General features: G+C 54.7%; 2 protein-coding genes across 2 annotated transcripts; one reads left to right on the top strand and one right to left on the bottom strand.

Annotated features, from left to right (window-relative positions):
• The first annotated feature begins 14800 nt into the window (after positions 1-14800).
• On the top strand, positions 14801-37320 carry LOC141735001 (scavenger receptor cysteine-rich domain-containing protein SCART1-like). Its single transcript, XM_074567417.1, has 7 exons — positions 14801-14844; positions 27914-28248; positions 29578-29883; positions 30117-30289; positions 30587-30857; positions 31215-31529; positions 37229-37320. The coding sequence occupies exons 1-7, from the start codon at positions 14801-14803 to the stop codon at positions 37318-37320; spliced, it is 1536 nt and encodes a 511-aa protein (XP_074423518.1).
• A 2529-nt stretch (positions 37321-39849) lies between these two features.
• On the bottom strand, positions 39850-40884 carry LOC141735000 (olfactory receptor 14A16-like). Its single transcript, XM_074567416.1, has one exon. It carries the CDS (start codon positions 40858-40860, stop codon positions 39850-39852), a length of 1011 nt encoding a protein of 336 aa, XP_074423517.1. The 5' UTR covers positions 40861-40884.
• Positions 40885-69993: the final 29109 nt, after the last annotated feature.

Here is a 69993-nt window from a genome sequence, read left to right as displayed (position 1 = left end):
GCTATCTCCTCTAACGAGTCCACGGGGAGACTTTGTCAGCAGTGGCCCTCAGTGGGGCCCATTAATGCTTCAAGGTACTTTGAGTTTTGCTTCTGACTTCTGGAACAGTTTTTTCAATCTTCTCTCAGTATCTGAGGTTCATGGACTCAGAGCTAAATACGCCATGGGGCTCATTAAAGTACAGAAAGCCCTAACAAGCTGTTTCTCTTCTTTTAATTTCCTTCAAGTCTTCAAGACTTCTACAGCTAATTGGAGCTCTTTCATACTGTAGTTAAGAAGGAAGATTTCAAAGAAAACCTAATAATTTTTTTTAATTGTTTTAAAGGGTTTGTTTTACTTTACTTTTCAGTCTAGGGAAGAGGTGATAGAAGTCTTGTGCAACTGATATTGGTCCAGAGGGTCTCCTCAGGAGGTCTGGATGGCTAGGAAATGCAGTCCCTTCAGGTCTGACACTGTATGGACATCCTTGCTTCTCACCCCCCAACAACCCCACCATGTCTGTCATTGCCCAGTTGGGATTTACATCAGTGTCCTTCCATCAGACTTCTCCACTGGTCTCTGCAGCTGGATGTTACAGCTCCATTGCACCAGCTCCCACCTGAGCTCCTTAGAGACCTGGCTGCGCCCAGGCACAGAAGGGTTTCTCCTCTTTGCAAGCAAAGAAAAGTAAAGCCTGATCATGTTTGGTAAACAATAAAACACCCTCTGCGGCCATATGCTAAGTACATGCTGCCTCTAATGAGGTTGCATTTCTGCAAGGGGTAATCTTATGAAAAATGCTTTAGATGGATAGGTACAGAAAGGTAGATATAAACATAGTTAAAGAGTTGGCTACAGGAGACAATTAGACTACTGAAAGACAGGGAAACTTTTAACCATGTGAAGCTCAAAGCAGCAGCTGGATGGGTGACAGGAACCTGAATGAAGAAAGAGTAAGGGAAGGAGAAAATGGGAGTATAATAGAAAAGGCCCTTGTCTAGACAGTCTGCACCTGGAAAGATGACTTTAGACATGGTCATTGTATCAGGACAGGTGAAAACATATGAAAGATTAGAGAAATGAAATACATCATATAACAGGCAAAATAGTGGTAGTGAAGTTACAGAACAAGATTGACATTTCTTTGGAATATCCCTTTTGAAAAGTCATTGGGTTAGCAGAGGTCTCTTGTGAGAGAGGACAAGCAAGTGTTGCACTCAGCTCTGAATGAGGCCAAAAATGCAACTCAGGGAACAACTCACTGGCTGTACAAGCTCACATTGGTGAGCAGTGTGCCACCAGTTAGAGTCCTCTTGGGTGATATTTCTGGGCACCAAAAAGAGAAATTTGTCTTCAAATGCAGTCAGCATGGACTTACGGAGGGTACGTACTGGGACATGCTGGGGCATTGTGGGGCAGCACAGGGATGCTGGCTCCTGGGCCCTGTTCAGTTTAGTACCTGTGTCCGTGACCCAGAGAAGGCAACTCTCAGCATGTTTAACAAGAACAAACGCTGCAATCTACACCTGGGATGAAATAATGGTGGCCACAAGTATAGGCTGGAAGAGGAGTGGCTAGAAAACAGCCCTGCAGAAAGGATCTGGGGATGCTGGTTGGCAGCTGGGTTAATATGAGTCAGGAGTGTGCCCTGGCAGCCAAGAGGGCAACCTGCATTCTGGGATGCATAGAATCATAGCATTGCCCAAGTTGGAAGAGACCTTTCAGATCATCGAGTCCAACCACCAACCTAACTCTGACAAAAACCATCACTAAAGCATATCTCTAAGCACTGCATCTACCCGTCTTTTGAATACCTCCAGGGATGGTTGCACTTCCCTGGGCAGCCTCGTCCAATGCTTAATAACCCTTTCAGAGTACAATGTTTTTCCTAATATCCAGTCTAAACCTCCCCTGGTGCAACTTGAGGCCACTTCCCCTTCTCTTATTGCCTGTTACTTGGGAGAAGAGACCCACCCCCACCTCTCTACATCTCGTTTCAGGTGGCTGTAGAGAGCGATAAGGTCTCCCTCAGCCTCCTTTTCTCCAGACTAAACAATCCCAGTTCCCTCAGCCACTCCCCATAAGAATTGTTTGTCACTGAGTTTCCTCTGCCCTCTCTGGCATCCCTACCCACTACCAATCACTGCCTCACCACTAACTGAAACGTTAAGAAGCTCTCAGGAGTTGACCATGTTTCTCCATTTACCACTCATGCATCCTAAAGATACCAGTGGAGGAAGCATATCTCGGGGAGAGGAGGACCTCCTAGAGGCACCTCTCTGCTCTTTGAGGTCTAAGTGCTTGTCAAAGGCCCCAGGAGGAGTTCATCTGGTGCCCACATTTATATTGCAGATGGTTGGTCTGCAATGGACAGGGAATGAGACAGAGAAGCGACTAGGAATGATATGGAAGGGGAGATTCAGTGCATTGCGGATGGCTGGGGTGGAGATAATCCCAATGGATAAAGCCTTAATCAATGTGATGCCTGAGTAGAGACCTGCTGGTCAAACTAAAAGGCAAGAAGGAAATGCACAGGCAGTGGAAGCAGGGAGAGGTATCCTGGGAAGAGCATGGGGATGTTGCCCAGGTGTGTAGGGATGGGGTCAGGAAGGCCAAGGCGCAGCTGGAGATGAACTTGCCAAGGGAAGCAAAGGATAATAAGAAGGGCTTCTATAGATATGTCAGCCAGAAAAGGAAGGTCAAAGAAAGCGTACCCCTCCTGATGAGCAAGACTGGCAAACTGGTAAGAATGGACGAGGAGAAGGCTGAGGTACTCAACAACAGTTTTGCCTCAGTCTTCCCTGGCAACCTCTCTTCCCACACCTCTCGAGTGGGTGGACCTCAAGGTAGGGACTTGAGGGGCCAAGTCCCCCCCACTGTGGCAAAAGATGAGGTCTGTGACCACCTGAGGAACCTGAGCATGCAGAAGTCTATGGGGGCTGACAAGATGCATCCCAGAGTCCTGAGGGAACTGGCTGGTGGAGTTGCCAAGCCACTCTCCATGATATTTGAAAAGCCATGGCAGTCACGTGAAGTCCCCGGTGACTGGAAAAAGGCAAACATTGCACCAGAGTCCACCAGAGCTTCACACTCCTGTGGGGTTGATGTGCCAGGCGTTGACCCCAGACAGACTTGCTCCCGCCTCCATCCCTGGGGAAGATCCATCTCCAACCAGCCGAGGGGAGAGCTGGGGTCGTGGCTCAGGCTCCAGCACCATCCGAGTGTGCACAATGAGCACTGAACCAAGTGTTCCCACCAAAGAAGAAGCGGTACATGCACTTTCCCTCCCCTTTCCCTCTGTAAAACGGTGGGACACCTCACTGCGGGTCAGAGCCTGAGGAGAGCAACCCTGATAAAAATTTATTTGGAAAATAAATGTGGTAAAACTCCCCCTGCCTCCCAGAAGGGACTGTAGGAAAAAGAGAGAAAGGTACAGACGTGCTCTTGGCCCCACGGGAGGTTCTCTCTGGGTGCTGCCCTCAGCGGTGGTCCACTCGTTTGGGGATTGGCAAGACCTTTCCTTGACGGGACACTTCTTCTTCGCGCTCAACGGGAGTCACCTCCAGATCTGTGCCCTGCGCCCCTTTTTGTTGAGCTTGTTAAAAGCTGGTTTCTGTTGGCACTTTGGGGTGCTCGGAAGCGTCGGTGGGGTTTTGTCTGGGACATGAACTGTCGAAGCCACAGGCCTTGCACTCCCCCTGAGGAGGTGGCGGGGGGACAGCACGGGTAGGATCAGCCACCCTTCAGAGTGACCCTGAGGAGGCTCTTGTCCAGCCCTTGGTCAAACCGGCCAACTGCTGACGTTTACCTTTTTCAATGCGCGGCTCACAATCACAACCACCCGAGCGCGTCGTCGTCGCCACTACTGAGCCAGCAGAGGGAACCTCCCCGAACACCACCATGAATGTCAAGGGGCATCCAGTGCCGCCCGCTGGTCTGCGTTTCTCTCATCGGCCACTCCTAATCCCATATTCCTCAATGGTGTCAGCGCCTACGATTCGTCGATTCTTTTCAAAACAGGCCCGGAACGCAAAAAACACCACAGCGTGTTTAAATGCGGTGCATGATTCCGCGCCGGGTGACTTGTCTGTCCAACAGATAACGCAGAAAGCAGAAGCCGTCAAAATGAACATCTGCCAGGTGGCTGCCTGCTCTTTGGGCATTTCCAAAGCAAATATTCCAGTCAGGCGCCTTAAATCTTTTCACGACCGAGCCACAAGAGATCCCTTATTTAGAGTTAGTGCCTCTTGAAGACACGACCTTATCCCTAACCCTCGGAAATGCCATCTAATGTCAACGAGGGCCCTGAGCCGTTGACGGTTCTCGTGTCTGACTTCTCAGCGCACCCTCGTCTCCCTCTTCTCGGGCAGATGACCCCAGACAGGGTTTCTTCCAAGCTGGGACAGGAGCCTGTCCCGTCACGGGGACACGACCAGCGACACCTCAGTTTCGCTGAAACTCGGGCAAACCTCCCAGCCGACTTCCAAAGCCCCGTCCAGATTTTTCCCACCGGCCTTTGACTCCCACCCCACGTCTCCTACAAACACAAACCACCCCCCCAACCCCAGGGGCCACAGACTCCAATCGAGCGCTGTTTTACTTTCAGCTGTGGGCCGTGGGCCACTGGGTGGGTTAGGGGGCGAACAGCCCTTGGGCAGTGCAGCGCGGTGTCTGGAATTCCTGTGGCAGGGAACAGAGGACGAGCTTACAGAGGAACGCACCGGCCTTACAGAGCACCCGCGGGTTTGCCGGGATAACGCCGACGTCCTGGGAACTCAGCGCAGGCGGCGAGTCCAAGGTGTTCGGTGCCGCTGTTGCTTGGCGCGGCCAGTGGATTTGCTGGTCGTTACGGGCGGTTCCTTCTGCCACCCAGAGAGACCCGTCGATCCGTGCTGCGCCTCCCGATGGAGACCTTGCCGGTCCCATGTCCTCCCAGCGGTGGCTCATGCCATCGAAGGGCTGGTCTCCTTGTTATGCAGAAGCCAATCAGTCGCTCTCTGTGCCGCTCTTTGTCTCCCCTGAGAGCTGTGTGTGTCTGCAGGGGGGAAAACCCGGGGTACCTGAGCTCCTCGAGCCAAAAATGCCCATGTCCGCCCTGAAGCCGTCCCTGTTGGGAGAGGTCCCGGCCGTTCCCTCTGCCCTTTGGGGCACTTGCGCCCTTGAAGAGAGCAGCCGGGGCCGATTGCGGGAGCGTCACGATGGCAGAGAGCAGCTCCATTGGCGCCGGCTTGCTGGAAAAGGTCTGGCTCGGCTTCTGCGGCTTCCCCCGGCGGCTCTCCCCGCTGGGAGCGGAGCCCCGCACCACTTACGACCAGCCCCACGCTGTCCCTACCCCACAGCGCCCCGAGGGGGCTGCCCAGGGCCCCCGGGGTGGCGGTGGTCGGGCTGGGGGTGAAGGAAACCAGGCTGGAGAGCCAGGGCCAGCGCGGGGCAGGTGGGGGAGAGGGAAGAGGACGCAGCGCCCCTGGGGAGGCAGCTCCATCACCCCAGCTGCTCGGACCCCCGGGCTCCCCCAAGGAGAGCAGCCCCCCGGGCTGTCCAGCTGCTCCCCCAGCGCCGCCCCGTCGCCGGCGTAGGGATTAGCTTCACTCGTAAGAGAGCAGCAGCGAAATAGTGATGAACAGCAAACACCATTTACCAAAGTCAGCAGTGAAGGCGACAGTGTTTTACAGGATTCGATGGCAAGGGGCACCCGGTTATTTACCGCACAGGGGACAGGGCCAGGCGAGCCGCAAGGGAGACCCTCCCGTTGGGTCCCGGGGCTCGGTAAGGACCCCCCAGCTTTCCGAACTCCTTCTCCGAGAGGAGTCAAGGTGCAGCTGGATCCAATCTGAGCCCCAGGCTTGGCCAAGGGTTCACGTCTAAGGGATTATAGCCACGCCATCAACCCTTACGTCACTTAGCCAAGACTTCAGGGTTTAGCACGCCACCGAGAGCCTCTTGCGGTGAGGAATCTGCCGGCCCCGAGGAGCAGAACCTCAAGCGAGAGTCCCCGCTCCAGGGGAGATCCTGGGGCACAGGCGCCGCCGCGCAGGAGAGCCCCGAGGGCTCCTGGGCTGTGCGCTCTTCACGGGGTAGGAGAAGTGACCCACGGCCATATTCGCAAGGGGACAAAACCCCTCAGTCCCCGCCCCAGACAGCGCTCGGGTGCGGGCAGCCCCCCCCCAAGGCCGGGGTGCGCCTCAGGACACCTCCCACCGATGGCTGTGGCTGGGGCAGGAGCCGGGGGGAAGGAAGGGGGAAAGGGAGATCCCCCGCCTCTGGGCGCCGGCCTGTCCCCGGGGAAGGAGGGACCGCGGCGCTGGGGCGCCCCAGGACCCGCTGCTCCCCGCTCCCCCCAGCACCGCCCTCCTGAGGGGGCTCTGCCCGCTGGCGGGGCTGAAGGGCGCCCCGGCTGCCGTCGCCCCCGCCGTTCTGCCCCCGAGCGGGCTCTGGGGAAGCCCCGGGGGGGCTGGAGGGCCCTGTGTGCCGCGGGGCACAGGCAGGTGTCAGAGGTGCCGCGGGACAGATGTCCCTCCTCTCGCCGGGGGGGCTCCGTGCCCGCCATCAGCGCCGAGGGGCTGCCCGGGGATGAGCCGAGGCTTCATCGCGTCCCTCTGAACGGCCGCGTCCAGGGCCAGCAGAGGCCGAGGACACCGGAGGGGACGAGGGCCTTTGGCGAGCGGTGGCCGAGCCCCAGTGGGAACCGGAGCCAGCGCCGCACCGGGGCCGGGGCACTGGGACCCGCTCTCGGGGCCGGCTCTGCCCGGGGGATCCCGGGGATGAGGGGGGATGGGGTGTCCCCAGGCGGCGGCGGGGCGAGGGCCAGGGCAGGGGCCAGTCCCCTCTGCCAGGGGGGCCCGTGGCTGGGAACGGCACTGGTTTGGGTCCCGCGGAGCCTGGGGAACAGTCGGGGCTGGAGCCGGGCACGGCCGCCCCCCAGCACATCCCCCACGCCGAGCCTTCCCCTCTCCACGCCCAGCACCCACCAGTGTCCCCCAGTGCCTGAAGGCCCCAGTCTCCTGCCGGCCCCGTGGCCCCTGCCCCCAGCTGTCCTCCCCCCTCCCACGTTCCCTCCTCCCGGGGTCCCCGGTGCAGAAGAAGAGGGGCCGGTTCCAGCCCCCCCTTTACCCGAGGGGCTGGGGACGAGGCAGAGGTATTTCTGCCCTGAGAGCCCTGGTTGGAGGGTGCTGTCACCCCTGGGGGGCCCTGGAGGGAAAGGCTGGTCTGGGGGTGAGGGGTACGGGGAGATGGGGGTCTGGGGGTGAGGGACGTGGGGAGATGGGGGTCTGGGGGTGAGAGATGTGAGGAGATGTGGGTCTGGGGGTGAGGGACACGGGGAGCTGGGGGGTTCTGGCTTTAGGGGCTGTTGGAGGCCGGTCTCATGATGGAGCAGTGGGTCACGGCTGTCGGGCATCCGGCTGTCGGGAGGCTCCGGCCGCCCCTTCCAGCCGCCCCCTGGTGCTGGGGCCTTTCCCTGCCCAGCTGCCCCATGCCCACGCTGGACCGGTGCCGGGACGGAGGTGACTCTGTGCCGGGGCTGGGCTGGTGGCCAGGGCCGGTGTCTCTGCCAAGGCCAGCTTTGCCGCGGGGGCTCTAGGGGCGGGGAGGGAGGAGCAGGAGTCCTGGGGGGGATAAATCTGCCCCTTCACCTTCCCCAGCTGCAGCCGGGACTCTCCGCACGGCAGAGGAAGATGAAGGTGGCGGTGCTCAGCCTGGCCCTGCTCTTCGCCGTCCTGCTCTGCACCCTGGAGGATGCCCAGGTGGGTCCCCAGGGCCGCGGGCTGGGGCCGGGCTGGGGGACGCCAGCTCCGCCGCAGTGGGGGACACGAAAGCCCTTGGCTTGGCCTCTCGTCTCGGCGCCCCCACATCCGTCCCATCCCCCCCCGGCACCCCCGAGTCCCGTCCTTTTGGGCCCCGCTGCCATCTCCCCACGGCGACACGCTCCGTGTCCCACCTCTCCGTCGCTGCCGAGGTCTTTCTTCCCCTCATCCCCCTCAGCCCTTCGCCTTCCCCCCTTTCCCCGGCAGCGGTGTCCCTGCAGCCCCTGCCCGACCCCGCCGTCCCCCCACGCCGTCCCCTCGTTGTGCTCCTCCGCTCTCCTCCCCCCTCTGCCCCCACCAGCCACCACCTCGGAGCCCCCACGGCCCCTCCGCTTGGGTTCCTTCCCTCTCCTGTCCGTCCCACACCCCCCCAGCCCTCCAGAGCCCCTGGCCCCGGCCCTCGGGGGTCCCGCTGACCGCCCCCACACCCCATCGCTGCATCCCCACCACCCCCCGCCCCCATCCTCTCTGGGGCTCCTGAACTCCCCGTGGTCCCTTCATCTCCGTCCTCACCCCTGGTCCTCGTGTGAGGTGAAACCTGGGGGGGGGATGGTGCTGGGGGGCAGCAGAAGGCCTTTTCCTGGGAAGCCTTGGGGCCAAGGGGAGCCTGTGTTGTCCCCCCCGGCCCCACCATGGTCCCCTCCAGCCCCCGCTGCGCTCTTTCTCCCCAGGCCTTCGAAGCAAGCGGAGGTTACTGCATCGGGGTAAGCGGCGGGTGGGCTGGGAGGGCGCCCAGTCTGCGGAACTGGGGGGGCCGCTCGGTCCCCCCGTTGCTCGCCGGGGCTGGGGACATCCCAGTGACCCGGGCGACCCCACGGTCTCTCCACAGGGGGCAATCGACTTCGGGCGAGTGAAGAGGGCTGCGGTAGGTACAGCCAGCTCTGCTGCCCCCAGACCCTCCCTCCCACGGCCACCGCGCTCCAGAGCATCCCAGTGCGCCCCAGTACCTGCACTGGGACCCCACTCGACTCTCCAGTGTCTGCACTGGGACCCCACTCCCTCCCAGTATCTGCACTGGGACCCCACTCGCCCCCCCAGTACCTGCACTGGGACCCCACACCCTCCCACCAGTATCTGCGCTGGGACCTCACTCACCCCCCCAGTATCTGCGCTGGGAACCCACTCACCCCCCCAGTACCTGCGCTGGGAACCCACCCCTCCCACCAGTATCTCCACTGGGACCCCACTCCCCCCCCAGTACCTGCACTGGGGCCCCACTCCCCCCCAGTGCCTGCACTGGGAGCCCACTCCCCCTCAGTGCCCGCACTGGGAGCCCACTTGCCCCCAGCCCCCCCAGGGCTTTCCCAGCGCCTCCCTGACCCCCCCGTCTCCCCAGGCCCCCCGGGCTGAGAAGCTGCTGGAGCTGGCGCGCCAGAGACGCATGGCTGAGGCGGCCGAGGCCTAGGTGAGTGACGTCCCGGCCGCTCCAGCCCCACGGAGGGTCCTGGGCCCCAGGGGGTCCCCGAGCCCTCGGGGCCGGGACTGCCGGGGCCGCGGGACAACGAGGGGATGGCGGCGACGCGTGTCCCGGGCCAGCGGGACGCAGCTGCTGCCCTGCCAGTCCCCACACCCGGGGGGGGTTGCACGGACTGCCCGGGGCCCTGCTGTGGCTGAGCGGGGGGCTCTGGTGCCCCCTAGGATGCCCGCGGGGGCCGGGCGGGGCTTGGGGAGGTTTCGGGGTGTCCCCGGGTAAGGCCACGCCGGGCAAGGGGCTGGGGGTGCCCCGGGGGGCTCAGGAGAGCCAGGTCCTGCCCTGGGTGCGTGGGGGGCTCCGGGTCCCTTCTCCGTCCCCAGGGCTCTGCGGGGAGACGGGGGGGACGCGGCCGCTCTCCTGGCCTGGCGCACGCCGGGGGGGTCTCACGCCGGGCTCTGTCTTCCAGGACTGGAACCGGCGGTGACGCCCTCGTCCCGTCCCCCCCCAGCGGCACGAGGAGATGATCATCCCTGGATGGCCCCCCCCGACCCCCGGGAGCCCCGGACCGTTGCCCTCTCGCCATCAATAAACTCCTTCAGCAAAGCTTCGCTCCGCGTCTGCCTGCGCGTGGCCCCCCCTCCGTGGCCCCTCTCCCCGTGGTGTGGGGCAGGAGAGGAGCGTGGAGGGACGGCCCGGACCTCTGGGCTCCTGCCCCACGGACTCAGCCCTCTGGGGGGTTCCCAGGCCATTTCGGAGCCCCACGCCTGGCCACCTGCCTTCCCGAACCGCCCCCCCCCAGCCCACCCCCTTCTCTGGGGCATCGCGGGTTGGGGAGGAGCCTCGGGAACCCGGAGAATCCCCCAGGGATTTGTGACCCAGCTCCGTCCCCGCCGGGGGGCTCCTCCGATGTCCGGGAGTGGGGTTTGGCGCTGGCTGCGGTCGGAACCGCCCCAAAAAGGCTGCTCCAAGGAGCCCCCGGGGGGGCTGGAAGTGGCCAACTGGGACAGAGCGTCTTGGGAGAGGAGGGGGCCGGGGAGAGATGGGGGGCACAGGACGGAAACGCTGGCGCGGGCTCGTCACGGGTCCCCCTTGGGAGAGAGCTCCATGGGAGCCGGGCTGGAACTCACCCCTCGGCTCCGCGCGGTGCTAGAGGCTGAGCTCACAACCTCTCCTGGGAATTCCCCACCATTTTTGGGGGAAATGCCCTCCTTTTGGGGGGGGGAGGGGGCCAGGAAGGGCCGGCGTTCGCTGGGTCTCTCCCGCTAGTCCCCGAGGCAGCTCTTCTCCCTGGGCTGTGGTGGCCCCGCGCCTGTCCCCGGCGCTGCCCATCCGCCACCTCTGGCTCGGGGATGGCACCTTGGAGCCAGCGTTCCCCAGGGAAAAGCCTCAGTATCGACACGCCACGAGAGGAAGGACAAATGGCATCTGGGTTCCGGAGAGAGCCCCAACCATTGGAGGAGTCCCCAGAGACCCACGTCCCTCAAAATCCCATGTCCCCCAATACCCCATATCCATAACAAATCGATGTCCCTAAAGCCCATGTCCCCAAAAACCAACGTCCCCAAACTCCACATCCCCCTCCTTCCCATGGACCCTTTCCCACGCCCTCACCCACACCCTTCCCTCTCCTCCGTCTCCTTCGGAGACCATCATCCAGCCCCCGCCAACGCCGAGGAGGGGAGACACACTCCTGCCTGGCTGGGGGCCACTGCAGAAACAGCTTCTTCCACCCCAGAGAACCACAGAATTGCCCAGGTCGGAAGGGACCTTTCACATCATCGAGGCCAACCATGGACCAAAACTGCCAAATCCATCACTATTCCATGTCCCCAAACCCCCACGTCCCCAAAACCCCACATCCATCAAAATCTATGTCCCAAAACCCCACGTCCCCAAAACCCCATATCCATCAAAATCTGCCCCTAAAACCCACGTCCCTAAAAACCCACGTCCCCCAAACCCTATGTCCCCAAAACCCCACATCCCCAAAACCCAGGTCCCCAAAACCCCACGTCCCCCTCCTTCCCATGGGCCCTTTCCCATGCCCTCACCCCCCCAATTCCCTCTCCTCCATCTCCTTCAGCGACCATCATCCAGCCCCCACCACAGCAGGGTCACCCGGGCCAGGTGGGCCAGGACCGCTCCAGGCAGGGTTGGGATATCTCTGGAGAAGGACACTCTCTAGGCACCGTGTCCCCAAGCTCCATCTCCCTCCAAGCGAAATTTTCCTTGTTTGCCGTGTCCCGGTTTGTCCCCGTTGCCCCTTGTCCTGTCACTGGGCCCCGTCCTCCTGCCCCCCGCCCCGTAGCTATTGAGGAACGGTCACAAATATCCTCCTTTGAGGATCTTCAACATCTTTTCCAACCCAAATGATTCCAGGATTCCAAGATTTCCCGTCTTCAGGGGGGTTGGCTGTGGGGGGATCATTCCCGGGGGGCACCGGAGGGTCCCCAGGGGGGGGGGGACGCGAGGGGGGGGACTCCCAGCGTTGCAGGGCTGGGAGCTGCCAACTGGGAAACTGGGAGAAACCAGAGACCAAGCGAGTGGGGTCCCAGTGCGGAGAGTGGAGGGCACAAGGGGGGACCTATGGGGCAGAGCAGATGTCCATGGGGTGGGGGATGTATGTGGCACAAGCAGTGTCCCTCGTGCCCGCAGCCCCCTCCCACACACGGCTCTTGCACACCTCCAACGGTGCACGCCCCCGTTACACGCACAGGCAGCCATTCACGGCTCATTACATACTAACCACAAACCAGAAATCACACTGTACCACACTAACTCTACCTTATCCTCCCCCGCGGGGGCGGGCATCCGCCACCACCCCCTACCCAACGGCGACCCGCCCTACCCCCCCCCCCCCCCCCCCCCCCCCTCCCTCCGCCCCCCTCGCACTCCCCTGACGCCCCCCGCCGTCTCCCCCCACCTCCTTCCCTCATCCCCCTCCCGATCCCCAAAAAACCCCTCCTTCCTCTCTCCCGCGCGCTCCCAGCCTGCCCCGCGGCTCTCATTTGCATGAGGAGCGGGGCCACCGCCCCGTCTTTCTGCGCCAAAGCCGTGGCGCGCCGGCGCTTTCCCGCGCTAAACCCTTTAATTTCTCAACACGGCGGTGGAAGTTGGGGGTGGGGGGGGTTCGGGGGCACGCCGGGGGGTCAGCGCATATTGGGGACCCTCGGGGGGGTTCGGGGGGGGGGAGGGGGGGGGATACGGACACCGACAATCCCCACCCCGGGGCTCAGAGGGCTCTTCTCCTGCACCCCGGAATGGAGACCAGCAGCAGCGCCTCGGTGACAGCGGGAGGGACACTGCGGGGCGGGGGGGGGAATGGGGGGTGTCAGTCAGGTGTAAGCGGGGGGGGACACCCCAACAAAGACCCCCTCCCCCCGCGACCCACCTGCAGAGGCCGAAGAGGAGCCAGAAGGAGCCGCCGTCCCAGTCCTCCAGCAGGGCCAGGGCCAGGCCCAGGGCAGCCGCCACGTGGGCCCCCAGCGCTGCCCCACGTCAGGGAAAATCACCCCAAAAATGGGGGCGGGGCGGCCCCTCCCCCCCGGGCACCCCCCCCACAGGGCGGAATTGGGCAAAACCCGCCTCCCCCCGGGCCTGGCAGGGCCCCCCCGTGACCTTTGGAGGGGGGAAGGAACCTCCCTGATGGCAGCCCCCCGGTTTTGGGGTGTCTCGCCCCCCATTTCAGGGATCCCCCCCTCATTTCGGACCCCCGCACACACCTTTTGGGGTTCCCCCCCCGTTTTTGGCCCCCCCTCCCATGTTGGGCCCTGTCCCCCCTTATGTTTCGTCCCCCCCCATATTTTAGGCCCCCCCCGTGTTTCAGGGTCACCCCCCATGTTTTGTGTGTGTGTGTCCCCCATTTCGGGGTCCCCCCCCATTTCAGGGCCTCCCCCGCTTTATTGGGTCCCCCCCCCATTTCAGGGCATCTCCCCCCTGCCCCATTTAAGGCCCCTCCCCCCCCTCCAGTTTTAGGCCCCTCCCCCCCAGTTTTAGGGCCCCCCCATTTTTAGGGTCTCCCCCCCCGGGTTTTGGGGCCCCCCCAAGATACAGAAGAGGCTCTGCCCGGGCCGGAACATGGAGACCCCTGAGAAGAACCCGACGAACTCGACCCCCAGCAGCCCCAGGGCCCCCCCAAAAGCCCCCTTCAGCCTGCAGGGATACAGGGGGGGTCGGGGGGGGCACAGGGACATCCCCCCCCCCGCGGGGAACACGGTGGGCACCGAGATACCCGGGGGGGGGAGGCAGGGGGAGACCCTTTTGGGGGGGACAGGCAGAGGGTGGGACAAACACGGGGACCCCCACTGGGGACACGGGGGGCACTGAGATACCCGTGGGGGCGGGGCAGTGGGAGACCCTTTTGGGGGGGGACACGGAGAGGGGGGGACAAATACGGGGACCCCCACTGGGGACACGGGGGACACTGAGATACCCGTGGGGGGGGGGCAGGGATACACCCTAGTGGGTGGGGACAGGAGGTGGGGGGGACACACGGAGATCCCCCCCAGTGGGGACACGGGTGGGTCGGGGAGGGGGCCGCCCCACGGGGGACAGGAGGGGACGTGGGGGGGGCACCAAGATGGTGTGGGGGGGTCGGTCTGAGGCATGTGGAGGTGTGTGAACATGTGTGTGGCCACGCACAGTGGGGTGTGGAGGCGTCTGGAGGTGTGTGGGCACATGTGGATGCGTGTGGGCACGTGTGGAGAACGGAGTGGAAGCCTGTGGGGGTGTGTGGACACATGTGTGGACACGTGTGGAGGTGTGTGGACACGAGTGGACACGTGTGGAGGTGTGTGGACACATGTGGGCATGTGTGGAAGCCCATGTGGGTGTGTGGACACGTGTGGAGACAGGAGTGGTGGCATGTGGACACACATGTGGACACATGTGGAGGCGTGTGGACACATGTGCAGACACGCGTGGAAGCCTGTGGGGGTGTGCGGACATGCAAGTGGACACGTGTGGAGGCGTGTGGTTGGGAGTGGAGGCATGTGGAGGTGTGTGGACACGTGTGCAGAGACGCATGGAAGCCTGTGGGGGTGTGTGGACACGTGTAGACAGGTGCGGAGGTGAATGGACATGCGTGTGGACACGAGCGGAGGGGGAGGTGCTGATCTGCTCTCTCTGGTGACCAGCAGCAGGACACGAAGAAATGGAACGAAGCTGCATTGGGGGAAATTCCGCCTGGATGTGAGACAAAGGTTCTTCACTGAGAGGGTGGTCAGTCGCTGGCTCCCCAGGGGAGTGGTCCCGGCACCCAGCCTGCCAGAGGTCAAGGAGCATCTGGACATCGGTCTTTGTCATATGGTTCAGTTTTAGGTGCTTCCGTGAAGAGCTGGGAGTTGGACTTGAGCCTTGTGGGTCCCTTCCAACTCGGCATCTTCTGTGATTCTCTGGGGGGGCAGCAACTGGAGAGATCTCCTCCGGTGGGTTCGAGGCCGAGTCCGTGAACGTCAGACGCTGCGAGGAAGTTGAAGGAACCTCTCAAGGAGTCAAAGTTGGGTTCAAACTCCAAATTTTCTTGTGTTGTTGATGGGTCCCACTGAGGGACACCACTGAGGAATTGCCCCCCGGGTCTGGTTACAGCAGAAAACTGAAGGCAGCGATGGCAGGTCGGGAAAAGCAAGTTGAAGGTGACCCTGATGCTGGGTAAACGTGGATGTGTTTCATTAGTGCAAAGGGCCAAGCCCTGACTCCATCGCCCAAAGGGCCAAGGCCTGACCCCCAGTCCCCAGGAAGGGAGATCCTGTCCCTCACTCCTTCCTCAGGGCTCTTCCTGGGACAGTGGGATGTGGAGATGTGCAGTGCCAAGGGCAGGACTATGGTACGACACCTCCCAGGCTCCTGAGTGTGGACAAGGAGGCAACAAGACCGCAGTGCTGGAAGGACTGGTTGTCTCATAGGCATCAGTGGCAGAGACAACAGCCATAGCCCAAGACATGAAGAGGCTGGCTCTGTTAGGGGCCTTTCAGCTTTGCCACATCCCTGTGTCTTCTACACCACAGGCTGTCCTACAGTGTCCCATCACCTCTGCCTCTTTCCCTGCAGGCTGTAGTCTTCCACCTGGCTGCCCCATCTTGCCGCCACCTTCCTTTGCTGAGATCTCTCCATCCTCCCTGACTCTTCCTTGAAACACAAAGCATTGGGCTGATCCAGAGTCCTTCTGGGTGGCGCGTTGCACCACAGCACTGCCCTTGGAGTGATGTTTCTTTCTCCTCGTGGCCAGCCTGCACCTCCCCACTTGCCCATCGTGGCAATATTTCTTTCTGTTTTCCACTGTTTCATGCTGTTTTCCACTACGAAGAAAAGCTCCACCAGCTCTGAAAGCACCCTTCCAGCACGCTCAGGCTCCTCCTATACCGTCCTCAGTCTTCACACCACTGAGCCCAGGGCTCTCAGCCTCTAGATACTGGTCAAGTGCTTGAGGCCTCCAAACCCTGTCTTGGGAGATCTCTGGGCTCTCTCCACGGTGTTTGCAGGTGAAATCACAGTGGTCATAGGCCAAGAAAGATGGAGTGAGACTTTTTACCAGGGCCTGTAATAGCAGAACAAGGGGCAATGGCTTGCAGTTGCGGATGCCCCATGCCTGGACGTGTCCAAGGTCAGGAGCTTGGAGCAACCTGAACTAGTGACTAGGGACGATTACTTCCATGGTCCAATTCACCACACTGTTCCTGATAGAGGCCAGGATGCTGTTGGCCACCTGGGCACACTGCTGGGTCATATTCAGATGCCTGTCAACCAAAAAACCCCCAGGTCCTTTCCTGCCAGGCAGCTCTCCAGTCACTCCTCCCCAAGCCTGTAGCGATGCATGGGGTTGTTGTGACCCAAGTGCAGGACCTGGCACTTGGCCTTGTTGAACCTCATGCCCTTGGCCTCGCACCATCGATCCAGCCTGTCCAGGTCCCTCTGCAACGCCCTCCTACCCTCGAGCAGGTCGACACACACCCCCAACTTGGTGTCATCTGTGAACTTACTTGGGGTGCACTCGATCCCATAGTCCAGATCATTGATAAAGATTTTAAAGAGAATCGGCCCCAGTACTGAGCCCTGGGGAACACCACTCGTGACCGGCCACCAACTGGATTGAACTCCATTCACCATCACTCATTGGGCCCGGCTGTCCCAGCAGTTTTTCACCCAGCGAAGCGTACGCCCATCCAAGCCATGGGCAGCCAGTTTCTCCAGGAGAACACTGTGGGAAACTGTGTCAAAAAGCTTTTACTAAACTCCACGTAAACAACATCCACAGCCTTTCCCTCATCCACTCAGCGGGTCACCTTATTTTAGAAGGAGATCAGGGTTGTCAAGCACGACCTGCCTTTCGTGAACCCATGCTGACTGCGCCTGATCACCTGGTTGTTCTTCATGTGCCACATAATGGCACTCAGGATGACCTGTTCCATAATCAGGATGATGTCTTCCAAGTTGCTCTTCCATGCGGATGATGTGGGAAGGGAGGTGCAATGACACGTGCAGAATGACAGCAGGACACCTCCCAGGCTGCCAGGTGGGGAAGAGGAGGCCATCAGGCTCTTGTACTCCTTATAGGCATCAGTGGCAGAGATAACAGTCACAGACACGGAGATTAAGACCTTGGATCTCTTGGGGGCTTTTCACATTTCAACAGCCCCACACTGTTGAAACCACCGCAGGCTGTCCTATTGTGTTCCACACCTGGGCATGTTCCCTGCAGGCTGCAGACATCTCCCCTGCTTCTCCACCTTGCTCTCGCCTGAGCAACTCACTAAGCTTTCTGAAGTCTCGCCATCCTTCGGGGATATGTCTTTAATAAACACAAAGCCACGGGCTGATCCACATTCTTTCTGGTTGGCCGCCTTTTCCACAGCACTGCCCTTGGAGTGACGTTTCTTTCTCCCATTTCCTGTTTAAACCTCCCAAGCTACAAGTTCTGGCATTCTTTCTTTCTCATGCGGTCTCCCACGAAGAAGAAAAGCCCCATCATCTCTGAAACCGTCCTTCGAGCAACCCCTGTCCTGCTCAGAGCCTCTCCACCATGGGGCCAAAGGGGCAAAGAAGCCCACATTCCTCAGCCTCCCCACGCAGCGCATGTGCACTATATGTTGAAACACACCTGGGCAGACCTCCTCTGGGCACTCTCCAGTTCCTCCCCACTCCTCCAAAATGGGGAGCTGCACACAGGGGGACACTTTTCTTTGGGGGGCCACTCCAGTTCCCAGCACCTTCTCCTCAGGATCACTGCTCAGCACGTTAGGTCCCAGCGGGCTCTGATGCACCTGGTTATTCCTTCCTCCCCCTCAGTGCAGGACTGGATGCTTCTCCTTGTAAACTTCTAGAGGTTGCTCTTGGCCATATCCCAGAGTTTCTCAAGGTTCCCCTGAAGTGAAGCTCCATTGCCCTGGAATGAAGATCCATTTGCTCAGCTGTTCATGTTTCTATGCTGATGGCTCACCCTGGTGGTGCTGTCTCTCACAAGATAACATGAGGAGTTGCAGGCCACAATACACAATTAAAGGAGGTACTAGTTCAATAGAATTGCCGCCTCAAGTAGGAAGTACCGTGACAACCATCACCAAAATACCAGTGAGGGTACTGGTATGGTGCGCTGCCTGTATGGCAGACTGCGTCAGTGGGAAATATAGACCTGTATAGACACACAGAGAAAATGGATCCCTCCAGGAGCTGGTTGTAGATGCTCTATCTAGAAGCCGGCCCCAGGATCTCCTCATCCCTCAGTTCCCCCCCAACATAAACAAGCACACGCACACACAAATGTGTGTCTCCAGTATGGAAACACAAAACCCCTGAGGCTGGCAGGCAGCCAGCTTCCACCTCCTCTGTGCTTCCTCTTCAGGCTTGGGTTTTGTCAGGAGCTTCTTTCTCATCCACGCCTTCCTCTCTGAATGTCAAGGCGGGCCATTGTGGAGCGTGAAGAGGAGATCCTCAAACAGCCCTCTGCACCCTGCTTCTCTGCCGCGATTGAGAGACGGGACGCTGCTTGATGCAAGCAAAATGTCCGTTTATTAGACGCGTCGGAAAGCCTTTTATACAGCTACTTAATAGTTACACAAATTACACAAATTCTATCATTTCTAATTGGCTTAGCTCTAAATATTTCATTAAAATAATCCCTCCTACTTGCGGTTTCGCTACATGCTAGAAGCTACGGTTTTGCTATGTGCTAGAAGCTACAGTTATAACTTGTTGCCTACTCCCTACTTCTTCAAGGTTATTTATCTCGGACCTGCAAGGCCAGCTGTTCCCTGACTCCTCAGAGTTATTTGTCCCAGATCTGCAAGGTTGGCATGCCCTCGAGTTTCTTGCATACTTGTACTTTTCCGCTAGCTGCCCCGACATCTCCCCCTTTTTTGTTTCTTTAAAGGCAGAACTGAGGCACGGGTTTAAAGGTCATCATACTCAGTGAGCTGGACAGAACTAACACTAGCATAAATCTTTGGAATATCGCCGTTTTGAATAAACCATGTATGTCGAACAACTTTAGTCACCATAGACCTGACACAGGAAAGAACGCAGCTTAGAATCAAAAGGCCTACCAATATAATAACTAATATGAGTACAGCAGATTGTACCAGGCTCCTAAGCCAGCCCTTTAGCCCAAACCAATCACCCAAAGCACCCAATCCGAAGAAGTCCGTATCAGATTGCACCTTTTGTGAATGTGCGAGGAGTTGCGTAATTTGCTTATGTATCGAAGAAGAGCGGTCCTCTAAGTCCATGCAGCACATTCCGTCAAAGTCCTCATAGCCATGTCCGTGGGCCAGTAGCAAGTCTCTGCTCTATTGTCCATAAAAGCACTGCATCAATCCTCCGAATGTTCTTCGGTATGCTGTTCAGGGGAATGATCTAGCTGTGGATTGGTGTTGTGGCCGTCCGACTGTGGTAGGGGTTCACGGAACGGTCGCACGCTCTTCGCTGGGATCCACCTGGGGCCTCGTTCTGTGGAAACACAAGCATAGCCTCTGCCCCATGTGACAAGGGGGTACGGCCCCAAGACCTTACCTGTCTCAGGGTCGCGGATCAGGACTGGAGCTTTTACGCTGGCTTCGAAAGAAGTGTTTGTGTTAAAGTGGCGAACGATCGGAGGGTTGTTATCTATTAAAGAACAATTTAAAAAGTTAAAAACATACAAGGCTTTCTGTAGACGTTCTTCAGGGGTGGCTGTCCCTACTCCCCCTTTCTGTTGCTGTAACAAGCGCTTTAAAGACTGATGAGAGCGTTCAATCAGGGACTGGCCCGTAGGGGAATGCGGGATCCCAGTGATGTGAGTGATCCCCCAAGAGATAAAAAAGGTTTTAAGTGCAGCCGAGACATAAGCAGGGCCATTGTCTGTTTTGATTTGTGCAGGGATGCCTAAGGTAGCAAAAGCACGCAGCAGATGCCTGCGAACATCTTTCGCCGCCTCCCCCACATGGCAGGAGGCAAATAGAGCGCCTGAAAAGGTGTCAATAGAGGAATGGACGTATTTTAATCTCCCAAATTCTGGATAGTGTGTGACATCTGTCTGCCATAATTGCAGGCTTTGTAAGCCTCTGGGATTAACCCCACCTGGCGCCGTAGGAAAGGAATGTTTTTGACAATCAGGGCAGACAGCCATAATGTTCGCCGCTTGCTGAGAAGTGAGGCCAAACTGACGTTTGAGGCCCCCTGCATTCTGATGGAAAAAGGAATGACTAAGCTTAGCTTGTGCAATACGGTCAGGTAAAACTTGTACCGGCAGAGTGAGCATATCGGCTCGTCGATTGCCCTCTGCAATAAACCCAGGTAAAGAGGTGTGCGATCTAACATGTAAAACAAAATAGGGATGTGTTCGAGAGGTTAAAAGGAAAACAAGTTCCTGCAACAAAGCAAACAAATCAGCATGCGAAGTATGACGCAGCACCGAGGCCTCTGCCCGTTCGACGACGCCTGCAACATAAGCAGAATCAGTAATAAGATTCAGTGGTGTAGACCACTTACGAAAAGCTCGAACAACAGCGGCAAGCTCTACGATTTGAGGGGACCCGGAGACTGTCTCAACGTCCGACTCCCATTGTTGAGAGCGGTCATCCCACCAGACAATCACCGACTTGTGTGTTTTTCCAGACCCATCGGTGAACACAGTAAGGCCTTGGAGGGGCTGGTGACATCTCTTTGGTATGGATATTAAGTTAAAATGAGCATGTAGAAGCTTGTGGGACGGAGGATGTGAGGTTGGTTGACCCGTATAATCTGTTAAGGCAAACACGAAAGCATCAGACTGTTGGAATAACCATTGTAGGTACATATTAGTTACAGGTAAACAGACAGAAGCAAAGTCCATCCCTGACAGGGCAAGCAAGCGCTGCGGTGCTTTAATTATCAAGGAAGCAAACATTTCATGTTGCGTCCAAATTGTTTTAGTGGGCTGGTTGGGTAAAAAGACCCACTCGATTAATAAGGGATCAGGATTGTTAGGGTCCCATTGAAAAATCAAAGCATATGGCTGACGTGCAGGGTTCAAAATAATTAAATTGAAGGGCAATTCAGGCGCACAGCGGTGTGCTTGCCGTGAGGCAATGGCTTCCGCTACTTTTTGTAATGAGGCAGCGGCTTCAGGACCAAGTCGACGAGGGGAGCGTAAATCGGAATCTCCCTTGAGGAGTTCAAACAAAGGGCTTAAGTCTGAATTGGAGATTCCTAGCAAGGGTTGGACCCAAGTAATGGTCCCTAATAATTTTTGAACATCGTGCAAATTTTTAATGTCCGCCTGTATATGCACAGGTTGGGGAACTATCGTCTGGGTCCTGATGCGCCAACCCAAGTAGGTCCAAGGGGGCATTTTCTGGACTTTTTCGGGCGCAATACAGAGGCCTGCCGAATTGACAGCGGCCGTGACAAGGGCTACGGCCTTTTCCATGAGCTCAAGGTGAGGCGCAGCCGTCAAGATATCATCCATATAATGATATAACAGAACTTGAGGCAACGCAACCCTGACAGGGCTAAGTACCTTAGCGACATACCATTGACAAATTGTCGGGCTATTTTTCATTCCCTGTGGCAGTACAACCCACTGATATCGTTGCACAGGGGCTTGCATATTGACACTTGGGACTGAAAAAGCAAAGTTGGCAGCGTCATCAGGGTGTAGTGGAATGTTAAAAAAGCAATCCTTAAGGTCAATAACGGTGAGATGCCAATTGCGGGGGATCGTAGTTGGAGAAGGGAGACCTGGCTGCAGAGCTCCCATATCTACCATAGCATCATTGATTTTTCTGAGATCATGGAGCAGGCGCCACTTGCCAGATTGCTTCTTAATAACAAAGACAGGTGAATTCCAAGGACTAGTAGTAGGTACTATATGTCCTTTTGCTAATTGTTCCGTAACCAGTTCTTGGAGAGCGCGAAGCTTTTCGAGTGGTAGGGGCCATTGATCTACCCAAATGGGCGTCTGAGTTTTCCAAGTCAGTTTCAGGGTGTCGCGCACCTCAATGGCCCCTCCTAAAAATGCGACTGAATGGAAGTTCCCCATTGTGACAGCACATCACGTCCCCATAAGACCATAGGAACAGGCAGCACAAAAGGCTTGACGGAAGCCACTCGTCCTTCTGGGCCTTTGATTTGGATCAATTCCGAGGATTGGTGGCTTCTACCAACTCCTCCGATTCCGGCTAGTGCCTGAGGCACAGCTGCCAAAGGCCACCGTGGAGGCCACTTCGCCTGTGAAATTACGGTAACATCGGCCCCTGTGTCAATAATCCCATTTAGGATTACTTGCTGAGTGCCGTGAATAAGAGTACATTGACAAAGTGGTCGCTTCTGGGAAATGGACTGTACCCAGAGAATCTGTGGATCCCCAGTAGATCCAAAACCTCCTTGTCTTTGCTGCGGAGGTGGGTGAGGCGAAAGAGAGCTCGCGTTCTGTGGGATCAGTAGTAATTGTGCAATGCGGCTTCCTTTGGGTACTGTGCAAGGGGGAAATGGGGTCCAGGCCATGATTTTAATTTCCCCAACGGTATCCGCATCAATTACTCCAGGCAATACAAAAAGTCCAGCTAAGGTAACTGATGATCTCCCCAATAGTAGCCCTTGTGTTTTCGGGGCTAAAGGACCTGAAACATTAGTTGCTAATAAATGAACAGAGGAATCAAGCAACGTTACTGCGTGTGAGGTTGCCAGGTCCAATCCAGCGCTACCGGCTGTTGCTGGGCGAAGACTTGTGGCGGGGTCACACCCATCTGCATGGCTCAATTCACTGGGGACGATACTTGTGTCTGTGCGCGTCGCTGCCCCGCGCTCCGCAAGCGGTTTCCCTTGAAATAATTTTCCCTTGAAAATTATAATTTTATAATTTTCCCTTGAAAATTATACTTAGAACGACATTGATTAGCATAATGACGCCCTTTCCTGCATCGGGGACAGATCCCAGGGGCTTGAGCTTTAGCCCCCCCATTAGAAGCGAGACAATTTTGTTTGATATGGCCTGGTTTACCACAACCGTAGCAATTTCCTCCCCCAGACATGCCTCTCATAGCTGCGAAAGCAGCTGCCATCGCTTCAAATTTATGGTCCACAGTACCGATACGATTACAAGCCTCTACCATTTCAACCAAAGTCGGAGCTGGGTTAGGGAGAGATTTAAGTAATTTTTTACAGTCGGCGTTAGCATTTTCAACTGCTAATTTTAATAGCAAAATTTCTCGAGCTTCGGTATTATCTATTTGGCGTTCTAAAGCTTGCTTAAGTCTATCAATGAATTGCATGTACGGCTCCCGAGGTTCCTGCGTAATAGAGGTGAATGCCTTTTGAGGTTTACTGGAATCGGGTATTTTAAGTAAAGCCTTTTTTGCTTCTTCGCGGATCGCTTCCAGGGCCTCTCGTGGACAATCTTGAGCCTGTGCCGCTGGATCAGAGTGCTGACCCGTACCCATAAGGTGCTCCATGGTCAGTGTGGCAAGAGCAGCATTATTATGACCCACGTATCTGGTGAGGAGAGTTTGAAGGCCCCCCCTCCAATGCGACTCCCAGAGGGAATACTGGGAAGGGGTTAATAACAATTGCGCTAGCGATTTTAAATCACGGGGAGTCATAACGTACGTATCAAAGACAGAAGACAGCAGGCTCGCAAAATATGGGGAAGAGAGCCCGTGTTCTGTGACGGTACGGCGCAGCTCTTTAATCACCGGGAAGGACAAAGCCTCCCACTGCACTCCCCGGCCTTGATAAATAACAGGGGCGACTATCGTTCGCGCTATTTCCAAGTCACCTCCTTTTAAAGCTTGACGTCTAATATTCGCCCACGTATCATGAGGGTCAGGGGGGTACAAGTCAGGCTCTTTATCGGGATCAACGGGCCCCGGGTCAAGCGGATCTTCCTCAGGAGGGTAGCCTGCAGCACAGACCTTTAAGGGTCCGGGCGACTTAGCGCGTCGCGGAGGTAGCGGAGGGGGAAGCAAAGGCTGAGCTGATGAAGGTTCCCCCTTAGTATCTGGAGAGTCTTTATGGCCCCTTTCCTGTGCCTTAATAGCCTCAAAGATATTTCTCCACCATGGAAGCAAACGCTGAGCCTCGGCATTCCCTGACGTCGCTGAGTCCCACAACTTTACCCCCACATCGTCCCAAAGTTCCCGGGTAAAAATACTGGAGGCCGTAACAGTGGGGATCTTCATTTGTACCCACTTAAGCATAATCTTTAAGTCCTGCCCGGAAATATCTTTTTTATGTTTCCGGAGGAGCGTTTTCATAAACTCATATACGTCTCTCTCTGCGGGGGACATCTGATTCCCCATGTTTCCCACAGCTCACCTCTTAAATCCAGAGGGATTCCTGGCCAGTTCCTGCTTCCTTTCAGCAGCTCCTTCAAAGTTCTGTGGGACTCGCAGCAAGCCGCTCAGCTAGGCGGTTCACCACCCCATCACGTCGGGGTCACCAATTTGCCACGATTGAGAGACGGGACGCTGCTTGATGCAAGCAAGATGTCGGTTTATTAGACGCGTCGGAAAGCTTTTTATACAGCTACTTAACAGTTACATAAATTACACAAATTCTATCATTTCTAATTGGCTTAGCTCTAAATGTTTCATTACAATAATCCCTCCTACTTGCGGTTTCGCTACATGCTAGAAGCTACAGTTTTGGAATGTGCTAAAAGCTACAGTGATAACTTGTTGCCTACTCCCTACTTCTTCAAGGTTATTTATCCCAGACCTGCAAGGCCAGTTGTTCCCTGGCTCCTCAGAGTTATTTGTCTCAGGTCTGCAAGGTCGGCATGCCCTCGAATTTCTTGCATACTTGTACTTTTCTGCTAGCCGCCCCCGACAGGGAGAGGGCGGCGGGGTGGGGGGAGAGGGGCGGGAAGGGCCAGAGGGCCGGGGAGAGCAGGGGGGAGCTGGTCAGGGAGCTGCGGGAGGAGAAGTGCTGGTGAGGAGCGGGAAGAGATGGAGGGCAAGAGATGCTGGTTAAGCTGGCAGAGCAGCGCGGAGAGCCGCCTGACAGCAAAGGTGCCCGGTGGCCGCAGAGGAGCCCAGGGGAGCTGATTCTTTTGGAGGCCACCAGGGCAGCCTTCCTCCGCCCCTGGTTTTGGTGAGCGATGGAGCAGTGCAGAGCCGTCCCTCAGGCATGCAGGCCTCAGGAGGGCTTCCCAGTGCCCCAGTGAGAGATCCTGCTCCCAGGAAGCGCCTCCCATGGAGCAAAGGCCATATCCAGCCACCCGGCGCTGGGTACGGCTGCCCCAAGGGGTGTCTCAAGGAGGACGGGGCCGTCCGTCTGATGGCTCTGACACACAAATGGTGAGCTGAAGCCCCGTGGCCGTGGCTGGCTGGGTCAAAGTCTCCGAGTTTAGTGACATTTGGTGAACTCCTGCACTAAGTATCGCATGACTTGAAACATCCCTGAAAAAATGGGGGAGGTTTGTCTGCGTGTTCTGCACGCTTCTGGATGCTAGACTGTGGCTAGGAGGGAATGTGCTTAGTTATCTCTCAAAGGGAGACAAAAGAAGTGCCTAAGTAAGGGTCAGCGTAACTCTTCAGAGCTTTGGCTGTTTAAATGTTGACCTGAACTTCTACAGAAACGGTAAAACGCTTGCACTTTTCTTCTCTTCTAGTTCCTGCGTGGGTACAGGGAAGAAGGCAGCAGACGTACACATTAGCTAAACCCCCTTCTTATTGCCAGCCGTGAAGGCGCCTCTCGGCTGGGAGCCCGAGAAGGACCCCGTGTTACAATTCTTGCTCCCTTATGTGCCACCCTAAGGCGATTCACGTATGCATTGTTACAGTCTAGGAAACTGAGGAGAAATAACTGGACTCCAGACGATCCAATGTGAATCAACAGAAGCCGTTTATTAAGCACAGATCATCATCTTTTATACCCTGCGTTGTAGCCGTACACGCAACTCGCTTATTTCTGATTAGCTAGTTACACTGTCCACGCGTGGTGCATGCAGTTCATTCACACATCAGATTGGTTACAAGAATTCGCATAGTAAATTGTTTAGTCATTAGCACAACATGTTTCCTGCCTTCTCAGTTCCCGTGTTTCCCATGTACTAATTCCATCTTCTACCACCTGTTTTGCCCTTAATCTAATCTCTCACAGTAGGGAGGCTGGCTCACATGACCGTTTTCTCTCAGATACATTCCTACAATCCCGTCCCTCCCCAGTGCGGTTCCGCGTCTTCTCCCTGGACCCCAACCTGCGCCCGAACCCCAAACCCATCCTGGTCACCATCACGGTGCGGGGCCCTGTGGGGCTGGGGCAGGTCTATGGGGTGACCCTAGGGGTGAATGTCACTCTTGTGATTTCACCGCTGCTTGTGTAGCTTTTGGGCAAGGAGCAGGCATATGGCTTGTGTGGCCGCTTCTGATGCCATTAAAATAATATTTGGTCCCCACCCCAATATGGCTTTTTGGAATAACCGTCATCAGCAGAAGCCTGTACGCAACACGCACACACGTGTGTGACAGCGGGACTCCTGAGCACGCAGCAGCAGCAGCAGGAGGGTGTGAGGTCATGGTCACTGTAACCCCTGAGCACACGGTGGTGGCAGCAGGAGGGACGTGAGGTCACTGTCGGTACCACTCATGAGCACACGGCAGCAGAAGTAGGAGAGTGTGAGGTCACCGTCAGTATAACCCACGAACACACAGCTTTGGCAGTAGGAAGGATGTGAGGTCACGTCACCGATGTCACCCCGTGCCCGTGGGGCTCGGTGCAGAGCGGCCATGTGCATGACAGGGGCATGACGGGGGCTGGGAGCTGCCTGTCCCCGTGTCTGCGAGGCCGAAGGAGCAGCCCCTGCGGCCCTGGCTGGAGCAGTCGGGGTGGGGGTGGCTCGGGGGCACCCCAGGGATGTGCCTGGGCACGGTGCCAGGAGGAAACCACAGACTTCCTGCCCGGGCGCTGCGGGGGCAGCGGGGGGAGCGCGTCGAGGCCACGTGGGCTGTGGTTTGTGCACCTGCAGGCTCCAGCTCCCGCTCCGCCCGTGGGGAATAACGGCCCCTGGGTGACACACTGAGAGTCAGGGACACGTCTGAGCCTCTGGGCTTCCCGTCTGCTGCCAGGGCAGGGACATGATCCAGCTGCGGCTCCTGCGAGGGACTCACTGTGGGGCCCTGCAGGGAGGGACGGACAAGCCAACACTCCTGGGATGGAGCCCTTGCCCTGGATGAAGACCTCTCCCAGCTGCTGCTCCCAGCACAGTGAGGTCCGTAGCAGGGGCAGGGGCTGTTTCCTCCCCATCCTGACACAGACCCTGGTGCAGTCCCCGCTCCATGGTCACCGCAGCTTGGGGGCAGCTGGACCCTTGCCTCATGGCTTCTTGGATGAGCCCAGTGCAGGAGATGCTCAGTGCTTCCAGGCCCACAGCAGGGTGCAAGGGGTGACTAACCAAGTTGCCCTGCACACCCAGCTTGTCCCATGATGATCCGCCACCACAGCGACCATGACACCGGCAGCGGGACATATATGTCCCTCATATATGGTCATGAACGGCGCTGGAGAAGTTCATTGGCGGGCTGGGCTGTGTCGGAGGGGAGATAGCTCCCGATAACGTCTAAAAAGGTTCTGCTGCTTCGATTGGCTCCTTCCGCAGCTGGGTCGGCATCTGCAGAGATATATCACCCTCCCATCATCGTTGTCCCCATGAGTCCCCAGGGGCTGTGACAGGGAGTGGGGAAGAGCAGGGCTGTGCCAGCAGGGCAGGAGGCTCAGGATGGGAATGGAGGGACTCCTGTCCCCTCGGGTGCTGTGGCTGCTCCTCTGGGTGCAGCTCTGCAGAGGTAAGTGCCGGGTCCCTTTTCCCACAGCCCAGGGCCATCGGGTACCAGTGGGGTCATCAAGAGCCCTTTGGGAAGAGGGTTTCTTTCCAAGTGCCACTGAGATGAGGGTCAGAAGGAGCTCAAGTCCATGGACCCTGTGCCTTTGCCTGTGTCCGTCTGGGTGGGAGAGGGTGTCTCCATGATGCTGTTAAGGGGTGCTGGGCTGGGGAGGAGCAGGTGCCCTGCGCACAGCCTAGCGATACAGGTTTTGGGTGGGCATGGGCAGGGGCCCTTTGAGGTGGGAGGAGGTGCTGAGGGCTGTGGACAGAAAATGGCCGGGCGGGTCTGGAGTTAGCACCCCCAGCCTGCACAGCCCATGGGGAGTGGGGGGACGCCCACACATCCCCAGGGAGAGCCTGGAGGGGAGAGGGCTCCCATCCTGGTGCCTGTGACAGGCAGGGAGGACCCCAGAGCTGCACTCTGGGACTCGGCGCTCTCCTGACCAGTCCCATCTTGGTGGTTGAAGGGGCTGCGGAGGTGAGACTGGAGGATGGCAGCGGACGCTGTGCTGGGAGAGTGGAGGTAAAACACCAGGGCCAGTGGGGGACCGTGTGTGATGACTCCTGGGACACGAATGATGCTGCAGTGGTTTGTAAGCAGCTGCGCTGTGGGTCCTCTGTCAAAGCTCCTGCTGAAGCACACTTTGGGCCAGGATCTGGCCCCATTTGGATGGATGATGTTGAGTGTCACAGCACAGAGTCGGCCCTGTCTGACTGTAGACACAATGGATGGGGTCAAAGCAACTGTGGTCATGGTGAGGATGCGGGGGTGACATGCTCAGGTAAGGAGCCAATCTCTTCCCCACCTTTGGGACTGGGACAGGAGAAGGGACCTGGCTGTGCCCTCAGGGAGCAATGAACGGCTGCCAGGGCAGGGTCCTGTGTTGCTGGTCACACTGCCAAGCTGGGACTCTCATTGCTGGTGTCCCTGGTCCCTGAGGAAAGACCAGTGGGGTTCCACCCACCGCCGGGCCCCAAGATGGTTCATCCCACCCTCAGTTGGTGCCTGGGGCTGGGAGATGAATCCCCCTCAATGCCCTGCATTTTTTGTTGATTCTCATCTTTCTTCTCCAATTCAGCCAGCACCTGTCTGGCATTGCTGAGGGCCAGGTTCCCCTGTGCCAGAGGCACCGAGAGCTGCTCACGCGGCCACCCACAGCCCCAGAGAAGGGTGCAGAGTGGCCAGTGGCTTTTGGGTTGTGCCTTCTGGCAGACACAAGTCCCTCAACCAAAGCAAAGGGGCCGTTCAAAGGGAGAAAGCCCTATCCTTGGGCAGAGGAGCAGGATGTGCCTGGTATATCTGTGCCATCAGCACCCATTGGGAGCTGCTGGGAGGGTCGTGGGGCTCTTTGCCTGTGGCCACCTTGCAGGGCAGGTGGGACATGGGTATGTAACTGCCAGAGGGCTGTGGGAACTCACAGGGTTCTTTGGTTACTCCAGGATTTGTCCAGCTGGTTGGAGGGGACAACCCCTGCTCAGGACGAGTGGAGATCCATGACGGGAGCCAGTGGAAAACTGTCTGTGACTCCGACTTTGGTCCCAAAGCTGCCGACGTGGTCTGCAGAGAGTTGCAGTGTGGCACAGCCCTGTCTGGTCCCGGGGCAGCTCACTTTGGAGAAGGGGCTGGTCCCACGTGGGACAGAGAGCTGCAGTGTGTGGGGAATGAATCCCTTCTCAGCTCCTGCCCCACGGGGTCCCCCAGGGACCGGCCCTGCCCCCACGCGAATGCTGCCGGTGTCACCTGCACACGTAAGGACTCAGGGCAGGGTGTTACCACCGGGGGTGTGCCGATGGTGGGGGAGTAGGGACGGGACTGTGCTGTGCTGGGTGTGAGGACAGAAGGGGTGATCACAGAACCATAGGATGGTTTGGGTTGGAAGGGACCTTTCAACGTCATCTAGTCCAACTTGCCTGCAACCAGCAAGGACCTCTTCAACTAGATCAGGTTGCTCAGAGCCCCGTTAGACCTGACCTTGAATGTTTGTCTGCAGCCCTAAAAGGGTGCAGAAGGAGGAGAAAGGCAGGGTGTCCGTTTGCCCTCTACTCCACCACCCAAGGCAGCAAAAGCACAAGTCTGCCCTGTCTCATCCTTCTCTGTCCCGAGTTCACAGGGTTCAGGCTGGTGAACGGCAGCACGGCGTGTGAGGGGAGGGTGGAGGTCCATGTGCAGGGGACCTGGGGCACCCTCTGTGCCTCCCGCTGGGACCTCCTGGATGCCCACGTTCTCTGCCGTCACCTCAACTGCGGGTTTGCTGAGTCCATTCCTAAAGGAGGGCATTTTGGGAGAGGAACCGGCCCTGTCTGGAGAGACTCCTTCCACTGTGACGGGACTGAAGCCCACCTGGGAGAGTGCCCAGTGACTGCCCTGGGGGCCTCGCCGTGCTCCCATGAGAACAGCGCTGCTGTCATATGCTCAGGTGAGTGCAGGAAAACACTCGGTTACTCTGTTTTCCTCTTAAATGCTCCCAAAGCAGGGGACCCTGTGGCAGTGCAAGGCTCTGGCTCAGAAGGTCCCCACAGAGGGCTGGCAGCAGGCAGGTGAGCTCCAAGGCCCTCCTGCAAGGGTGCCAGAGCCTGGAGACATGCTGCAGGCTGCCGGGCTCCCCGATGCCGCCAAGGGCTGGGGCATGGCTGCTCTCCCCAGGCCCAGCTCGCTTCGCATCCCTGCGGCTGGTGGGTGGAGGAAGCCCGTGCGACGGGCGAGTGGAGATCTTCCAGCACGGGACGTGGGGCAGAGTCCTGGATGAGCAGTGGGACGTGCAGGAGGCCAGCGTGGTGTGCCGGCAGCTGCAGTGCGGAGAGGCAGAGGCAGCCTACAACCCCCCGAAGGCTCAGAGAGGGACGGGTCCCGTGGGGCTGCGCGGGGTGCGGTGTGCAGGGCACGAGGCCAACCTGACCCTCTGCAACACCTCCCTGCCTGAGAGAGCGCTGGAAGCAGGGATTGCCGAGGACGTGGGGGTCGTTTGCCGGGGTGAGTGGCGCTGCACAGCCCCCCCAGGCTCTGGGCTGGGTGGGCAGCCGGCCCTTGACGGCAGCCGGGGTTTCCTCCTGCTACAGGGAGCCGTCAGGTGTGGCTGGTGAACGGGCCTGGGCGCTGCGCTGGCATCTACTACTACCTGATCTACTACCCTGATCTACTACCAGGGCAGCTGGGGGAGCGTCTGCGATGATGGCTGGGACCTGTCTGATGCTGCCGTCGTTTTCCGCCAGCTGGGCTGCGGAGGGGCGCTGGAGGCGGTTGGCTCCGCTCGCTTCGGGGAAGGCTCCGCTCAGATCTGGCTGGAGAGCGTGAACTGCTCCGGGGCCGAAGCTGCTCTCTGGGACTGCCCGGCAGGGTCCTGGGGGCAGCACGGCTGCGGGCACAAAGAGGACGCAGGAGTCGTCTGCTCAGGTGTGTGCCGGGAGCTGTGGTGGGAGCCCAGCGCCCAGGCAGGCCGGGACGAGGGGAGAGCCGGACACGGCCGAGGCTGTTCCTGGCCAGCTCTGAGCCCCTGACAAAGGCCATCGTGGGGACACCCATGCACAGGTGCCCTCAGTCCCACCGGGGGTCCCTGGGGCGCTCCGCTGTCCCTGACGGGCAGCAGGGAGGGCAGGGGTGTCTGTCCATCAGGGACATTTCTCTGTCCGTGGGTGCAAGGGGGACTTGCTGGACGTGCCTTTGCCTGTCTGAGGGCCTGGCGGGTGCAGGGGTGTCCCTGCTCCCCCAGCCCCAGACCAGCCTGTTCCCCCTCGCTGCCTTTCCTCCCAGAGTTCATGGCCCTGAGGCTGGAGAACGGCACCAACTGCTCCGGGCGCCTGCAGGTTTTCTACAATGGGACGTGGGGGAGCGTTTGCTCCAACTCCGTGACTCCTGAAACTGTGTCGCTGGCATGCAAGGAGCTGGGCTGCGGGGACAGAGGGTCCCTGGAAACACAACGGCCCCACGGCAGGCTGTCTGGCACGGCCTGGCTGGATCGTGTGGAGTGTGGGGAGAGAAACAGCTCCTTCTGGCAGTGTCCCTCCGCTCCCTGGCACCCGCAGTCATGCGACGACCTGCGAGATGAGACCCACATCACCTGCAAGGGTAATCCTGAGCTAGCCGGGCACCAGCATCCCCTGCGATCCTGCTCCTGGCTGGGCATGGTCAAATTCCTGGGCCTGCAGGGGCCTTTCATTTCCAAGCCAGATGCTTCTGCTGCTGGTACCAAAAATGGGACTTCCTCTCCTGGAGCCCCACACATTCACCAGCGGTTGCCAGCCGGGCTCCCAGCTTCGCCTGGTTGAGGCAGAGGTTTCTCGAGGCAAGGTCCCAGAAGGGAACAGCCAGGGCTCTGAGGAGTGTCCCTTCCATGGACACCCTCCTGCTGCTCTGTGACCCAGGGTCCCTTTGGGGCCGAGCAGTCAGGGTCCCCCACATTGCCGAGTGTGTGTCCCCTGAAGGACCGGGGTTCAACTGCTGCCATGGGTGGGTGGCACGAGCTGAGCTGAGCCCCACTCTCTGCTGCACGCCCCCCCTGCAGCAGCCCCTTCACCACAGTGTTTCCCTCTGCAGGGAGTCAGCCAGAAACGCCCCCGGTCCCAATGGCTGCGTGCTCCAGCACCCCGAGCTGCACAGGCAGCTGCTCCTCTGCATGCCCCTCTCGCCTGGCAGGGCTCTGCCTGCTGTCCCGCGGCCCTGGGAGCTCTCTGCCTTCTCCAGACAGGGAGAAGATTCGTGCCGTGGGAGGGGAGAAGGGGTGCTCTGGCCGAGTGGAGGTGTGGCACCGCGGCTCCTGGGGGACGGTGTGTGACGACTCTTGGGACATGTGGGATGCCGAGGTGGCATGCAGGCAGCTGGGCTGTGGCCCTGCGGTGTCTGCCCTGGCCGAGGCTGCATTTGGGGAGGGGAGCGGCCCCATCTGGCTGGAGCAGGTGGAGTGCCGGGGGACAGAGCCATCTCTGCAGGACTGCTGGGCCCGGCCTGGGGACAGCGGTGCCTGCCGCCATAAGGAGGACGCGGCCGTGAACTCCTCAGGTGAGCGGCAGGGCTGGGACACCTCACAGGGAGCCCTTTTCCCCATTGGCTGCCATCACGGCTCCAGAGCTCCTGAGCGCAAGGCCATCCCTGCAGAGCAGGAGAGCCTTTTGCCGAGTGGGCAGCAGCTTCGGTGGGGCTGGATGTCCTCCAGCTTCTGCCCGCAGGGCCCTGCAGCCCCCAGGGGCACCTCCCGGGCTGCCGGCTCTGTCCCTGCTCTGGGCCCTGCGCTCCTTCCTGGCCGTGCTCACCAGTCATGCAGGAGGGGCGATTTGGGTGGGATGTGGCAGGGATGTCTACACATGCACACGTGCGCACACCGTGCACCCAGGACAGCAGCACCAACCCCTCCAGCAGGTAACCCGTCCTCCCCACCAGCGCCGGGTCTTCTTGGGGCCAGGCTGTGACCCACAGCCGGAGGGAAGGGGCTCCTTGCTGGGCTGTGAAACTCCCAGGAGGAGGCACCGGGGTAGCGGTGGGGCGGGAGGCTGGGGAGGGCTGTCATTCACCCACTCAGGTGGGAGCTTCCCCATCCCTCATCCCCTGAAACCCGGTATGTAATGGGGGTCAGGACTGGGGTGTGCCGGCCCCTCACCTCTCCCAGGCCTGGTGCTGCCCTTTCTGTGTTCCTGCCATGCAGATCCCACCCGGGGCCGTCTGACCAGCAGTGGGAGAGTCTCATTGCCCATCATCATGTGCATCATCCTGAAAGCCGTTCTCTGCCTGCTCCTGGCCCTCCTGGCCGGGCAAGTGCGAAGCGCCAGGGCTGGGCGCAGAGGCGGGTCCCTTCCCAGGGGAAGATGCCTGCTGGCAAGGCCAGGGGTGCCGTGGGGTGTCAGTGAGCGGGAGAGGCAGAGCTGGGGGGACAAGAGTGCGTGCTCTCTGCGGGATCCCATCCCCTCTCTGACCATCCCTGGGCCAGCCCTGCCTCTGTCCACGGGCTCTGAGAGAGCTCAGGAGCCCTTCCCCGAGGCCATGTACGAGGAGATCGGTTCCAGCCCAGCATGGCAGAAGCAGGCAAGGTTCAGCGGCTCAGGTTGGTGTGCGTCCCTCATTGAGGACACATCTACAGTGCTCTTTCCCCTGGCTGCCACCCAGGGTTGACCCCTGCAGCCCCCTAACCCATGGTTCGTGCGGTTGTGGGGCTGTTGGATCTGTGTGGGGAGCACCCATGTCCTGGGCCCAGGAGAGAAGCTTTCTCCCCACCTGCTCTGCGCGTCCCATTTGGGGACAGCCCCTCTCTGCCTGCCCCTGCACCCTGGGGGACACCTGAGGGGTGAGGGAAGGGGCTGTCCCAGGGCAGCTCTGGCAGGCCCTTGGAGATGGGCTTTGTCCCAGGGCAGCAGGGTGAGCCCTGAGCCCTCGTCCCCGTGCAGCCGTGGCTCTGTGGGTCCCACGTCCCCAGCAGCACTGAGCACAAGCTGGGTCAGCAGAGCGCACTCCCCTCACACCTGCTGGGCCTCTCTCCAGGCTCCTATTCAGAGGGGTCCCTGAGCAAGCTGCAGCCCTACCCCGGGGACAGCAAGGAGGAGGATGGTCTGGGGTCAGCACCAGGTAATGGGGGCAGGAAGGGGTGGATCTCTCCTCTCTGCAGACATGTGATGGACAGCAGTGTCACTGAGCGTCACCCTCGGAGCTGGGAGGACGGGCGGGATCTCCTGTGGGGCTGCAAACACCGACGTCGGAGCCCCACGTCCCTGCGCATCCTCCCATCCTCTGCTCTGCAGAACGCATCTTCTCACTGTCACCAGCTCTCCTCTCCTTTCAGACGTCCCTGTCCTGCCTGGAGGTGACCCAGCTGATGGCTATGATGGTGCCAGGGAGGTTTCTGACCCTGGGGAGGATCCTTCCCCTGGGCAGGAAGACTGGGAAATGCCCAGGGTGGCAGAGGAAGGATCCAGACCCATGGATACCCCTGGAGGTGAGAGGGAAAGAAAGAGCTGCTGGTTCCTGGGGTGGCATCCCTGGCATTGGATAATTCGCTGTCACAACGAGAGCCCAATGTGCTGGGGTGGGGGAACCTGCCCCAGGAGTTTTTCCTTGGGGGGACCGTGGGTGGGAGAGGGAGCTGAACGTCTCAAGACTGGTGAGGAGAAGGGAGGAAGGTGACGTACAGCCCAGGAGAGGCACCCCATGGGGTGAACATGCAATGGCCTGCCTTGCTTCTTGCAGGGCCAAACCTGCTCTCCCAGAGAGGTGCTGGTGCCCCCGGAGCTAAGGGGGATGGCTGATCCCTGTCCCCAGAGAGCACGGGCTATGACGATGCTGAAGAGGTGTCTGTGGCACATCCCCCTGAGGACACAGAGGCTGTGACACCGGAGCTCAGTGCACAACAGTCCCTGAGCCCCGGGCCAGGAGAGCCCGTCCCTGCAGTGCAGCTGGGGGCAGCCAGGAGGGAGGAGAGGTCTGTGCAGCTGGGAGAGCCGTGAGCACCAGGGAACCCTCTCCCTTTTCCCACGGGCAGCAGAAACTGCCAGGGGTTTCCTCGATTTTGATTCCCCTGTTTTTACACAGGGGCCCCCATATCGGTTCTTATTAAAAGCCTTTGAGCCAGAGCTGTACTTGCCTGCCCAGGTGCTTTAGTGTCTCCCCGAGGGTGGCTGGAGGAAACCAGAGCCCAAAGACAAGGCGGTGGGGAGGGGGCACGTCTTGGGTGGGTGTGTGGTGCAGGGCAGTGAGCTGAGCTCAGGTCCAGCACAGCTGCCCGCCTCTCTCCTGAGAGGGGGCTCCAAAGAGGCAGCGCACACAGCCCTCCTCACCCCACAGCCAGACCCTGGCTGGGCAGGGCAGGCCCACAGTGCCTGCAGAGGGCCAGAGGCTCCAGCTCCAGCCTTTCCATCATTTATCAACTATCTTGGTCAACAGGGGAGGTACCAGATGACTGGCGGGTGGCCAATGTGATGCCCATCTACAAGAAGGGTCAGAAGGAGGATGTGGGGAACTACAGGCCTGTCAGCCTGACCTCGGTACCAGGAAAGATCATGGAGAGGATCACCTTGAGTGAGCTCTCACGGCAAGCGCAGGGCAGCCAAGGGATCAGGGCCAGCCAGCAGGGGTTTAGGAAGGGGAGGTCCCGCTTAACCAACCTGATCTCTTTCTATGACCACGTCACCCGCCTTCTGGATGCGGGGAAGGCTGTGGACGTTGTCTATCTGGACTTTGGCAAGGCCTTTGACACCGTCCCCCACAGCCTTCTCCTGGAGAAGCTGATGAATCATGGCATAGACAAGTGTACTCTTCGCTGGGTAAAAACCTGGCTGGATGGCCGTGCCCAGAGAGTTGTGATTAATGGGGTGAAATCCTTTTGGCGGCCGGTCACCAGTGGTGTCCCTCGGGGCTCAGTTTTGGGGCCAGTTTTGTTTAATATCTTTATCAATGATGTGGATGAGGGGATTGAGTGCACCCTCAGTAAGTTTGCAGATGACACCAAACTGGGTGGGAGTGTTGATCTGCTGGAGGGTAGGAAGGCTCTCCAGAGGGCCCTGGACAGGCTGGATCAATGGGCCAAGGCCAACTGTGTGAGGTTCAACAAGGCCAAGTGCCAGGTCCTGCATTTCAGTCGCAACAACCCCAAGCAACGCTACAGGCTTGGGGAAGAGTGGCTGGAAAGCTGCCCGGCAGAAAAGGACCTGGGGGTGCTGCTGGATGGCCTGCTTCACATGAGCCAGCAGTGTGCCCAGGTGGCCAAGAAGGCCAACAGCATTCTGGCTTGTATCAGGAACAGCGTGGCCAGCAGGAGCAGGGAAGTGATGGTGCCTCTGTACTTGGCACTGGTGAGGCCTCACCTCGAGTGTTGTGTTCAGTTCTGGGCCCCTCTGTACAAGAGGGACATTGAGGTGCTGGAGTGTGTCCAGAGGAGAGCGACCAGGCTGGTGAGGGGTCTGGAGACCAGGGCATATGAGGAGAGGCTGAGGGAGCTGGGCATGTTTAGCTTGGAGAAGAGGAGGCTGAGGGGAGACCTCATTGCCCTCTACAACTCCCTGAAAGGAGGGTGTAGAGAGGTGGCTGTTGGCCTCTTGTCCCAAGGGAATAATGACAGGACCAGAGGAAATGGTCTGAAGCTGCGGCAGGGGAGGTTTAGGTTAGATATTAGGAAGAATGACTTTACTGACAGAGTGGTCAGGCACTGGAACAGCCTGCCCAGGGAGGGGGTTGAGTCACCATCCCTAGAGGTGTTTAAGGAACGTCTAGACTTGGCATTTCAGAGCATTCTCTGAATGGCACAGATTGCAGGTTGTTGGGGTTTTTGGGGATTTTTTTTTTTGTGTGTGTGTGTGTATGGTTGGACTCGATGATCTCAAAGGTCCTTTCCAACCATGAAGATTCTATGATTCTATGATTCTATGATTCCCTGAGGCTGGGCATTCAGGGAAGAACCCCCTTGGAGATGCTGGGGATGGAAGCCAGGATCTCCCACATGCAAAGTGGGTGCTCTGCCACTGAGCTACACCCTCTGGAGCCTTCCCAGCAGGAGACACTCTCCTCCCATGAGGGGTCTGTGACAAGCACAGCCCCTTTGTCCCCTGGGTGCCCAGGGACCCTCTGCAGGAAACAGCACTTGAGCCCTCCTGAGATGGGGGAAGTCCGCACTGCCTCTCCCCTGGGGCCTGATCCCAGCACAGGGCTGCACTGCAGAGCACTGCCCCTCCAGCGTCTCTGAAGGGCGATGGGGCAGAAGGAGGCTCTGGCTGCAGGTGCTGCTCCCACGCTCTGGCCCCCTCCAGGGCCAACGGAGAGGAGAAAACTCCTGAGCCTCCTCTGCCCCCCAGGGCAAGGGCAACCCCCCTGTGTGCCACATCTGGGCGCAGCGGAACAGGAGGAGAAGTACAACAAGGTGAGGGACATGCCCTCCCTGGGGTGAGGTGCCCCCAGGCTCTGATGGCACCCCAGGGTGTGCGATGGGGCAACATGGGGGCAGAAAGCTCACACGCCCTCATCCATGTAGCGGGCCTCCTCCTGCACCCCTCTGCCCCACAGCATTCCTGGAGGTGGGGTGAAGGGCAGGTGTCCATCTCCATGGGGCTGATGCCCAGAGAGGAGCATATTGGCGTGTTACCAGTCATTGGAGCAGGAGGGCAAAGGGGGCCAAGAAATTCTGCTCAGGACAGCGTGTGACTAAACAATACCGATGGCCATGCACTCCGGTGGGTGATCCTCAGCGTGGCTTTGTCAGCTGTCCTGGGCACATCAGAGGTCTCACTGCAACACCCCCCCGGGGGAAGGATGCTGCCATTCAGGCCGCAGCTCCAGGGAGTGCCTCTCCCTGAGACTATGGGTCCAGTGGCCTCTGCTCTGGGAACTGAAGACAAGGTGCAGGAGGCGCCTGAGGAGGGGAACAGACTCTGCACCATTGAGCATGACAAAGAGGAGAGGAACTGGGTCGTTCAGAGACCTCGCAGAGGACACATCCCAATCCTGTGGAGCAGGGAAGGAGGCACAGCTGGAGACCACCCCAAAGCAGCCCTGAGTGGAGAGTCCTGCCCAGGGGGAGGCTGGGGACTTGTGGGGCTGGAGGAAGGCTCCTTCTAAGGCGCAGATGTGCAGGTCCAGGGCAGGGACAGTGCTCTGGCAAGAGGTGAAGGAGCAAGCAGGGCTGGGGCAGGCTGGAAGGCAGCAGACGGGCTCTGCAAAAAGCAGAGGGAGAAAAATCACTGCTGAAGCCCAGGGCTGAACCAGGCACCTTTAGATCTTCAGTCTAACGCTGTCCCAGCTGAGCTCCTTCATCCCTGCCCCAGCAGCCCTTGTCCCTGGGCCACCCCTGCCGGGCCCCAGGCTGACACAGACGAGGAGTTCTCCTCAGGGAGGTTTCCAGGGAAAAGTTGTGCCCAGCCCCAGACAGAGGGGACCGGGTCCCTCCCTGCCTCCAAGCCCAGGTGGGCTCCAGCTTTGGTGGAGGCCACGTTACGCTGGGCGTGCCAAGATGTGTGTGGGCCTCGTACAAAGGGGACAGTAGTGAAGGTAAGTGGGCAGGCCAGGCATGTGCAGCTGCAAAGGCTGAGGGCCAAAGAAGCATAGGACCGATGGAAGACCTTATCGCCTGGAAAGCCTCCTCCCACACATTTTTTCCCTTGCTGAACTTTGCTGCTTCGTTCCCAGCTCCTCTCCCTCCTTCCCCCTGAGCAGTGCAGGGCGATGGGGAATGGGGGTCCTGGTCCGTCCATAACAATTCCTCTCTGCTGCTCCTTCCTTCTACCACTTTTCCCATGGGGTCCCTCTTACAGGCTACAGTCTTTCGAGATAAACCTGCTACAGCATGGGCTCTCCTCAAGCTGAAATTCTTTCAGGAAATATCCAACCTCTCCAGTGTTGGGTCCTCCACCAAGTGCAGGGATTACCTCCTCTGCTGTGCTCCTCTCCTTAGGCTGCAGGGAAATACCTGCTCTACTGTGGTATTCTCCACAGGCTGCAGGAGACCATCTGCTCTGGCACTTGTAGCACCTCCTCTCCCTCCTTCTTCACTCACCCTGGTGTTTTCAGGGCTGTTTCTCACACTGCTTTTTCCCTCACTCCTCTCCCACTCGAGCACTTGTGTCCTCTCTTAAATACACTCTCACAGAAGTTCCACCACCCTCGTTGATGGGCTCAGTTTTGGCCAGCGGTGGGTTTCTTTTGGAGACGTCTGGAACCAGCTCTGTCTGGCACAGAAGCAGCCCCTGGTCTCTTCTCACAGAGGCCCATCCCTTCAGCCCCACCACTACCAAACCCTGGAGATGGACACCAATTCCACAAGCCCTGGCTCTGCACCACAAACACTCTGGTGTGAGTCCTCACCCCACATGGGCACACGGTACAAGCTGCACTCCGAGGATTTTTCCTCCTGGGCACTTTCCAGCCCAGCCCAGCTCCCTCCAAGCTCTGCCACCTCCCCTGCCCTCTCTCCATCCCAGCCCAGTCTGCGCTGGCCCAACAGCAGAGCCTGCCCCAGGGTGCTGCAGAGCTCTGGGCACTCGCTCCACAGCCACAGCCCCTCTGAAGGGCACCGCAGCTGCTGGGGGGCAGAGGAGGGTCAGCCCCAGAGATGGGGGGCATGTGGGCACAAGGCAAAGGCAGTCAGTGGGCCCCTGTGTCCTCCTCCCCAGGATATTCTGAGGGGTCTGCAGCCCCTCACTGCCATCCCCTCTCCCCAGCCCAGTACAAGAGCCCTGGCCCTGGGGACCCTCAGGCAGCTCCTGCCGCCCCAGTGACAGAGTGGCACTGGGACAGCCTGCCCCAGGCTGCTGCAGCCAGAAAGGTCTTCTCATCTCCCGTTTATTCAGCCCTGCTGCTGATGGGTCTCAGACAAAGTGTTAGCTGGTTCATTTTTTGTTTATTTAAACACACACTGACTGAAACACGCTTACTGACTCTTCATTTACATAAATTTTTTTTGTCACAGATGAGAAGTGAAAAGTCAAGGAGGAGAGGAGGAATAGTGAATGCTTGTCACACCAGATGCTGTGAATCCTTTGCAGAGGAAGGTACACAGTCTATGGCTGATGAAAAAATGTCCAATCAGTTTCCTCAGGGCATCCTTGAGCTCCTGGTTCCTCATGCTGTAGATGAGGGGGTTCACTGCTGGAGGCACCACCGAGTACAGAAATGACAGCACTAGATTCAGGAATGAAGAGGAGACGGAGGGCGGCTTCAGGTTGGAAAACACCCCAGTGGTGATAAAGAGGGAAACCACGGCCAGGTGAGGGAGGCACGTGGAAAAGGCTTTCTGTCTTCCCTGCTGTGAGGGGATCCTCGTCACAGCCCTGAAGATCTGCACATAGGACACCGCAATGAAAACAAAACACCCCAAAAAGCCAAAAGCACTAACCACCAGAAGGCCAGCTTCCCTGAGGTAGTCTGATTGTGAGCAGGAGAGCTTGAGGATCTGGGGAGTTTCACAGAAGAACTGGTCTAGGCCATTCCCTTGGCAGAGAGGTATTGAAAATGTATTAGCTGTGTGCAGCACAGCATAGAGAAAGCCACTGCCCCAGGCAGCTGCTGCCATGTGGACACAAGCTCTGCTGCCCAGGAGGGACCCATAGTGCAGGGGTTTGCAGATGGCCACGTAGCGGTCATAGGCCATGACTGTCAGAAGATAAAACTCTGCTGACATCAAGGTGAGAAACAGAAAGAGCTGTGCAACACATCCAGTGTAAGAGATGGCCCTGGTGTCCCAGAGGGAGCTGGCCATGGCCTTGGGCAGAGTGGTGGAGATGGCACCCAGGTCGAGGAGGGCGAGGTTGAGGAGGAAGAAGTACATGGGGGTGTGGAGGCGGTGGTCACAGGCTACGGCAGTGATGATGAGGCCATTGCCCAGGAGGGCAGCCAGGTAGATGCCCAGGAAGAGGCAGAAGTGCAAGAGCTGCAGCTCCCGCGTGTCTGCGAATGCCAGGAGGAGGAAGTGGGTGATGGAGCTGCCGTTGGACATCGGATCCCTTTGTTCCCAAGGTACTGCCAAAGGAGGAAAGCACACTCACAAGTCAGGACAGCTCTGAGCAAATCTCTTCCCATTGCCTGCCCTTCCAAACCCAAGCCCCGAAAACACACTTTGCCTGTGTCCTTTTTTGCGGGAGCTTTCTGCATTGCCCTTGTTGGAGCTCTCATTGTTGCTGGCCAAGTGTGCCGTGAGGAGCAGAGCTCTGCTTGTGGGCTCCCAAGGAGTCATCCCTGCTCCACAGCAGCGGGGATTTGGGAAAGGGGTTACAGCTTCTGCCATTCACTAGTTACCTCATCTGTGATCCACTTGTAACGCAGAGGAGCTGCTCAGCATATTCCTGCAGGAAAACCTCAGGGAAACTCCTGGTTGTCCTAAAGCTGCAGTGACATGAGCAGAGCCAGCTCACTCCTCAGCCTTGTCAGGGGGGTAAAGACCACGCAGCTCTTCACTCACTGCCCCCCGACCCCCTGCAGAGGGATAGGGAGAAGAGGGAGAAAAAGGAATAAAAATCTCATGGGTTGAGATACAGCCAGTTTGATAGACCAGTAACGGGAAAGAAAATAACAATCATTGTAAAAGAAAATAGGAAACCAGGAGTGATGCAGCACAATTGCTTACCACCCGATGCCCATCCCGAGCAGCGAACACGGATTCCTGCCGCCCGGCCAACCCCCATTTCTATACTGAGCAGGACCAGCCCAAGGCATTTTAATGCCCTCTCTGGTGGTTTTGGTGCTGAGCCCATGAGGCTCAGACACAGGGGAAGCTGATGAAACCTCTCCAGAAGTCAACGTCAGATGTAATTTTGCAAGTTTCTTGGAGCGTTAATGGGTCCCACTGAGGGCCATTACTGCCAAAGGCTCCTGGGGGCTCATTCGAGGGAAAACTGGAGGCGGTGAGGGCAGGTAGGCAAAGGCAATGGAGAGGTGTCTCTGACGCTGGCTAATGCTGAATGTGTGAGAGGAAGGCAAAGGGCCAAGCCCTGGCCTCCAGCCCCTGGGAAGGGAGATCCTGCCCCACAAGCACAGCTCAGGGCTCTTCCTGGGGCATTGTGATGGGAGGACATGCAATGCCAAGGGCAGAAAGACAGAATGATGGCTCCCGGGTGGGGAAGAGGAGGCGCTAAGGCCCTAGTGCTGTAAGGATAAGGTGTCTTCTGGTAGCCTTGGTGGCACAGACAACAGCCACAGCCAAGAGGAGAAAGACATAAGCACTGTTGGGGGCTTTCAGCCTTGCCAACTCCCTCGATCGTCTGCACCCCTGTCTGTGCTATGGTGTCCCACATCTGCTCCTCTTCCCCTGCAGGCTGCAGACAACCCCCTGCTTCCCCGTCTTGCTCTCCCCTCAGCGTCTCACTGCCTTTACTCATCTCTCTCCATCGTCCTTGGCTGTTCCTGAAACACAACGCCTTGGGCTGATCCCGACTCCCTCTGGGTGATCTGTTGCAGCACAGCACTGCCCTTGGCGTGGCATTTCTTTTTCCTGGTGTCCAGTCTCCATCTCCCAGGCTGCCCTTTGTTGCATTATTTCTTTCTCCTGCTGTTTTCCACCAAAGAAAAGATCCATTGTCTCTGAAACAACCCTTCAACCAGGTTCAGGCTATTCCAATAGTGCCCAGAGCCTCCCTGCCACTGGGCCAGAGAAGCCCAGGTCCCTCAGCCTCTCCACCAGTGCACGTGCACTGGGCCCTAAAGCCCATCTTGGCAGACCTCCTCTGGACACTCTCCAGGTCCTCTCCACTTCTCCAAAATGTGGAGCCGCACGCTGGGACACAGCTGTGTGCGTTGGGCCACAGCAGTGCTGAGTCAAAGGGGAAGGTGACTCTAGTTGCCTGGGGGGCACACGCTCCTCCTCCTGCAGCCCCGTAGACAGCCGGCCTTGTTCATAGCGAGCGTGCACCACTGGCTCATGAGGCGTCCCTCAGGGTGCCCAGCCCCGTCTCCGCAGGGTCACTGCTCAGCACATCAGGTCCCAGCCTGTCCTGCTGCATTGGGGTTATTCTTCCCCGGGATGCAGGACTGGACACTTCTCCTTGAAAGACTTCAAGAATTTCTGTTGGCCAAATCCCAGCATTTCTCCAGCTGCCCCTGGACTCAAGCTCCCTTTGGTCAGCTGTTAATGTTTGTGTGCAGATGGTCACCCTGATGCTTGTTCCCCAGGGCTCGGTATTGGGGCCAGTTCACTTTAAGATCTCTACTTTAATATCTGGGGGGAATCAGAGAGTCATGCTGGGAGCACTGGGGCCATACTGGGAGCACTGGGGGGAGTCAGGGGGTCATAGTGGGAGCACTGGGACCCTACTGGGAGCACTGAGACGATTCAGAGAGTCATACTTGGAGCACTGGGACTGCACTGGGAGCACTGGGGGGACTCAGGGGGTCATACTGGGAGCACTGGGACTGTACTGGGAGCACTGGGGGGAGTCAGGGAGTCAAACTGGGAGCACTGAGACCATACTGGGAGCACTGGGGGGAATCACAGAATCATAGGGTCGGAAGGGACCTCTGGAGGTCATCTAGTCCAACCTGCTGCCAGAGCAGGGTCACCTACAGCAGGTTGCACAGGAACGCGTCCATGCGGGGTTGGAATGTCTCCAGAGACGGAGACTCCATCACCTCCCTGGGCAGCCTGTGCCAGGGCTCTGCCACCCTTAAAGTAAAGAAGTTCCTCCTCATGTTTAGGTGGAACTTCCTATGCTCAAGTTTGTGCCCGTTACCTCTTGTCCTGTCCCCGGGCACCACTGAGAAGAGCCTGGCCCCATCCTCCTGACACCCACCCTTTGAGTATTTATAAGTGTTGATAAGGTCCCCCCTCAGTCATCTTTTTTCCAGACTGAAGAGACCCAAATCCCTCAGTCTTTCTGCATAAGAGAGGTGTTCCAGCCCCCTCATCATCTTGGTAGCTCTCTGCTGCACCCTCTCCAGCAGTTCCCTGTCCTTCTTGAACCGGGGAGCCCAGAGCTGGACACAGTACTCCAGATGCAGCCTCACCAGGGCAGAGTAGAGGGGGAGGATGACCTCCCTCCACCTGCTGGCCACACTCTTCTTGATGCACCCCAGGATGCCATTGGCCTTCTTGGCCACAAGGTCCCATTGCTGGCTCATGGTCACCCTGTTGTCCACCAGGACTCCCAGGTCTCTTTCCACCGAGCTGCTCTCCAGCAGGTCAGCCCCCAACCTGTCCTGGTGCACGGGGTTAGTCCTCCCCAGGTGCAGCACCCTACACTTGCCCTGGTTGAATTTCATAAGGTTCCTCTCTGCCCAACTCTCCAGCCTGTCCAGGTCTCTCTGGATGGCGGCACAGCCTTCCGGTGTGTCAGCCACCCCTCCCAGCTTTGTGTCATCGGCAAACTTGCTGAGGGTGCACTCTGTCCCCTCGACCAGGTCATTGATGAAGATATTGAAGAGGAGTGGACCCAGCACTAACCCCTGGGGAACACCACTCCTCACTGACCTCCAACTAGACTCTGTGCCCCTAATCACCACCCTCTGAGCTCTGTCTTTCAACCAGTTATCTATCCACCTTACTGTCCATTCATCAAGCCCACTCTTCCTAAGCTTCCCTATGAGGATGCTGTGGGAGACCATGTCGAATGCCTTGCCTAAGTCAAGGTAGACCACATCTACCGCCCTCCCCTCATCTATCCATCCAGTCACGCCGTCATAGAAGGCTATCAGATTAGTCAGACATGATTTCCCCTTGGTGAATCCATGTTGAGTACTTCTGATAGCTTTCTTTTCCTCCACCTGCCTTGAGATGACGCCCACAACGAGCTGTTCCATCATCTTTCCAGGGATGGAGGTGAGGCTGACCGGCCTGTAGTTCCCCGGCTCCTCCTTCTTGCCCTTTTTTGAAGACTGGAGGGACGTTGGCTTTCCTCCAGTCCTCAGGCACCTCGCCTGTTCTCCAGGACCTTTCAAAGATAATGGAGAGCGGCCCAGCAATGACTTCCGCCAGCTCCCTCAGCACTCTCGGGAGCATCCCATCGGGGCCCATGGACTTGTGAATATCTGATTGATCTAATTGATCCCTCACTCGATCCTCCTCAATCCAAGGGAAGTGTTCTTCTTTCCCCGTTACTTCCCGCAACGCCTGGGACTCCTGAGGGCTGGGCCGAGCAGTAAAGACCGAAGCAAAGAAGGCATTCAGTAACTCTGCCTTCTCTGCATCCGCTGTCCCCATGGCTCCTGTCTCATTCAACAGTGGGCCCACAACTTCTCTGCTCTTCCTTTTGCTTCCAATATACTTGTAGAAGCCCTTCCTGTTGAGCTTGACATCCCTAGCCAGGTTTAATTCCAAGGCAGCCTTGGCTTTCCTTGTTTCATCCCAGCACGCTCTGGCGGCATTCCTGTAATCCTCCCAAGGGGTCAGTCCCTTCTTCCACGTATTGTAGACTTCCTTCTTCCACTTGAGCTTTTTCAGAAGCTCCCTGCTCAACCATGCAGGTCTCCTGCGTCCCTTGGCCGATTTCTTTCTCTTAGGGGTGCACCAATCCTGAGCTGGAGGAAGTGGTCTTTGAATACCAACCAGCTCTCTTGAGCCCCTTTGCCTTCCAGAGCCCTAGCCCACGGGATCTCTCCAAGCAGTTTCTTGAAGAGGTCAAAGTTAGCCCTCCTGAAATCCGAGGCTGTAATTTTACTTCTTGTTGTTTTGTGCATAGTACCCATGATCCTGAACTCCATCATTTCATGATCACTACAACCTAGGGTGCCCCCAACCTTAATGTCCCCCACCAGTCCCTCTGTGTTTGTCAGTACCAGGTGTAGGAGTGCTCCTCTCCTTGTTGGCTCCTGCACCACCTGTGTCAAGAAGTTGTCATCAGTGCACTGGAGGAGCCTCCTGGACTGTGCGTGCCTGGCTGCGTGGTCTGCCCAGCAGATATCGGGGTGATGGAAGTCCCCCATGAGAACCAAGGCCTGCGATTGCGAGGCTACCTTCAGCTGTCTGTAGAAAGCCTCATCAGCTTCCCCATCCTGATCAGGTGGCCTGTGATAAACACCCACAACAGTGTCCCTCATGTTTGCCTGCCCCTTAATCCTCACCCATAAGCTCTCGACCCTCTCGTCATCCGCCCCTAGTGAGAGCCCGATGCATTCCAAATGCTCTCTCCCATGGAGTGCAACTCCACCACCACGCCTCGCTGGCCTGTCTTTCCGGGAAAGGACGTAGCCATCCATGACAGCATTCCAGTCACGCGAGCTGTCCCACCACGTCTCAGTAACTGCAATGAGATCATGGCCCTGCAATCGCGCACAGATCCCCAGCTCTTCCTGCTCATTCCCCACGCCGCGTGCACTGGTGTATCAGCATTGCAGAGAGGGAGTCGTGTGTGTAGTTGTGACCCTTGAGATGTGGTGTGCCTTCTGGCTACCAGAAATACTGGCACACTGGCCCACGAGCGCTGAGCAACTACGCCCTGGCAGCTCCCCAGCAAGCCCAGGACCGTCCCCACCCCCCTTCAAATCCAGTTCAAAGCCTCTCAATGAGCCCTGAGAACTCAGGGAGTTACCAGGGATTCAGGGAGTCATACTGGGAGCATTGGGACCACACTGGGAGCACTGGGGGGAGTCAGGAAGTCATACTGGGAGCACTGGGACTGTACTGGGAGCACTGGGGGGATTATGGAAGTCATACTGGGAGCACTGGTACCACACTGGGAGCACTGGGGGGAGTCAGGGAATCATACTGGGAGCACTGGGAGTGCACTGGGAGCAGTGGGGGGAGTCAGGGGGTCATACTGGGAGCACTGGGACAGCACTGGGAGCACGGAGGGGAGTCAGAGAGTCATACTGGGAGCATTGGGACAGCACTGGGAGCACTGGGGGGAGTCAGGGAATCATACTGGGAGCACTGGGAGTGCAGTGGGAGCACTGTGGGGAGTCAGGGGGGTCACACTGGGAGCACTGGGACAGCACTGGGAGCACTGGGGGGAGTCAGAGAATCATACTGGGAGCACTGGGACCGCACTGGGAGCACTGAGGGGAGTCAGGGGGTCATACTGGGAGCACTGGGACCGCACTGGGAGCACTGGGGGGAGTCAGAGAGCCATACTAGGAGCACTGGGGCCATACTGGGAGCACTGGGGGCAGTCAGGGAGTCATACTGGGAGCATTGGGACAGCACTGGGAGCACTGGGGGGAGTCCGGGAGTCATACTGGGAGCACTGTGACAGCACTGGGAGCACTGGGGGGAGTCAGGGGGTCATACTGGGAGCACTGGGACAGCACTGGGAGCACTGGGGGGAGTCAGAGAGCCATACTAGGAGCACTGGGGCCATACTGGGAGCACTGGGGGGAATCAGGGAGTCATACTGGGAGCACTGGGACAGCACTGGGAGCACTGGGGGGAGTCAGGGGGTCATACTGGGAGCACTGTGACAGCACTGGGAGCACTGGGGGGAGTCAGGGGGTCATACTGGGAGCACTGGGACCGCACAGGGAGCACTGGGGGGAGTCAGGGGGTCATACTGGGAGCACAGGGATAGCACTGGGAGCACTGGGGTGTGTCAGGAAGTCATACTGGGAGCACTGGGACAGCACTGGGAGCACTGGGGGGAGTCAGGGGGTCATACTGGCAGCACTGGGACCGCACTGGGAGCACTGGGGGGAGTCCGGGAGTCATACTGGGAGCACAGGGATAGCACTGGGAGCACTGGGGGGAGTCAGGGGGTCATACTAGGAGCACTGTGACAGCACTGGGAGCACTGGGGGGAGTCAGAGAGCCATACTAGGAGCACTGGGGCCATACTGGGAGCACTGGGGGGAGTCAGGGAGTCATACTGGGAGCATTGGGACAGCACTGGGAGCACTGGGGTGAGTCCGGGAGTCATACTGGGAGCACTGGGACAGCACTGGGAGCACTGGGGGGAGTCCGGGAGTCATACTGGGAGCACTGTGACAGCACTGGGAGCACTGGGGGGAGTCAGGGGGTCATACTGGGAGCACTGGGACAGCACTGGGAGCACTGGGGGGAGTCCGGGAGTCATACTGGGAGCACTGTGACAGCACTGGGAGCACTGGGGGGAGTCAGGGGGTCATACTGGGAGCACTGGGACAGCACTGGGAGCACTGGGGGGAGTCAGAGAGCCATACTAGGAGCACTGGGGCCATACTGGGAGCACTGGGGGGAATCAGGGAGTCATACTGGGAGCACTGGGACAGCACTGGGAGCACTGGGGGGAGTCAGGGGGTCATACTGGGAGCACTGTGACAGCACTGGGAGCACTGGGGGGAGTCAGGGGGTCATACTGGGAGCACTGGGACCGCACAGGGAGCACTGGGGGGAGTCAGGGGGTCATACTGGGAGTACTGGGACCGTACTGGGAGCACTGGGGGGAGTCAGGGGGTCATACTGGGAGCACAGGGATAGCACTGGGAGCACTGGGGTGTGTCAGGAAGTCATACTGGGAGCACTGGGACAGCACTGGGAGCACTGGGGGGAGTCAGGGGGTCATACTGGCAGCACTGGGACCGCACTGGGAGCACTGGGACCACACTGGGAACGGGCTATGCTGGTCCATACTGGGATCACTGGCCCGTACTGGGATGGCTGGTGCGCACTGGCCTGTACTCCATCTCCCATCATCCCCTGCGCCGGAAGTGGGTCCGGTTTCCAGTTTGAGTGGTCGTTGCCCCACCGCCCGCTGGCATCATGGCGGAGCTGGGCTTGCCGGGGGAGGAGGCGCAGGTCGGGTGGGACGGGGACACCCTGGGGACACACCTTAAAGCCCTGGTCCTCATCCTGTCACTGCAGGCCTTGGTACACAGTCTCTCCTCGACTGTCCCATGCGCCTCCTTTCTATGTTGGATTCCTGCAATAAGGTCTCCCTGGAGCCTTCCCTAAACACCCCCAACTCTCTCAGCTTTTCTCCATGAAGGTGTTCCAGCTTTCACAGCATTTTTGTGGCCCTACTCTACACGCACGCTAACAGGTCCGTGTCTGTCTTGTGCTTGGCACCCCTGAGCTGGACGCTGTTCCCCAGCTGGGGTCTCACCACAGCAGCGTAGAGGAGGAGAATCCCCTCCCTCCACCTGCTGGCCACGCTTCTTCTCATGCAGCCCAGGATGCGCTTGGCTTTCTGGGCTGCCAGCGCACGTGTCCAGCTCATGTTCAGTTACTCCAGCCCCAGCATCCTCACGCCCTTCTCTGCAGGGCTGCCCTCAATCCCTTCGTCAACACCCTCCATGAGTCTCCTGCACTGCTCACAGCTTCATGGGATGCTCTTCCAGCAGCTGCCAGGGTGACTGGAGTCCCCCAGTAGATCTCAGCCTCTGAGTGTGGTGCTGCCTGGAGGTGAAGTAAGAACGCTTCGTCAAAAGGCTCCTCTTGCTCGGGTGGCCTGTAGCAAACCCCAGCCGTGAGGATTCCAGCTGCACAAGGGTGCTCAGCTCCTCCTCTTTGTTCCCCAGGCTGCGTGTGTTGGTACAGAGGCACTTCAGCTGGGCCACTGACCATGGCAACTTCTTTAGAGGAACACAGCCCCTGGGATTGGCTGCCTGCCTCCTTTGGCCCAGGAAGTGCTTGGATATAAAAGTATAAGATTGGTAGGCGATACATACATCTAGAGGAATGTATCTATGAAAGGAAGTGTATAATTCTATTAATGAATTTATTTATTCATTTATAAATAGATACACTACTTATATATGTATTTCTGTATATGCATATACATTTTGATATAGGTCGACATTCATACAGCTATAGAAATTAAATTAGTAATTTTGAATCGAAAGTCTGGAATTATTGAAAATTGGAATTGTCGTTTTGAATTGAGTAAATCCCCCTTCGATAAGATTTAGTGTAGTGAAGAATTAGAGTTTAAGTGTGAACGGAAGCAGAAGGGAAAGGCCCGGTGGGGGTCCCCCACTTTACCAGGCTGCAGAACAAGCCCTGACAGGGTGGGCTGGGGGGAATTCAAGAGGGCGGAGGGGTGCCCGAAAGGTGGTGGGGCACGGACACGCTGGAACATGCCCAGGGGCTACGGCCCCCTTCTAGGAGGGGTGAGCAAGTGACGGAGAGGGGGGTCAGTACTGGCTTGGGTCCCCCCAAAAGACGAGCACGCAGCAAATAGGTTGGTATGTGCTTGCGAGGAGCTGCTGCCTGAGTAGCCAACAGGCCAAGAGGAGGCTTCTGGTGTGTGCAGGAGCTTGTGAGGAGTCGTATCTCAGAGGTGAGCAGACAGCAAGCAGGGGGAGATGTGGGGGTCAGGTCTCTGGTGCCTGAGTAGCTGATAGAGCAGGAGCAAGGCCAGGGCTCCTGTAGGGGCTGGTGAGGTCACTGGTGCTGGTGTAGCTGCTAGGAGACACGTGGCTCGGGCTTGTCCTTGGGATGTCACTCTTGGCTGAGTAGCTGATAAGGCAGGCCCAGGTGCACAGCTCGTGTAGGTGCCTGGAGGTCACTGGTGCCTGCGCAGACGACAGGCCAGGAGCTGTCACCTGGCTTGCGGATGTCTCTGCGATGTCACTGGTGCCTGAGGAGCCCAGGAGAAACATGTCTTGTGTTGGGTGTTTTGAGGTCCCAGGTGCCTGAGAAGCTGGTAGGCCAGGACTAAGCCCCCATCTTGTGTAGGTGTTTGCAAGGTCACCTGTGACCGCTCAGCTGACAGGCCAGGAAGAGGCCCATGGGTTGTGTAGGAGCTGGTGAAGTCACTGCTGCCCGCGTACCTGGTAGGGCAGGAGCAGGAACATGGCCTGTGATTTCCCCACTGCCTGTGTAGCTTTTAGGAAGGAGCCGGCGGATGGTTTGTGTGGGTGCTTCTGATGTCATTAAAATGGACCTTTCCTTGACAGAACACATCAGAGGTTGACTCAGCATCAGAGCCATCTGACTTTAACTTCTCAAGTGGTTTGTTCACTCTCCTCACGGTAACTGAGGTTCATGGGAGTCAGCACCAAATACATCACATGGTCGTTAAAATGCAAAAAGCTCTGATGACCCATGCCTTTCCCCATAAGATTCTTCAAGTCTTGTACAGCTGGTTGGAGAGGTTTCAGGACTTTAACGAGGGAGATTTCAATGAATATCCAAAGGGAAAAGGCTTTTTGGGATTTTTGGTTTGTTTTTTTGTTCTTTTTTCCCAGCTGACAGAATAAGTGTTGCAAACATTCTTCAGCTGATATTCATCCAGGGTGCCTCCTAAGGAGCTCTGGACATGTAGGAAAAGCTGTCTCCTTGATGGCAAACACCGTACAGACAGTTCCTCCTCACCGCCCCAACCCTGCCATTTCTCTCCATGGCCACCTGGCCATGATTTTAACATCACAATGTTAAAATCTAACCTTTTCCCACGGAAGTCTGTATTTGCACGTTACAGCTCCCGGGCACCACTTCCCACCTGGAGAACTGGCTGCACACAGGCACGGAAGGGTTTTTCTTAATTACGCGCAAACAAAAGTACAAAGTGATGCAGTTTCATAAAAAGTATAACACAGTGCTCCAGAGAATGCTAATTTCTTGTCCTGAGGTTAATACACTTCCTGAAAATGCCCTTTTTGGCATCATGGGAAAACATCTTCATTTTATGAAACGTATTCAATCATCTCGGCTGGTGAAAATGTGCTCTTATTTTTTTAAATGTGGAAAACAATTCCTTAGCTTCTCAGGCAGACCTCAGTTGCTCGACGCCCCAGTTACCTGATGCATTTGCCTGGGACTGGCAGCCAGCACGTGAGAGCTGAGGGACACCAGAGCCCCCAGCAGCTGCACAGGGAGGCTGGGCAGAGGGTCTCAGGGCCTCTGCACTGGCAAGAGGCACCTGGGTCCCTACAGCTGAGGACATTTGTGTCCCGTTAAATGCATCCCACCTGAAAATCTGAAAATCACTTTCCCTTCCAAATGGAGACAGCACACAAAATCGCCCCTCTAAGTCTGCAACATTAAAACGTAACTAAACCAAAGAAGGAGGATGAGAACAAAAAGGATTGTAATTCCAAAAGGGTAAGCTCTTTTCTCTCCTTTAGAACTTGTTCTTCATTTCTTTTTTGTTTCATTTTGTTGACATTTTCTAAACATTTCCCTTATAATCAGACCCAGCCCGTTACAAAAGACACCCGTCTGTCCCACACGGAGCCCACTGCATCCCAAAACACTCCCTGCCCAGGACTGGCCAGGTCACTCCTGACTGTGTGCAAGGAGCGAGTCGCACGCTCAAGAGCTCTCGCCTGATGGAGGGAAGCAGGGGCCCAACTTCAGCGAAATGCTCCGAATAGCCAAATCTCATCACACCTGTGTTACAGGCACTTCTCAAAGGAGTTTTTAGACCATCCAGCCACAGTTCCTTTCCATTGTCTGCAGGAAGTTCTGTCTGTGTGTGAGAGACACAGGTACGGTTGTTCAGCAAAAAACATTTCCTACTATTGACTTGGATTCTGAGGAACTGCTCTATTTTTATCCACATAGTTTATCTCTCTTCTCCTGTGTCTCTGTCCCTTCTTCTCCGTCTGCCTTTCCTGCCTTTCCAGTGCTCTCATCGGAATGATTCATTGGCTGGCTGAGTTGCTTAGGGAAGGAGAGATCTGTGGGTGTCATCTAGTCCAAGCCCTGTGCTCAGTGCGGAGGCAACTCCATGAGGTTTCTCAGGCAGGCCCCTCAATTTGACATTGTCCATCAGTGTGCTGAGTCCCCTTGTCCAGACTATGAATCAAGTGGTTAAACTGTGCAGGCCAGGTGTTGGTAACAGAGGGACATCACAAGGAACCAGCATTTTTGGCCTGATTGTCATAGCCAACTTTCCACCCCGGCTATGGTCCATTTCTCCAGTGCAGGTCTCACCGGTTTGCCTGCAAGGAGACGAGGGGTGACTGTGTCAATGGCCTTGCTAAAGCACAAGTACATCAAATTCCCTGCTTCCTACTTGTGGATGCGGCCATTTATCTTGTTGTGGATGGCAATCAGGCTGGCCGGGCAGCTTGCTCAATGCATGCTGGCTCTTTCAAATCTTGCCCTTTGTATGCTTGGGACTGGCGTGCAGGAAGATTTGTTCCATCGCCTCCCCAGGGGCTGAGGTGAGGCTCACCAGCCTGTACTTTCCCAGGCTGCCCTTCCTGCCCTTCTTGAAAACGGCTGCCCTGTCTGCCTCCCCGGTCGTCAGAACCTTCCCTCATCACCCTGACATTTCAAAGGCCATAAGAGCAGCTTTACAATGACACCAGGCAGCTCACCCGGCACCCTTGGGTGCATCCCATTAGTCCCCACTTCCCCTGTGCCAGCCCTGCCCCGCTGCCCCACATGCAGCCCCACAGCCTCTCTCTGCCAACACCACACAGGGCAGGGTGCATCCAGGGCTGGGAAACATCTCTCCAGCATGGTCCCTACAGCAGGCCCTTGTCCCACCACGGTCCTCCTGCTTTGGCAGGGCTCCTGAAGCACCCAGCCCCTGCCCAGCCCCAACCACGTTCCACGCAGAGCTCTCAGACAGCCCTGCTCTGGGGTCTGCTGGGGTCTGGATCGGGAGAGAGCCCAGAACTGACAGGCCCAGCAGGAGGAAGGAGATGGCTACAGAGCACAACTCATCCATAAGCTGGGGATAGCAGCCAGAGCTGGAAATGGTTGGTGTGAGAGGCTGGGGGGGTACAAATGCCCTGGGACACCTTCCCAGTCTGTCCCTGTGAGCAAGGGCATGGACCAGCCTGCTCTCTCCTGTGCCCATGTGTCTCAGCTCCCTTCCCAAGACCTGGCTCTGCACAACAAACCCACTGGCGTGAGTCCTCACCCTGCACATTCACACAGCATTGCTGAACACCGGTGTATTCCTCTCCCAGGAACTTTCTAGCCCAGTCCAAACCCTCCCAGATCTCCACACCTCCTTTGCCTTCTCCCTGGTGCAGATGAGAAGAACAGCCCAGTCTGAGCTGGCCCTACAGCAGTGCCCACTACATGGTGCTGCAGAGCTCTGGGCATTCATATCATGCTCCCAGCCCCTCCGAGGAGCACAGAAACTTCCTGGGTGCAGAGAAGGGGTATCAGCCTCCCCACTGGCCCCAGCGTTGGAGGCTGGACATTGCCTGTACTGAGCCTATACTTTGATCCCGTATCTACCTACTGTACCATCTGTCCTAAAGCTCAAATCGTAATTACCTTTGCAAGAGGATGGCCGTTGAGGAGCAGTGGGCAGTAAACCATCACTGGCTGGAAAAAAGTAGCCAAGCAAGTGGCAAAGGAAGCAGCCGAGTTATCCCGAAGGCCAGCTCAGCCCAACAAAGCTCAGGGAGCTTTGGTCCTCCCTGTCTCCCTCGCAAAGCTAGAAGTGGCGCTTTCACCATCAAGCTCCTGTGGGATAGAAGGCAAACTTTTCAGGCAGCAGCTGTGTCCTGCCGCGTAGGCTCTGAACTAGCCCTGCTGAAAAAGCTGACCAGCACATTGGGCTACAAAGAAGAAGCTCCTCGGTAAAGATGGCTTCCGAGACACGCGCAAGAAAACTTGACCAGCAGTGAGCTCACCTATGCAAGTGGGTCTGTTGTTACAAGAAACCAGATGGAAACGAGCTGAAAGCCACCAAGGTGCAACGAAAGAGTGCAAACTCAGCTACTAAGTATGAATGAAGCGTGCTTGCAAAGCGGGTCACGTCAACGACTCCTCCAAAGTGAACGGTAACAGGCGACCTCATGGCCAAAGCCAATAGGTTTCCTAGACTGTGACAATGCATATGTGAATCACCTTAGGGTGGCACATAAAGGAGCAAGAATTGTAACACGGGGTCCTTCTCGGGCTCCCAGCCGAGAGGCGCCTTCACGGCTGGCAATAAGAAGGAGGTTTAGCTAATGTGTACGTCTGCTGCCTTCTTCCCTGTACCCACGCAGGAACTAGAAGAGAAGAAAAGTGCAAGCGTTTTACCGTTTCTGTAGAAGTTCAGGTCAACATTTAAACAGCCAAAGCTCTGAAGAGTTACGCTGACCCTTACTTAGGCACTTCTTTTGTCTCCCTTTGAGAGATAACTAAGCACATTCCCTCCTAGCCACAGTCTAGCATCCAGAAGCGTGCAGAACACGCAGACAAACCTCCCCCATTTTTTCAGGGATGTTTCAAGTCATGCGATACTTAGTGCAGGAGTTCACCAAATGTCACTAAACTCGGAGACTTTGACCCAGCCAGCCACGGCCACGGGGCTTCAGCTCACCATTTGTGTGTCAGAGCCATCAGACGGACGGCCCCGTCCTCCTTGAGACACCCCTTGGGGCAGCCGTACCCAGCGCCGGGTGGCTGGATATGGCCTTTGCTCCATGGGAGGCGCTTCCTGGGAGCAGGATCTCTCACTGGGGCACTGGGAAGCCCTCCTGAGGCCTGCATGCCTGAGGGACGGCTCTGCACTGCTCCATCGCTCACCAAAACCAGGGGCGGAGGAAGGCTGCCCTGGTGGCCTCCAAAAGAATCAGCTCCCCTGGGCTCCTCTGCGGCCACCGGGCACCTTTGCTGTCAGGCGGCTCTCCGCGCTGCTCTGCCAGCTTAACCAGCATCTCTTGCCCTCCATCTCTTCCCGCTCCTCACCAGCACTTCTCCTCCCGCAGCTCCCTGACCAGCTCCCCCCTGCTCTCCCCGGCCCTCTGGCCCTTCCCGCCCCTCTCCCCCCACCCCGCCGCCCTCTCCCAACCTTCTCTCCCTCCCTGACCTCCTCCTCCCGGCCCCAGCCGTGCTCCAGGGCCTGGCCCTGGGCGAGGGCAGCCCCGGGGAGGCGGCCATGGTTCCCGCGGGGTCAGAGGGCAGGAGGGGGCGCCCCGGGGCACGCTGGGAGTTGTGGACCCAGCACAGGGCTCCCGGCGGCCATCTTGTGTCGGCTGAGGGGAGGCTGGCACAGGCCGACAGGACAGATCTGCAGAGCCGGGAGCTGCGGTGAGTCCTGGGCCCTTGGGCTCCTGTCAGCCCTCTTCTGCCTCCCTGTTCCTCCCTGCCCTTCCCCTTTCCCTCTGGGTCCTGTTTTTCGCCTCCCTGTACCTCCCTTCCTCTCTCCTGCTGTGCTCTGCTCCCTCTCCGCCCTTTCTCTTCTCTCCAAGTCCCTCTCTCTCTCTGTCATCCTTCCTCTCCCTCTACTTTCCCCGTCGCCCTTCTTTCCTGCTCCCTGGGCCTCTTGGTTTCTCTCTCTCTCTTCTGCACAGAGGCCCCAGGCTGAGTGTGCAGCTCGCACTGTGCAGTGAGGTCAAACCCATGTGGCTACTGGACAGACCTCTCTCTCCCTGCTGAGCACAGAGTAACTAGGTTTGGGGTGTTTTTAGCTGCCTCAATTAAGCAACTCCAGTTAGATAGGACGAACCCTGGCTTCGGAGTTTTACTCTGTGACCAGTTAATGAAGATATGCCACTATTATGTACTGGTAAACAGTGGGTTCACTCATTTGTCTTCCTATTATGTCCACAATGAACAAACAGGCTCTATTCAGACTAGCTATATAACACGAGCTTTACAAACTAGCTTGACTAGTCCCTGTGAGCCAAATCATGCTTGCTTTACTTACAGGATTGTCCCCCCAATCATTCTGCTTGCGTGAAGGCCCTTCAGATGAGCTTCTATTTTTGCATTTTCTCTGAGCTATGCCATTAGCTGGGATTTGTTTGTTAAGTGGAAGATTAATGTCAGGCAATTTTAACACGTAATCTGATCTGGAATACTTGTTTACTGGAATTGTTTACCCAATGGTAGATCGTGGACAAGATCAAATCATTTATTGTTCTATTCAAAAAAAAAAAAGGTTCTGAATGTGAATGGAAAACCATTTTCTGTATTCACTTACCTTTCTGTTCTGATGTATTTACTGATGCCTGTCTTTATTCCCAGTCATGGAATTCATAGAGTCGGTTCTGTGTGAGTCGCACGCAGTCAGTTTGGTTTGAACTAAGCCGTGGGCAGAGCACTAGCGTAAGGTTTGGACCCAGAAATGTGCACTCTTGTGGGCCTTGTGTCAAATCATCTCTTTGTGCACAGAAATAAACCACACAAAATCATTTTCTAAAAAATTTCAGGCTGCTCTTAGTTTCACCTTTGCCTCTTCTCCGCTAATCAACATTATTTTTCTTGCTACAAGGTGTACAAGGAGTTACATTCTGGGTAAGAGCTAGAGTCAGGGGGATTTGTGTTTTCATTGCTGTTTTGCCCTCAGAGGGCTGCTGAGAGTCATGGTCACCGTCTTTTCAATCTTCTCAACCTCTCCTCTTCTGGGGAGGAGCAAGTAAGTGAGCCAGTATCAGGATGTCTTTTTAAGGGAAGAACCTTAGTTGAAGACAAGAGGATGTATTTACACTGAGACTGACACAGGCCCTTTTCTGTGCCTTCATTAACTTAAACAAAGTCTGAGCTGAGCGGAACAGAGCATGTGCCTCTCATGTTCCTGCACAGGGGCTATAGGGTAGAAAGGCGTGGAGTTCACAGCACCAGGAGGGACAGTGCCTGACAAGAGAGTGGGATTTTCCTGAAAAGGGAGGAATGAGCTGAGGAAATAAATAAAAGTGGAGGGAAGGATGGGGCTACTCCCACAAGAAACCTTTCCCTTTTGTCAGATCTACGGGTGCAAGTAAACAAAACCCAGATCCTTCGGCAAGTTGGAAGGCACCTTGTGACCTTTCACTACCACAAGTTTTATGCACAGTTTTGACTTACTTAGGGGGTGGATGATGAGAGGGAGTAGACAGCTGAGATCAGATTTAATTTACTTATTAATTACTTGCTAAACTTTGTGTCAATTAAGAAATAGCGCTGTTGTGAAGACAGAGGGGTCTTGTGGCCAGAGAGGAGGCTGCTAAACTAGGTTGATAGTCTCTCCTAATCGGTCTTCCTTGTCCTTTTCTCCTTTTCACTGATTTCTCTGACTCTTCCTTGTGCTACTTCCCTCTTCTTAAAGCAAGGATCATTTGAATTCATATTCTTGCAATGCCAGTACCTCTTTCTGTGATGTTCTTCAGTGGAAGGGTTTGAGGCAAGTGACAAATACCACCATGAAAAGTCTATATGCAGTGGCGTTATGCACATGCCTGGAATACTGTTGCCATTTCTGTCGTTATAGGTACTAGATATGGGGAGTGTCTGTTGCCAAGATCATATGCATAGTTAGCATCTTATATTTTGCCTGTAATCAATCATCTGTCCTACGAGGGTATTGCATGGACCTTTCCAGTGGGTCTCTAATTGTGGTGTTTAAAGCCTGGGTAGCTCTCTGTTGGAATGGGAGCCATCACTGGCAGAGCAATCACTACCTTTGTTTGATAGTATTTGCGCTTGACATTAGGATGAAGGGTGTTTGGCATTTCTCGCCAGCTGGATGTGTTGGAAGTGTGGACAGCTGTAATGTGGTGGTGCAAGCCTAAGAAACTGATAAGTCATTTTGTTTGTTATAGCAACTGCGTGGGCTGATGGCTGAGCACAAGCCTCATATAGGTAAGATGGACAAAACTGGGCCTCAGTTGCTGGAGCTGAGCCCAGGGGAAGGTTTTTCTATCCAAGTGGAATATGTGGCAGCACTACGTATCAAAGGCACCCCATAACCTATGGAGCCAGAATGAGAGGTTGTAATGACTTGCATTTTCTTCCTTTTAAGTTCTAAAACACCTCGTCTCATTCATTGAAATACGAGTACAAGGAAGCCCACTGAATGTGCCAACAATTTTAAAATCTAATATATATCTCTCCTAAAATTAGACCTGAATAGTGCCAATTTAATTTCCGTCTTTACCACTTTTGTAAGGTTTTGTTGCTGCAATCAGTTTTCCAGAAGTCCGGAAGGTGGGAAGGCTACTTATCTTCCATAACACATTTTGCTGGCTCCTATGATATTCGCACTTCTAACAAAAACACTGAGTCCGTAACGTTGGTCACAGTGTCTGATTTGAAGTGGGTTGTGTGGTGGGAAAAAGTCATTCCATTCGCATTGCCTGTATTCCTTTGCATAGAAAGGATGTAGCTATTTGTTCCCATCAGGCAATCTTGTTTTGCTGTGCTCTTTCTGGCACCTTTCCCAAGTGTAGTCAAGAGTGCTTTTTGTAGATCCCGGAGGGATTGTTAAATGCACCCAAGGTTTACTAATTTCTGTAAATTGAAAGGGGCACGGTGGTGAGGTGTTTTTAGGATTCTCTAGGGATCCAAAAGCATATAGTAAAGGCTATCTTTGGACCTATACCAAAGGGTGAACCATGTTACAGAGCTGTAATTGAGTTTCTGGACACCTCCCTGGGCTCGGTCAACTGTGGGTCAACATAACACACGCTGTTGTGTGCTTTTAGTTGCAGAAAGTAACGTTCCTTTACTGCAGTAACAAGCATCACCTGGGCACTAGCAGACGTCTTTTTGAATGACCATACATATCGAATCTTAACCAGTGGTTATATGCCAGTGTATTGGTCCTGATATGAAAAAGTATGTATTTACTACTCAGGTAAACAGCTTGCTAAAATGATGAAATGGCTCATGAAAGAGCCAACGAGTCATGGCTCTCCAAAATAAGGTACAACCTACTGTATGAATGACACAGGACTAAAGGCAAGTAGATTCTGCTCTATGTATAGTATCTTCAGATGGAACGTCTCAGGACTGAAACCGGACTTCATAGTAAAATTCTTCAATCTGAGAGGAAGTACCATTTTGCAAGGTCATTTTTGTAATGTAGATATTGAGAGAGGGGAAGAACCACGAAGGGCAGTATTGCAAGCGGCACATACGTCTGTTGGCTAGAGATGTTAAATATGTTAATTTTAAAGTACATTTTTCCAAGACAATTTCAAATGCCATTTTTCAGTTGGTTTTTTTTTTCCTAATTTCTCTGCCACTTCTTTCTGTCCTTTACCACCCTACCAGTTTCATGACAAGACAGATTTGACTCTTGAGAGTCTGAAAGGCACAGCTGAACGTCTGAGGCAGCCACCTTCAATCTCAGCAGAGGTTGAGAAGATTAAAGAGCAAATCAGTGAAGATAAGAACGTGTCAGTGGATCTGGAAAAGCTTCAGCCGGTGTATGAGACGCTTAAACAGAGAGGGAAGGAAATGATTGCTCGCTCAGAAGGAGCCGATAAGGATATACCTGCTAAAGGTAATAATAGATGGAGGAAAGTTTCACGTAGTGGAAATGCAGCAAGCTGCAGCATATAAAAATGTTCATTTCTGATGACCACTGATCTGGGGATTGTGTTCTCCTGGAGAAGCTGGAGAAGATGTATAAAAGCAAAGTATTTGTTTAAAATAATTCATCGTGGATATGACCTTTGTTTTATTTTTTAAGGTTATGGTGGTTGTTTCCACTTAAGGTTATGAGTCGTCCTGTAAAGAAACAATTTTACAGTCTAAATTTTAAAAGATACCCATATGTTTCTGCTGTAGAACTGTAGAGAGATTTTTGGCCAAGAATCGTTTGCCAAGGTCGTAATCTAGTTCCTCTGTTGTTTAGCTGTTCAAGATAAACTAGACCAAATGGTCCTCATTTGGGAAGACATCCAGACCTTGACTGAGGAGAGGGAGGCCAAATTGTCGGATGTAATGAAACTAGCCGCAAAGTTGTGGTGTAGTCACGTGGCTCTTGCAGCTGCTATTAAAGATACTCAGGAGCTCATTGGAGAACTGGAGGGACCTGGAGTCGACCCATCTGTAGTCAAGCAACAGCAAGAAGATGCTGAGGTCAGTAGAAAGTATTTTGTTGACTTAAAGTATTTTATTTACGGTATGCGGAGAAAAGACAGAATTACTATGAAATACCACAGGAGGCTATTTTTTTAGAGACCAAGAGGGATAATTGTGTAGGAATTTACTATAGTGATATCTCAAGAGTCTGTGGTAAATAACATGTACCAGTTCTGAATTGCAATGAGCGTGCAACGTGTGCCTGTCCTTATATTTGCATATCTGCTTATAAACACGTATATAATAAGCACGTCACTGAGACTTTGAAAGTGATACGTACTTGAGATTCCCTGAGTAATAGGTAACATCTAAATGAAAGGTGTACGCATGTATCGTGCTCTATGTATTATGCTCTAAGCCTGTAATTATTCATGCTGATAGTTAAAGATTTGAGGGTTGACTGACAACCTCTGAAAAAGAAAACACTCTGATTAAAGAAATCTAATTGAAAACTTCCTGTTTATTTTTTTTCATCTCATGCAAAGTGCCATCATAAGCCATTGTTCTAATTTAGACTGGTGTCAGTTGATTTCACTCTGACCCTGCAAAGGGATGCTTGTGTTTTAAGCGTCAGATTGTAAGTCCAAGGGACTTTAAAGAAACCACAGGCCGAATCCTGCCATGTCCTATCTTGAAAACAAGCTGTACATAGATTATTAAAGTTAGTGTGAGCGGCATTGATTTTTTTTCTCTTTGTAGGCTGCTGAAGAAGAAATTGATGGACTACAAGAGGAACTAGCAACAGTTCTGAGCCTTGGCTCTGACCTTGTAGCTGCTTGTGGAGAGCCTGACAAACCTATTGTCCACAAGAGCATAGATGAGGTATGGGAAATGCAGGTGCTTGAATCTGCTACGCCAGGTGCTTCTTCAGCTGAAATTGTATATCCTCCCTGCCCCCAACAAATTTTGCAAATAGACATTTTGCGGCAAATGTAAGATACCCCTGAAGCTTTTATGATAACATAAGGGTTGCTTTTCAAGTAAATGGATCTTGGCTCGTATTAGTTTAGAATGTATAGACAATTTTATTGTATTGATTTATGGGTTAAAAGTTCTGTAAAAGACAGAAAGGGTTTTTGTGGAAATAGTCACTGATTACTGCAATAGATGGCTACTTTTTGCAATAGGAATGCTGGAATAAATTTGAAACGTATCTGGTTTATGCCAAGTGCAACATCTTGGCTGAGACAATCCTGCTTGGATGGCTACAGAGTACTGACAGTTTCTCCAGTGTTCAGCAGGGTATGTTTCTTTTAAGCTACCTTTTTGATAAGGATGCAGTTCCAAATGATTTAATGATACTATTTCCCATATTGACTGTAATCCGTAGGTTAAGAAAACTATTCAGTATCAGTATTGAATTTTACAGCTTTTGTCATCCAGAACATCGAGTGCATTCTGAAGGAAAGTAACTATGCAGTGATAAGGAGAACAAGAGTTTTAACACGGAATTAATGTGAACTATTCATGCTTAGTTTATTGGTGTTATTGATGAGTGAATAATGAGTGAACGCACATTATACAGCAGCAGTAACATTCTTTTGTCCATTGGAGTAAATTTCACCTATTTGCAGCTGAATTCTGCCTGGGATGCCTTAAGCAAAACAAGGAAAGAACAGGCAGATAAGCTTGTTGGAGCTCTGCAGGCAGCTGTTCCATACCAAGAAGGACTGCAGGTAAGATGGTGTGATACACCTAACCCAGTCTTGAGTCAATAGGACTTAATGTGGTTGTAGTAAAAAATGTTACGTGATTGGGAAGGTGACATGTGTCACTGATTCTAGCGACTGTTTTCTTCAGTAGGCAGATATTTTTTCTCGGGGTTGGTTGGGTTGGAGGTTTTTCTTCCATTAAAGACTAAGTCTGTTTGGGTTGTTTTCTGCATGTAGTTGTTCACATACTCCTCTATGTATAGATTCGAAATTGATGTGCCCTTTATTGGTAAGACACAAGTTTATAGTAATCCTGCTCCCATTTCCTGGTGGGAGTCAGTACGTAACATAGTAGGCGAGTTGAAGGTGTGACATGTTTACATGATCCAAAAGGAACAGAATACAGGTCCGTATACTCACCTGCAGCTGTTTTCTTTGAGTGGAGGACAGTGAAAGAACTTCAATTTTATTCCACCTTTTTTATAAGTCAAATATTTCAGTTTGACTATTTTAAGCCCAAAATAGTAACATAATGTTACTGGACCATTACAGGAATTCTTAGTGTAATTATACTAAGAATGTAGACATACTGGAGCATCATACTAATTCTTACCGTAATTTATCCAATCACAATACTTTGGAAGATGATTCACTTTTAAAATCGGTAGGTAAACTTTCCAGCAGTTTTTTAAGATATCTTTTCTCTATATGCGCTGTATTTTATTTCATTTTTTTGCCTATTCTTTGCAAGTTTTGGCTGAGTGGCAGGCCTCATGTCTTTTGTCAGTGAATGGCTGGAAGATGGAAACAGTAGAAGGGTTTTCATGGTCAGATTTTGCAAAGCTGTCTTTTTGCCCAGTGGAATTACTGTCTTTCTTGGTTCATTAGATCTTTAAAAACAGAGTTTCACATGACACTGAGGGCAGTTGCTTGTGTGTTCGGTGCAGACCAAGCAGCAGAACACATCTTAATAATAATGCAACATCTTGTTTTCCATGTTTTTTTCTCCAAGGTCTCTTCTTTTCATACTGCACAGAGGTTGACTTGAAGGGTTACATTAGGAACATTGCCGTTGCTTTGAGAGCTTTGTATTTCCTGGGGCTGCACATTGTACATCCTACAAGCTTGGTACTTTGTAAAAGAACTGTATTTAACTGCCGCCTTACGCTCATTTCAATAGACAATATTAAAAGTATTGTGGGCAGATTGTTAGCTACAGCTGCCTCACCCTGTTGAGCGTGTTGGGGGGGTTAGTTCTCCTTTTCCCAAGGAGTTGTGTAGCAGTGGGCAGCTCTGAGAAGCCGTCCTAAGCCCTTCTCCGTAATGAATCACAGATAACAGGCAGGAGGAAAAAGGGCCTGGCAGAGGTATTTTTTCCTCTGTGTAATTAATTGCCCAGAGTGCTATAGGTGTTCTTAATCTTTAACTGGAGTGTTCTTGAGGTCGTTCTGCATTATATCAGGAGTAAGGGAAGTACCCACAAAGCCTCAGAACTGGGGAGACTTCATTTGTTTTTTGAAGTTCCAACTGCCTTATCCTGAGGAGATTCAGTCAAGCTCAAGTATTGGCCATCACTGTCTAATCTGTACTGAATGGGTCGTGTTCCATCTTCCTGATACAGATACCGTTATCCTTCAGCAGAAGTTCTTTTGTCATCATCATTTAAAGTGTGTTATCATTCAGCTACCACCTTCCATCTTTGCTCCGAAGGAGTGCAGAACAGAGTTTGTCTTGTATTTAACCTTTCGGGGTATTCATAAAAATTGCTGATTTTACTCCAGAAGTAGAGTACTAGTCCGCATGAATAGTACTGGCAGGATATTGCTGCTAATAGGGGTTCAGTCTTGCAGCATGTACATTCTCGTAACCATTACGTGGAATACTTTAGTTAATACTGGATCCCTTGTATTGCAAAAAACCCCTAGGTTCCGCTGAAGAAAGCTGTTTGGTTTTGTTTTGCTTTGTTTTGTTTTCAAAGCGCACAGCAATATTATTCTCTGGAGTAAAAAATTCTGGTATTTTACTTAATGCAACTTTGAAATCTGACACTATTTCTCTGCTCATGCTTCAATTTCATACTGTGATTTTCAGGCAATGTTTGACTGGGTGGACATTGCTGGCAGCGGGTTGGCATCTATGTCCCCAGTTGGAACAGGTCTGGAGACGGTGAAGCAGCAAACTGAGGAACTTAAGGTATGAACGAGCAATTGATTTCATTTCTATTTTCATCGTTCTGCATTTTCCTGTGGTGTTTAGTATTTTTCTGTATTTTTCAAGAGTCAAAAGCAATTTTCAACTTCTAGTAGAAAAGAATCTGTATGAAAATTTCAGATAACATTTCATTGCACACTTTTCATTTTAAAATGTGTTTAATTTTAAAATCTATTCCAAATTTTGGTGAAAGTACATTTTATTTTGTGAGTGTGTTCCGACAGCGGAGAAATACTTGTAGTGGCATTCCTTGTCTTTCACAGGCTGTAAGGTTATTATGTGCAGGGTTCTTTTGCTGTGACTTTTACGTGTTCTGGTTTCTACCGTGAACAGCTTCCTTGAGGCTCTGAAAGAATGCCTCCACAGCTTCACTTCTGCAATTGCAGGCTTTACCTAAATGCTCACACAGACCACAACGTTCACAGCACATTAGTAAGCTGAAAATCAAAATTTCAGGCTAACTTAGACCTTCAGAAGCCTGTCTTTGTGGATCTGTGACTTGAGCATGCTCCTGACGTCGGTAGGCTGTTATGCGATATATAAAAACCAGGGATGTGTAACGATCAGGTAATGTCCTTGGTTTCATGGCTCGCTTGTACTTTTTTTGGCTGTGGGCAGGTTGTTTAGTCTATCTATTTTATGATGTAACTTCAAATGACCCATAATCTTACGTACTTCAGAAGAACACACCTAGGCGAGTTGTTCAGAGTGCTGTCCCAGTTGCATGTACCAGAGAGGGTGTTCTACTGAAGAAGATTTGCTTTCAGGTCTTCTGAAAAACAATTCTATCTGAAGTTTCACGGATGGTATTATCACAACCCCCAGAGCTAGAAGTGACTCCAGATGCGTTCTGCCTTTTGTACAGACCAGAGAGATCGTTGGAGAATACTTTCCTATTAGCCATCTTTGCCATTCTGTGGTCACAGTTAGCAATACCTGCTAGAACATTAAGACACTGCTGCAGCTTCTCAGTTTGCTGCGACCGTCGGGGTGATCGGTGTCTTACAAGCATTTTTACCCTGGATGACAATCCCCCAAACGTACGAAAGCTGAGAGGGATGCATTGGTATTGCAAATACTGCTGTACTGTGCTGTATTCCAGAAGGTCATTACTTGTGATAAGTTTATGTGTATTCTTCTTCTATTTACCATAGCAATTTAAGACAGAAGCTTATCAGCAGCAGATAGAAATGGAAGGCCTGAGCCGTCAGGCAGAGCTGTTGCTGCAGAAGGTAACAGAGGAGAGTGGCAAGCACACAGCTCAAGACCTTGTCTCAGAGCTCAAACTAATGTGGGAGAGCCTAGAAGAAAAAGTCATCACTAGACAGGTAAATAAACTTGAAGGTGGGGGCTTTCTTCATGACTTAGATTTTTGAGAAAAGCTTCTTAGTGTGTATCATGTTTGCATCAATTTACACATTTATTCCTTTTGGTTTGGAAATTTTACAGAGCTATAATCCAAAGGGAAATGGTGAGGGACCTGCTTCAGCACCTGGAGGTGCACAAATCTATGGGGCCGGATGGGATCCACCCAAGGGTACTGAAGGAGCTGGCGGAAGTGCTCGCCAGGCCACTTTGCATCATTTATGAGCGGTCCTGGATAACCGGGGAGGTCCCAGCTGACTGGAGGTTGGCAAATGTGACACCCATCCACAAGAAGGGCCGGAAGGAGGATCCGGGGAACTACAGGCCAGTCAGCCTGACCGCGGTGCCTGGGAAGGTCATGGAACAGATCATCCTCGGTGCCATTGCACGGCACATGCAGGAGAACAGGGTGATCAGGCCCAGTCAGCATGGGTTTGTGAAGGGCAGGTCATGCCTGTGAAACCTGATCTCCTTCTATGATAAGGTGACCCACTTAGTGGATGAGGGAAAGGCTGTGGATGTTATCTACTTGGATTTTTGCAAAGCTTTTGACACTGTTTCCCACAGCATCCTCCTGGAGAAACTGGCTGCTCATGGCCTGGAGAGGTGTACTCTTCACTGGGTAAAGAACTGGGTGGACGGCCATGCCCAGAGAGTGGTGGTAAATGGAGTTAAATCCAGTTGGTGTCCGGTCACAAGTGGTGTCCCCCAGGGCTCGGTGCTGGGGCCGGTTCTCTTTAATATCTTTATCAATGATCTGGATGAAGGGATCGAATGCACCCTCAGTAAGTTCGCAGGTGACACTAAACTAGGCAGGCGTGTTGATCTGCTTGAGGGTAGGTTGGCTCTGCAGAGAGATCTGGACAGGCTGGACCGATGGGCTGAGGCCAATGGTATGAGGTTCAACAAGGCCAAGTGCCGGGTCCTGCACTTGGGTCACAACAACCCCATGCAGCGCTACAGGATTGGGGCGGAGTAGCTCGAAAGTTGCCTGGCAGAAAAGGACCTGGGGGTGTTGGTGGACAGCCGGCTGAATATGAGCCAGCAGTGTGCCCAGATGGCCAAGAAGGGCAACAGCATCCTGGCCTGTATCAGGAATAGCGTGGTGAGCTGGATAGGGAAGTGATGGTGCCTCTGTACTCGGCACTGGTGAGGCCCCACCTCGAGTACTGCCTTCAGTTTTGGGCCCCTCACTACAAGAAGGACAGTGAGGTGTTGGAGCGTGTCCAGAGAAGGGCTACAAAGCTGGTGAGGGGTCTGGAGGACAAACCTTATGAGGAACGGCTGAGGGAGCTGGGGTTGTTTAGCCTGGAGAAGAGGAGGCTGAGGGGAGACCTTATCACCCTCTACAACTCCCTGAAAGGAGGTTGTAGAGAGATGGGGGCTGACCTCTTCTCCCTGGTGACAAGTGATAGGACAAGAGGAAACGGGTTCAAGTTAAGTCAGGGGAGGTTTAGATTGGATATTAGGAAACATTTTTTCACTGAAAGGGTTATTAAACATTGGAACAGGCTGCCCAGGGAGGTGGTGGATTCACCATCCCTGGAGGTGTTTAAAAAAAGGGTAGATGTGGTGCTTAGGGACATGGTTTAGAAGTGGTTTTTGTCAGGGTAGGTTAATGGTTGGACTTGATGATCTTAAAGGTCCCTTCCAACCTCAGTGATTCTATGATTCTATATATAATATAATTTGAATTTTAGAATTTATTGAGTTGCTTTTGTGGTTTTTAAACCCTTAGCAGTATTTTTTGTCACTTCCTCTGTCAGCAGTGCCATCTTGAATCATTATTATTTCATTTTGATTAGTTGATGATATCTTAAGTAGCGTTTGAAAACATGTTTATATGTGCAAAAGTAATATTAGCTGCTGAACTGAGCAGTTTAAAAAAAAAAAAAAGACACAACCTAATCCTTAACTGTTTCAGTGCTCTTTCCTTAAGTTATCAAAGTGAAAGAGAGATTTAAAGATGCAGTGCTTTGAAGTGTATTTTTTTTCCTAAATGGAATCATTTCACAACAAAGAAAAGGTTTTAAAGATCATGCAGCAAATTGCATTTCTATTGAAATTCTGTTGTAAGTGATAAAAAACTACTGTCGTATCTCCGACGAGAGAACCTTCCAGCTTAACTCTGCTCTGGCTACATGGGGTCTCGGAAGGTTAGGGATTTAAGCCTGGCGTGTGAGGCTTTACAGGGGAATGGCAACCTCGGCTCTGAGTACGAAGCTGTTGCTTGTCTTGGATGACTGTTTCTCCCTGGGTTTATGATATCAGATGCACGGACGCTGCTCTGGATTGTGGTGACTAATGCTAACCATAAGCCAATTCAATAGCATTGTGAAAGCATTTCCTTGTTAATTTTATTTTTACTCTAGCGCAAGCTGGAAGGTGTCTTGTTCGCCTTGGGGCAGTTCCAGCGCGCCCTGGATGAGTTGCTGACGTGGCTGACGCATACAGAAGACTTGCTGAATGAACAGAAACCTCTGGGTGGAGACCCCAGGGCTATTGAAATTGAACTTGCCAAACATCATGTATGTAATTATGATGAGCATTAACTGAAATGTTCCTTTGATGTTTATGTGAGTGATGAGTCTTGTAGTAAAACTTAGCACTCCATAAATAATTCTCTGGAGATTTTCAAGATGCAGAGTATAGCTGAAACGCAGGCTTGGATTAACTAATATTTTTCCTCTTACTCCTCCATATTCTTTCCTTCCTTTGCGTGTGCCATGCAAGTGACATAGGTTTTAGCTAAACAGAGCACCTCACCCTAGTCTCCACTTTTATTCACCTTAATTTGACCCAGGGAACTTAAAAGTTATTGAACGTGCTGCTGTCCCTGAAGCAGTAACCTCCTTGATTAGTTCTGTTTAAGCCAGGTCTCACAAAATGTATGCGGCCATTACGCATCTTTCGTTCTTGTTTCTTCCTTCTCAGAAAATGGCCATTTGCTGTTTTGAATTCTGCAGAATTTTATCCCAATTGGATCCAACTAACAAGAAGAATGGAAAGCTTCTCTGAAAATCTCAGCCAACTTTAGGAAGGTGTCCATGCCCCCATCTTCTTCTCTTGTTACATACAATTTAGGGTTTTTTTTAAATATGTTTTTTAGTATTTTTACTGGTTATTGTGCCTGTGGAGCCCACGGAAGCATGCTTCTGTTGTGCCTTTTATTTTGAAGAGTGCCTCCCAGGAGCAAGAGATCTTCTCTGCCTCCTTGTGTGACTTGGTGTGCTGTCCATGATGATGTGTTGTTCCTAGGCCTGAAGATTTCAAACTAACCTCCTAAATCCTCTCCTTTCCTTTCAATCTGCCATTTAATTTTTGGCCTGCAGATGATGTGAAAAGTATTCAGAGTCCCTTTTGGATGTAGAGAGAATTGATTGAAATTGACGGGACACGGATAATTAAGGCATTTTCCTTGTTTGTGGTAATGCAGCTCTGCAGCTGCTGAAGCCTTTTGTGTGGTCGGTTGGAACTTGAGCAGAGAAGATACCTACGTGCCCTGTGCAACTACTGTTAGAAACAGGCCCTCAAAAAAAAATAAAGTCACAAATCCAGCGTCCGCTCCATGAACCTTTTATATTCTTATCTAACGGAAGTGGTTTACTCTGAAGAAGCGTCCAGACGTCGTTTGTGGCTTCATCTGCCTTCAGTACTGAAGGAGTTCAGCAAACACATGAGTGAATCTGCCTCCTTTTTGTAAAACGGAGTTTGTAGGTTAGGAAGTTCACACAGGAGTGCATCCTGTGGTAGCCTGGAAAAACATCCATCTCTGGAATAACTTTGGCAAGAATAGACCTTGTTCCTAGTGAGCCTCATCAGGAAGGACGGGAAAAGATGCATCTGCTTCTGTGAATATCCCTCTTTTTCGCCCTGTTAGGAAAATAAAATAACGAATACCTTCCAGTGCTTAGCTTAGAAGAACTAAATCAAACGAGACGCGCATTTATCCATTTATGTGGATCCAATTAGGAAGTGTGTTCAGTGAAGTCGAATGGAAAGTGAATCATCAAGTGAGGAAATTGCTTTTTGCGTTTTTAGATATGCTTACCCGTTGTACTTTATACTTACCCGTCCGTGGAACCTGCTTCCAAAATCGGGTTGTTTACCTTTCAGCTCTCTGGGAGGTCTGCAAAGATTCGATTTAACCTGTGTGGCTTCACTAGTGCAGCCACTACACAAAAACTACTTCAAGAACCACGTGGTCCTTCCCCAGCGATGGTAAAAGAATGCAAACAAAAAATCCCACCAGCTGCAATCCGATCAGGGTATGGGCTCGTTATCTGGGACAGGAAGGAGTAGTTTGAGGAAG

Source organism: Larus michahellis, chromosome 27 (assembly GCF_964199755.1).
Source record: "Larus michahellis chromosome 27, bLarMic1.1, whole genome shotgun sequence".
In the NCBI taxonomy this organism is placed as follows: Eukaryota; Metazoa; Chordata; class Aves; order Charadriiformes; family Laridae; genus Larus; species Larus michahellis.
This window is presented reverse-complemented; position numbering and strand designations above follow the sequence as displayed.

Bases quoted from the DNA above. Each gene is read 5' to 3' on its own strand.
- LOC141735001 (XM_074567417.1), top strand. From the start codon at position 14,801: ATGGCAGGTCGGGAAAAGCAAGTTGAAGGTGACCCTGATGCTGG. The intron at 29,884-30,116 runs GTGAGTGCAGGA...CCCCAGGCCCAG, and splicing joins CGCTGCTGTCATATGCTCAG to CTCGCTTCGCATCCCTGCGG. The intron at 30,858-31,214 runs GTGTGTGCCGGG...CTTTCCTCCCAG, and splicing joins CGCAGGAGTCGTCTGCTCAG to AGTTCATGGCCCTGAGGCTG.
- LOC141735000 (XM_074567416.1), bottom strand. From the start codon at position 40,860: ATGTCCAACGGCAGCTCCATCACCCACTTCCTCCTCCTGGCATTCGCA.